The sequence below is a fragment of the Cornus florida genome, unplaced genomic scaffold (genome assembly GCF_030987335.1).
Source record: "Cornus florida cultivar Cherokee Brave unplaced genomic scaffold, ASM3098733v1 CherokeeBrave_3.0.0_Hap2_Chr05, whole genome shotgun sequence".
Lineage (NCBI taxonomy): Eukaryota > Viridiplantae > Streptophyta > Magnoliopsida > Cornales > Cornaceae > Cornus > Cornus florida.
In genome coordinates this window covers 94,145,345-94,217,433 of record NW_026775575.1, presented here as the reverse complement: position 1 = coordinate 94,217,433, position 72,089 = coordinate 94,145,345, and the positions used below count along the sequence as shown (strand labels likewise).

General features: G+C 33.2%; 2 protein-coding genes across 2 annotated transcripts; one reads left to right on the top strand and one right to left on the bottom strand.

The window, feature by feature from the left end:
• The first annotated feature begins 18,683 nt into the window (after positions 1 to 18,683).
• Positions 18,684 to 26,848, top strand: LOC132307717 (COP1-interacting protein 7). Its single transcript, XM_059805552.1, has 8 exons — positions 18,684 to 19,047; positions 19,164 to 19,346; positions 19,646 to 19,758; positions 20,319 to 20,367; positions 20,474 to 20,626; positions 22,479 to 22,744; positions 23,125 to 24,911; positions 25,401 to 26,848. Exons 1-8 carry the CDS (start codon positions 18,989 to 18,991, stop codon positions 26,418 to 26,420), a joined length of 3,630 nt encoding a protein of 1,209 aa, XP_059661535.1. The 5' UTR covers positions 18,684 to 18,988; the 3' UTR covers positions 26,421 to 26,848.
• A 389-nt stretch (positions 26,849 to 27,237) lies between these two features.
• Positions 27,238 to 29,005, bottom strand: LOC132309748 (uncharacterized). The gene is made up of 5 exons (XM_059808031.1): positions 29,001 to 29,005; positions 28,784 to 28,916; positions 28,277 to 28,380; positions 27,949 to 28,120; positions 27,238 to 27,828 (listed from the first exon to the last, which is right to left on the bottom strand). The coding sequence occupies exons 1-5, from the start codon at positions 29,003 to 29,005 to the stop codon at positions 27,238 to 27,240; spliced, it is 1,005 nt and encodes a 334-aa protein (XP_059664014.1).
• Positions 29,006 to 72,089: the final 43,084 nt, after the last annotated feature.

The following is a 72,089-nucleotide window of genomic DNA, read 5'->3' as shown; positions in this document are numbered from 1 at the left end:
CATGGTTTCCAACGTATATGCCCCCTTGCCTATGACTTCTGCAATTCTGTATGGGCCTTCCCAGGGTGGCATCATTTTTTTGACCATCCCCACCTTTCTTTTCAGAACCAGATCGCCAGGGGCAAAATCCCTGTGTTTTACTCTTTTGTTGTGACTATTCGCCAATACTTGCTGATACGAAGCTAACCTTATAGCCGCTGTGTCCCTCCTTTCGTCTATCATATCGAGGTTCAATCTTAACATCTTGTCGTTCTGATCTCGACTCCATGCTAAGCTTCTGATAGTGGGGACCAAATGCTCAACCGGTATAACTGCCTCGGTACCATACGCCATTGCAAACGGGCTCTCCCCAGTCGGCCGCCTTGGGGTGGTTTTGTAAGCCCATAGAACGTTCGGGAGTTCATCCAACCACTTCCCTTTATGATCTTCCAGCTTCTTCTTGATGCAGGCGAAAATGGTTCTGTTTGTGATTTCTGCTTGTCCGTTGGCCTGAGGATGACTTACTGCAGCCAACTTCTGGTTGATTCCATACTCCTCCAGCAGCTTTCTTACTTGCCTGCTGTCGAGGTTTGTGCCATTGTCCATGACTATTGATCTGGGAACACCGAAACGGCAGATAATATTGTTCCAAATAAATCGTCTCACATGAGTCTGAGTCACGCTAGGATATGGTTCTGCTTCCACCCATTTAGTGAAGTAATCCGTGGCCAGTAACACATACTTGTTCTGAGCTCTCGCAGTTGGCAGAGGACCGACCACATCCATCCCCTATTGCGCGAAAGGCCATGGCGAGGCCATTACGTGCAATTCCTCAGGTGGTTGGTGGATCAATGGCCCATATCGTTGGCATTTATCGCACCTTCGAGAGAACTCCTCCGCATCTCTTGACATGTTTGGCCAGAAATACCCTTGTGTCATTGCTTTATGCGCTAACGATCGCCCCCCAGAATGATTGCCACACACACCCTCATGAATAGCTCGCAATACCTGCTGCGCCTCCGCGGGGGTGACACACTTCAAGTATGGGCCAGAGTAGGACCTTCTGTACAGCTGGCTACGCACGATGGCGTACTTTGCAGCATTCTTTTTGAGTCTCCTAGCTTCATCCTTATGCATAGGCAAAACGCCATCTCGAATATAGGTGATGATGGGGTCAATCCAACTCGGTTCATACGGTATGACGTTGACTTGCCAAGGGTCAGAGTCCAAGGGTCCTTCGAGAATAGATGGCTGGGTCAGTATTCCTACTGGAATCACCCTCGCCAATGTTTCACCGCAACTCGAAGCACTACATGCTAACCGGTCCGCGTCTGCATTCTGTTCCCTCGGCAGCTGTATGAATTCAATCTTTGCAAAGTCCTTGGCTTTATGCAGAACGGCAGAACGATATGCCCCCATCGTGTCATCCTTGGTCGCGTACTCACCATTTACCTGCCGAACAATCAGCTGCGAGTCACTATACACAGTCAAACTTTTGATCTGTAGCTCTCTGGCCAACTTTAATCCATTTAGCAACGCCTCGTATTCCGCTTCATTATTGGTGGCTCGGAACTCAAGTCTGAGTGCTTGGCTCAAGGAAGTACCCTCTGGGGTTTGCAGTCTGATCCCAATTCCAGCCCCTGTCTGGTTAGAGGAGCCATCCACAAAAAGTTTCCAAGAGCCGGATCTAAGGTCCTCTTCCGTATCTTCGGCATCACATTCTAGCAGGAAATCGGCCACCGCTTGCCCTTTAACAGCTGTTCGCGGCTCATACGTTATGTCAAATGAACTCAACTCTATGGCCCACTTTGTCATTCTGCCCGAAAGCTCTGGCTTGTGCATAAGCGTTCTGATTGGGAAAGTTGTTAGAACAGCTATGGGGTGGGATTCGAAATAATGCCTCAACTTTCTTTTTGCATTTACAAGTGCAAGTACCACCCGTTCGGCCTTTGAGTATCTTTTTTCTGCCTCTGTCAGTGTTTTGCTTACATAAAATACCGGGTATTGCACCCCTTCCTTGCAACGAATCAGAACGGCACTCGTCGCGACACCAGATACTCCAAGATATAAAAATAACTTTTCTTCTGGATCTGGGGCTGACAGGACTGGTGGATTCTGCATATATTCCTTCAAATGAGTCAATGCTTGTCGTTGCTCATCCCCCCAGACCTGCCTTCCATGGCTCCGAATCGTGTCAAAGAACAGTTTGCAGTGATCTGACAATTTTGAAATAAATCGACTTAATGCAGCTATTCGTCCTGTGAGGGCTTGCACCTCTTTGATCGTCTTTGGCTCGGCATTCTTAATCAAAGCCTCTGTTTGAGCGGGGCTAACTTCGATGCCTCTGCGGTTGACCACGTGCCCCAGAAACTGTCCGGAACTCATACCGAACGAGCACTTGGTTGGATTGAGCCTCATCCCATATCGCTTCAGTACATCAAATACGTCTTGCAGATGCTTCAGATGATCATCCTTCTTCCTACTCTTTACCACCATATCATCAATATAGGCTTCCACAATCTTACCCATTTGATTCTTAAAAATTTTGCTAACAAGTCTTTGATAAGTTGCTCCCGCATTCTTTAGTCCGAAAGGCATAACTTTGTAGCAGTATGTTCCTCGCTCGGTAACAAAAGAAGTTTTTTCTTCATCTGCGGGGTCCATAGGGATCTGATTATAACCTGAATAAGCGTCCAGAAAGGTTAAATGCTCATACCCGGTGGTGGCATCCACCATTTGATCAATCTTAGGCAGCGGGAAGCTGTCCTTCGGACAGGCTTTGTTCAAATTGGTGAAATCAATGCATACTCGCCATTTCCCATTCTTCTTCTGCACGACAACGACGTTGGACAACCAATCAGGGTAGTGCACTTCTCTGATAAATCCCGCATCAAGCAGCCTATCGACCTCTTCCGCTATGATTTGATTACGTTCTGGAGCAAATCTTCGCTGCTTCTGTTTCACCGGTTTGAAATTGGGATTGACATTCAGGGAATGACAGGATACGGAGGGACTAATTCCAGGCATGTCTAGGTGACTCCATGCAAATACGTCGGCATTGTGGGACAAGAAATCCACTAGCTCTTGCTGCTCTTCTCTGGTCAGTCTTATACCTACTCTGGTAGTTCGTTCTGGCCTGGACTGATCGATCTGCACATCTAGAAGGGGCTCCTCGGTCAAGTCGACTGACTCCTCCACCCTGTTCTGCTCGGGCGGAGGTTCCTGTAATTGCTATCTGGGGCTTGCCGAACGGACGGGCGCCTTCCCTTTCCCAGCATGCTTTAGTGTGACGGAATAACACTCTTTGGCTGCAACCTGATCCCCCCGAATGTCTATCACTTTATCTCCCTCGGGTCCGAGGCACCTCATGACCTGATGCAGAGTTGAGGGTACACCTTGGACTCTGTGAATCCATCCTCTTCCCATCAGGAGATTATACGAGGGGTGAATTTCTACAACCACAAAAGTTTCCATAAGAGCTCGTTCTGCAGCTTGAACTTCCACTTCCACCATCCCGACGGGCTCCACCCTCTTCCCATCGAACCCTAACAAGGGATTTCCGGTAGGCTTGAGCCTCTCTGGTTGAATCTCGAGCCTATCAAATGTGTCCCTCGGCATGACATTCGCACTGCTCCCAGGATCGATCAGAACTCTGCGCACCAAGCAGTCTGCCACTGTCAAACTGACTACCAACGGGTCTTCATGCGGCAGTTGAACACGCTGCAGGTCTGTCCAGTCGAATTTTATCTGCATCGACGGGCTCTGCTGGTGTAAAGTATTCACACTGCTGACCCTTTTCTTCATCTGCGCTTGCCGCAGGCGCGCCCGGAGTAGCTCATCCGACTCTTCACTAGGCTCGGGTCGACCATGGATAGCATTGATTATACGAACTGGTTGTGAATTGTGGGAGCTTTGTTTATGACTCCTTTTTATTTGTTCCACCGGTCGATTCTGCTCTATCGCCGAACCTTGAACATAACTCGCGAACTCCCCTCTAGCTATCAACATCTCCACTTGCCTCCTCAGGTTCCTGCATTCGTTAGTCTGATGACCGAAGTCAGAATGGAAAGCACAATGTTTAGTTTGATCCCTCTGTTCGAGGGGTTGCCTAATTGGCAGTGGTGGATGAAACTTATCTTTGTTCTCCTGATACAACCTCGCCAGAGTGACCTTCAGCGGAGTAATCAGCTCTTCCTCCCTGGACCTTTTTTCTGCCTTCCAAGAGGTCTGACGTTGCGGCTGAGCCTGCTTTCCTGCATTCGTTAGTCTGATGACCGAAGTCAGAATGGAAAGCACAATGTTTAGTTTGATCCCTCTGTTCGAGGGGTTGCCTAATTGGCAGTGGTGGATGAAACTTATCTTTGTTCTCCTGATACAACCTCGCCAGAGTGACCTTCAGTGGAGTACTCAGCTCTTCCTCCCTGGACCTTTTTTCTGCCTTCCAAGAGGTCTGACGTTGCGGCTGAGCCTGCTTCTGCCTAATCTTTGCCTTGGACTTTTCCTCGGTCGACACGAGCGACGCTGTCCGAGCATTAGCTGCCTCCTCTTCTTCTAGGCGCACAAAGCCATCGGCTCTTTCATTGAGTTCATCCATAGTAGTTGGCGTGTTCACTACCAGACTGGTGTGAAACGGAGTTCCACGTGTCATGGCTAACTTGAAGGCTTGAACTGCTGTAGAAGGGTGGCATTCGATCACCATACTCTTAGTGAGATTAAACCTGGTAAGAAAAGCCTGGAGACATTCATCCTTGTGCTGCCTCATCGTGAATAGGCTCGAGATGTCTTTCGGCGGGCGCTTGTTCCCATAGTACTGGCTTATGAACCGATCGCACAGGTTTCTGAAGCTACCAATGGAGCTCCTAGGCAAATTTTTGAACCAGCTGAGCGCCGGTCCGGCTAGGCTTGTAGGGAAACATTTGCACATTAAAGAGTCGTTTTCCATATTCAGGGCCATTTTCAACTGGATATGATACACATGATCGATCGGATCGGTCGTTCCGTCGAACAGAATAAAGACTGGCATAGCAAACTTCCTTGGATGCGGGGCATTCAAGATCTCGTCGGTGAATGGTGAATCCACCGTCCGAGCTGCGGATCGGAGAGCTTCATTCTCTATCTGGAGTCCAGCGGTAGCTCTGTGAGTTACGGTTCTGCCCTCCGAACCGCGATGAGTGATAGTAACCATGGAGGGCCGGTAAGACGGATCGAACGACCGTTCCTCTATGAACTCTCTTTGCCAAGGCGACGCTACTCGATGGCGATCAACCTCTATCACTTCCTCTCGGTCGAACCTTTCCCGATGCGGATCAACGTGAGTCGATCCTTCGTGATCTTCAACTCGACGAACATTTGGCGGCAAATTGTCCATCATCCTTTTATCACGGTGGTGAGCTGACTGATTGTTCTCGTCCTGTTCGCCTTGACGCGCGATATTAGATTGAACACCTCCTTCTCCGACCGGAAGTGGATGCGAAACCGCAGGTATTTGCCGATGTTGCATTCCAGCTTTCAATTCTGCATTCTCTTTTTTGAGAGCTTCAATCAAGTTCATCAACTCCTCAAGCTTTGTTTGCTGGACAGCCTCCATCGGATTGGAGCTTTCACCTATCATTATTCCTGAACGGAGTAAAGGCATTAATCTCAAGTTCGCGAGTAGATCCGAGCTTCGTGAGTAGGAATTTTTAGATCTGGCTTCTAATTCTCCGAATTATGCTCACTGTTTACGAGATCTGAATTGTCTGAACTCTAAGTCCGTCAGATCCTGCCACAATCGAACAACTCGTTGTTGCGTAGATCTGAAGCCTCTCCTGCCAAAGCTTCAAGAATTGTAATTCCTCCAGAGTAGGTCACAATCGCTCAGATCTGGATCCAAATCCCAAAGATCGAGTCTCGATCAACCGAATTGGTTTGAATCCACTCGATATTCCTCATTGATCAACCAAACTTCCATTCGATTCCCACAGACGGCGCCAATTGAAGATGCAAGAAATTCGTTCCCCCTTTCTCTCTCTAGAATTCTTACACTTCAACCCAAAAAGATTCTCTCTCCTTTCCATTCCTTATCCTATTTATAGATATTTACAAGATATTTACAAGATATTGACTGATTACTGGATCTGGGCCTATTCCTCCATAAGTCCTGGTCACCTTTGATGGGCTTACTCGCGTTCGGCCCATATGGCAGTGTCTTTATATGGGCCGACCCAGCTGTACGGACCGAATGTAGTGCTTGCAAGTCGGATCCGGCCCATGTCGTCCGGGGCCTCCTCAGAAAGGGGGAACGAATTTCTTGCATCTTCAAATACACATATTATATATATATAATACTCATTATATTCATATTTCTATTATTTCTCTCCTATTTATATTATATCCCTCATTTCTATATATAATACTCATATTTATGTATTTTGTTTATTTTTTCTTTCTCTGTAATGATTTTCTTTTCATATTTGTATTCTTTATTTATTTTTTCTCTCAATATAATATAATTTTTCTTTTCTTATTTTTATCCTTTATTTATTCTCTCTCTCTCTAAAGATTCTATCTCTATTTATATATTAATTCCTTATATATATTATTAATTTATTACTTCATTTTAAGAATTAAATGAGTTTAATTTTAATTTTTAAGTGATATATGTTAAATGATGTCAGGGGATCCCATCATCAATCTCTCACCAGTACACACTTGTGTGACAATTTGAATTTGAGCGAGAATGAAACACGGCAGTTTTCCTTGGGTTCAAAAAAAATATACTTAGCAATTAAGTTAGCATTAACCCAAAAAAGAAATATATATATATATATATATATATATATATACACATGTGTGTGTGTGTGGGTTGATAAATTGGTTTTTCTCTAGTGTTAATTTCTTTACTAAGTATATTTTTTCTTTTTTCAGTAAATGCTAAGTATATTTTTTTGAACCCAATTAGTTAATTCATTAACCTAAACAACCGGCCGCCCATGAGATCGATGAGATCGACCAACAATATCGGTTGTAAATATCATAAGACTACTTGTGTGTATATACATATCAATTTTAATTTCTAAGAGGTTTGAACTTCAGAACTGCAGTGGAAGGGCAGGCCTTAGTGCATGATTCACTTCTTCCCATCAAACAGCTGAGAAAACGAAGCTGACAACTAGTTGGAAGGATCAGTAAATTTCATTGTCGATATATGTGAAATAATGCACAATTAATTAAAGCATAAACATAACTCCACCACTCACCACCGCAATGCCGCCCCACAACCACCTCCACCATTAAACATAAGTTATAGACCAACCCGAACCCCAACTTGGCTGAGTCCAACTCGTTCGCCATTAAAACTTCGTTCGACCAAAAAATTGAGCAAACCAAACGGCGTGAATAATACACCTCATCTGGACGGCGTGGATAACAAAAAAATTGAGAAACCAAATATACTTTTGTTGAGATCGCCCCCAAGGACAGCTTGTTCCAAACAGAGGATCCGTTGCAGACGAGTCCAGCGAGGACGACGTAAGTGTTGACGGCGATATTAGGCAACCACTGACCCAGAGGGTTACTGATCGATTTCTGTTCCTGTAGCCCCATTTCACTTGATTGAGCGATTTTGCAATCTTGACGGCTTCAGTGGTAAGAGTGTGGCGTAGTAGGAGATGGTGTGAGGAGAGATTGGATATTAGGGCTTTCATATATAATTGGTAAGAATGCTTACAAGCGGTCTGATTTGAGATTGATGATGCGGCGGTCAACGGTAAGGAGAACGATGAGGCCGAGGGACAAAGACGGCTCGAATGAAAATCCTCCTTCACCATGAACATCGGCGAGTTAAGAGAAGAGAGAGAAATTCACCCAAAACAAAAAATTAAAGCCGAGAGAAATAAGATTTCATTACCCACATCACCCAAAACGACGTAGTTTAGGTCAATGTCTATTTGGATAATTTCATCTTCTTTAATTTTTTTATTATTATTGAATAAAAAATATTGGGGGTATTTTTGTATTTTTATTTACCTCCCTGACAAAAAACCCTTATTTGCAACTTTTTGAAACTAGAGGGGTATTTTTTGCACTTACCCCTAGATAAAGGCAATTGTCTCCATTAACAAATTAACAGCATATTGAAAAAAGAAAAATAAAATAGAAAAAAAGTGGCATTTTGATAAAATTAAAAAATTTAAAATGAAAGAATTTTGTCAATTTATAATTTCAGCATTCAGTGTAAACTCCACAGTCCACTTCACGGTCACAAATGCCAAAACCATAGTAGAGACAGTTACATGTTTAGTTACATCACATTAAATTCCTTTTGAAAGTCCACATATTAGGAGAGAAATTAGCTGGAAGAAATACATATAAATCTAGTGATTGGAGCGTGGGTTCCATCAATGACGTCAATAGAGTGCAATAGAATTGAATTACATTTCAATTGACAATAATTTTTTTGAATATATGAAGAGCATCACTAATAAAATGGATTTGCCTGAATTTTGAACACTAAATTGTTTCTTAGTATAAACTAGATAACAATTTTATTTTATTTTTTTAATTTTTTATTTTGAGTTTGAATATTTTCCTAGTCTGGAGACTAAGGTGATACACTCGACCCATTGTCTTTTTCTTGAGAGATAGAGAAAGGGATTCAGTAGTGTATTGTTAGGGTAGGAGTGGGGTCAATTGGTGGTCACAAGATCAACCAGGTCCCCATTGATGTCATTTCTTGTAGTCCATTTCTTATCCATCATCTTCAGTCCATATCTTATCATCAGGATAGGACTTAGGAGCACATGCAACCCCACAGTACATAATTTGTCATATCCTCAAACATGTCACAATCTCTCTCTCTGTATATATACATTTATAGTGATTAAATTAATTCAATGAATATAAATTAGCATGTTATGTTTACCTGCCCAGAATCTTAATCTAATCCATCTTAATTAATTAATCACAACAACCTGATTAGATATCAAATGGGACCTATGATCACATGCCCAAGTCATTTATGAGACTACAAGAGTGCGACATGGATAGCTTTCATATTCACACCCGCGTAAAAAAAAAGGGTTAGCACATATGAATTCATTATAACCCGTCACCGGCCTTCTTGGTGGAAGGTAAACGTCATATCTTGAAGGGACTTATTTATTAAAAATAGGTAAATCCCACGTACTCTGGTTTGCCTCGTTAGAAAAATTCAGATATTCTCCTCCTGTGTCTTGTTTAATTATGTATCACGTATTGATAATACTTATCTATGTATTGCTGAGTAGGTGATTTATAGTACGAGATCGGTTAGGGTTGACCTTAATTTTATAACTGTATCAACTCTAGTTTGATTTCTACTTATTTTAAAACTTATCTTGTTTAACCTGAGTATATCCGTTTAACCTCTTTAACCCAATTACAATATATATTTAGTCTATTTTCATATAAATTCAATATGACTATTGTATTTGAATTTTTTGATAATTTTATTGGCCAAATTATTCTTATTTTCATGAATTTTTTTTCTTTCTATAATCTATCGTTTTATAATTTTTTATACATAAATTAATAAAAACATAACATGACTCATTTAAATTAAACATGTTAAATAGATCATTCGTGTAACCTATTTAATAAACGGGTCATATTTATTTCAAGGTTCCTGAGATGATTTTTTAAACGAGTACGTGTTTGAGTTGACCTATTTAGTAAAACACTCATAGGTATACACGATACGATTATGACCTATAAATATGAATTGCTACCCCTATATACGGCAGACATAAGTATACATATTCACGAGAATTGCATAAGTTTGAACAGATCAAAAGTTCAACTTAACAGAGAATTATTCCATATTCCAAAAATGTAGTATTCTCTGTCAATAACAAATTAATATTTTTTATTACTCAAAAAAAATAATGTGTACAGAATTGGTACCCAAGAAGCCAAAAATATATTGTAAAGCTAAATTATCCCGTGGAAGTGAGAGAGCAAATATGCATCGAAAAGATTGTAGATCTGTTATCATCAGTTGTATATTAGGATGCTGGTGAGGTGCCACAGTGGAAATTTGTTGCAGTAAGTTGTTGACATTTTCGCTACACTGAGAACTCCTAAACTTTAGAACTAGAATGATGCTATGTACTTTGAGAAGTTCCTTTTTTGTTTTTTGGCTGAAACTTTGAGAAGTTCCTTAACACCATACTCTCAACACTTTTTTCTCAATTATTCAAAACATTTTCTCATCGATGTCTGATTGCCAAACAAATTCGTGAGACACGCCCCAAAATTATGCCCTCAGAAAGGCATACTTTTCGTTTCTATTGTAACAAATTTGGCCAAGTCACAATTACATGATCCTCATTCACACGTATACGATCGAGACATTAATAGCAAGGTACTGCTTATAGAGCATTCCAACAAATGAATAGTCACTATTTTCTTTAATAATAAAAAAAAGAATGAGTCGTTAGGAGTTCGATAGTCAGAACATAGTGCATGACTCTCTAATACTAACGTCACATTGAACTGATTTGATATGATCACGGTAATGGATCGTAAAAGATGTGAAAAGATCACTGTGCATCGAGTGGTTGCAGTCTCGTCGCACGAATTAAAAGGGATCACTTTGGGTAACCTCCAAACCTTAAACTATTTTGTTGCCCATGTCACAATTAGTGGATTTCATAATCACCATTGTCATTCATTTTTTAGGTCGAACTAAGGCCACTGGGGTTGCGTTTGTAACAAGAATATATTGTATTATGTTCCATCTACATTGCATTCGGCTAAAAAGGTATGGAGTGACATGTTTTTGACACCCTTTCACAAAATCGGTTAGGGCTGACCTTAATAGTATTCGTGTTATAACTGTATCAATTCTCGTTTAATGTCTTCTTATTTTAGAACTTATTTTGTTTAACCCGATTATACCCGTTTAACCTCTTTAATCCAATTACAATATATATTTAGTCCATTTTCATATAAATTCAATATGACTATTGTATTTGAATTTTTTGATAATTTTATTGGCCAAATTATTCTTATTTTCATGAAATTTTTTTCTTTCTATAATCTATCGTTTTATAATTTTTTATACATAAATTAATAAAAATATAACATGACTCATTTAAATTAAACATGTTAAATAGATCATTTGTGTAACCTATTTAATAAATGGGTCATATTTGTTTCAAGGGTTCTGAGATAATTTTTTAAACGAGTACGTGTTTGAGTTGACCTATTTAGTAAAACACTCGTAGGTATACACAATACGATTATGACCTATAAACACGAATTGCTATCCCTATATACGGCAAACATAGGTATACATATCCACAAGAATTGCATAAGTTTGAGCGGGTCAAAAGTTCAACTTAACAGAGAATTATTTCATATTTTGAACATGTAGTATTCTCGGTCAATAACGAATTAATATTTTTTATTACTAAAAAAAAAATAATAATAATGTATAGAATTGGTACCCAAGAAGCCAAAAATATATTGTAAATCTAAATTATCCCGTGGAAGTGAGAGACTAAATATGCATCGAAAAGATTGTAAATCTGTTTTCATCAGTTGTATATTAGGATGCGGGTGAGGTGCCATAGTGGAAATTTGTTGCAGTAAGTTGTTGATTGACATTTTCGCTTACACTGAGAACTAAACTTTAGAACTAGAATGATGCTATGAACTTTGAGAAGTTCCTTAACACCATACTCTCAACACTTTCTCTCAATTATTCAAAACATTTTCTCATCGATGTCTGATTGCCAAAATAAGTTCGTAAGACACGTCCCAAAATTACGCCCTCAGAAAGGTATGCTTTTCGTTTCTATTGTAACAAATTTGGCTAAGTCACAATTGCATGATCCTCATTCACACGTGTAGGATCGAGACATTAATACTAAGGTACTGCTTATATAGTATTCCAACAAATAAATACTCACTATTTTCTTTAATAATAATAATAAAAAAAAGAATGAGTAATCATTAGGAGTTCGATAGTCAGAACATAATGTATAACTCTCCAACACTAACGTCACATTGAACAGATTTGATAGAATCACGGTAAGGAATCGCAAAAAATCTAAAAAGATCACTGTGCATCGAGTGGTTGCGGTCTTATCGCACAAATTAAAAGGGATCACTTTGGGTAACCTCCAAACCTTAAACTATTTTGTTGTTCATGTCACAATTAGTGGATTTCATAATCACCATTGTCATTCAAATTTAGGTCGAACTAAGGCCACTAAGGTTGCGTTTTTAACAGGAATATATTGTACTATGTTCCATCTACATTACATTCTACTGGCTAAAAAGGTATGGAGTGACGTGTTTTCGACACCCTTTCACAAAATCCGGAGGTAGACAATGTTGTTAAGGGACATTTTAATTTGGAAGAAAAAAACACTTGCTCCTCGGACTTGTGATGATGCCACTTTGTCCCCTTTTCAGTTTTGCTAGCTTAGTTCACGCATCAAACTCAGATAGCTAGTTCGTTGAATGCCTGACAAGAACCCTAGGCCAGCGACATGGTTAATGTCAGTGTTTGCTTTTCTCTTTACAAGGATTTTTCTAGCTCGCGGTGTCATGATTGCGTTGAAAGATTATGAATTAATGACTTAAATGAAGTGACAAGACCCGCGATTTTAATTCAGAGCAATAATCAAGGTTCAAATAATATGTCATTATTTAACAAAAGTTACGGTAAAGAAAAATTTAGAAACATAAAATACTGACATTAGGCTCATAAAATTGTATTAATAATTTTAACAAAGAATTAAGAAGAGAGAAAAAAGAAGTTACTGAATGTATATCTCGTTAGTGCAAGAAGAAGAAATTTAAAGAAGAGAAAGAAAATAAGAAGAAGAAAAAAATGAGATAATATTAGGGTTGGATTGAAGAAGGGGGTGCAAACTTTTTTGAAGATAATCAAAGAAATTTGGAGAAGAGTAAAAGAGAAAAATAAGAAGGAATTAGAGAAATTTTTATAAAAGGAGAATTTTAGAAGGAGCATTATTTACACACAAACAAAGCAAAAAATATAAAATGAAAATAAAAATAAAATTAAACATAGAGAGTAGATTTATAAAAATAATATGAACCAAATCCATAATATGACTTCTGCGCATTAACGTGTTATTTTTTTATTTTTATCAAGATGACTTTATTACACAATGTGTACCCCATCTCGCCCACTGGTGTTGGAAGCAAAAGAGTGCAGAAAGACTGGTCTTTCAATATATTATAATGAAATTTTCTAAATATAGAAGGGTATTGAATCGGGCGCTTTGAATTTAAATGGGAAGAAATTTAATTTTAAATTTTAGCTAAAAATTCTTTAATTTTTAAATCAAAGTCGCCAATTCAATACCCCTAAACATAACAAGTATTTAACAAAATAAAATAAAATTTTCAGGAAGAAAAAAAAAAAAACATTCAAAAGCAAACACTAACGGCAACCAGGACGGAGTAAGGAAATTTTGTGTGGGGAGCAATAGTGCAATATTTTAGTAATTTTAGTGAGGACAATACTGTAATTTTGTATTTATATATATCAAAATGAATAAAATAGTAAGATATATTATTAAAAATAATAATAATAATTCAATGTCGGAGGGGGACCTCCCAAGCGTTCTTGATTTGATCCTTACTTCCTATTGGAGCCATGTTAATCTTTGTTAATTTAATTTCTTGCTTCATTTTTTGTTAATTAAAAATTTCTACGCTGTTTGTACACATACACATGCTGCACACCACTTATGCACTCGCCGGACTTTTTTGCCAATAATAAAAAAAATAAAAATAAAAAAAATGAAAATTTTAGCTCAATTCAAATTTTCAAAATTGCCATAAATATTTTGACTAGTTTCTTGCGGGTGCTAAATGTCATAAGACACTAACAAAATGATTAGATATTCGATGTGCTTGGTATACCAGACACATCATAATCGTTCGTGTAATACATGCACGAGTACAGACAAGCACGATGACCAGTGCACTGGACACATTTTATATCTTCTCGAGCAAAAGACCATCTTCTCCTCTAGTAAGCCGGCAATTTCCTATCTTCTCGAGCAAAAGACCATCTTCTCCTCTAGTAAGCCAGCAATTACCTATCTTCACTTCTCCTCCTGTTGAATGTTAATTCCTTCGAAATGAAGATAAAGTGATACTCCAACAAAGCTATCCAATGTAGCATGGGGTATCCTGATATCCTCTGCCACCGCACGCAATACATTCAACATTCGACAAGTACTTTAGATCACTTACACAATACTTTTATATTACATGTTGCATAAGTAATGTATTAATTTTATTGTGTAATAATTATATTGCGTAAACAATATATTGTATTGCATAAGCAGCCACAGGACATTCCGTCCCACTAATCTGGCAGTACAAGAGAAACTAATGGTATGTTTGGTTTGTAATTATAAAAATAATTATCAAGAATTTAGATAACAGAAAATAGTTTTCACTAGACAATAAAAGACAATTATTTGAAAACAGTCATTTTCATAATTGAATTTTCAGAAAACTGAACCAAGCAGAATTTTTTTTACATTTTTTTGTTTTTAATTTTTTAAAAATAAAAAACTGTTCTTAAAATTACAAACCAAGTAGACCCTAAAAAAACAGAGTCTTCCTCAATGACTTTAAGAAGCAAGAGGGCCATGCATTCCATTCAAGGTGCGTAGAAGAAGAAGACTAGGCCCATTTGCTCAGGAAATGGGCTGGCTGTTAAGGGACTGGGGAGTCCAAATCACTTTGAAATTTGATGGGCTTGGAGAGTAGTCTTGATATCCTCCAATATATAGATTCCACGTCTTAACCCACTCCCAAACTGACACTAACATGTCAGTGCTGTTAATTACTACCGTGCAAAGCTTCTCAGAAGGGAAATTTCAACCTTTTTTTTTTTTTCCGCCCCTTTGTTAATGTTTTGGGTTCAGTCGAATTGGGCCTGAAATTGTTTCTACAACTGAGACCAAATCCATTTCAACAAGGACATAAATTGGGTTGAGGGGTAGTAAAAAATCTCATTAGGGGGACCCATAATCCATCACACTTTGTCCTCTGAAAGCCCAAATTCCATAAAGAATCTGAATTTGGACTTCTTTCCACCTTAAACTTTTGGAAGTGAATGGGAAAGATTGGAAAACATCCCCTTAATGAATTATGTATGAAAGATTTTTCATCTGTAAGCAATTCTATCTAGGATGTTTTTGTTTTATTATTATTGTTATTATGAATTTATAATTAGATTTATAATATACTATGGTTTAAGAAAAAAAAAAAAATCATTCCTTACTATTTCTTTTTGAAAAAAAGTATAATCAAGAGAAAACATTGTCTCCCTTATTCAGAAAAAAAGGGAAAAAAATCACATCGTCTTATTTTGCAAGAAATAATGAAGGTCAACCTTTATACAATACATGACATGGGCTAATGCTACATTACCTCTCTTTTATTTGGTCAGCCTACGTGCTTTAAAAATTTTAAGGTGTGAAGTGTATTTTGAGATATTTTTCTCAGGAAAATGTAAAATTTTCTAGGAAACATTCCTTGGTGATAAGTATCTTCCCATCTGAAGTTCCTTGGACCCCATAAATTAATCATATGACCTGACAAATGAATGGGATGCACTCTGACATGAATGAGAGTGCTCTTGACTTGTGTGGTAATTAATGAGGTTTTTGCTTGTAAGGTGGTGGAGGTTGTTGCAATTACAAATCAATGGCTCTATGAAAACTTCATAAAAATATACATGAAACAGCTGATGGACCTACTAAATATCGTCCCAGATATGGGTGTTTGGTCATTATCATAATAGACACACAGTCATAATTTATCCAGCTAAGCTAAGGTAGATAGTTGTCTCAACATGGGCTTCATATTATATACATAATATATATATATATATAGAGAGAGAGAGAGAGACATCTATATATGTTCACGCACATCACATGTCATGTATGTGGACACAATTTACCATCTAGGCATTATGAAGTGTAGCCAATTCGTATTGAATCTCATAATTATACGCGGGATTGGGTCAATGGGGGAAGAGAGAGAGAGAGAGAGAGAGAGAGAGGGGAGGGGGGTTTTACAACGTCCTGTGAGAAACATGAAGAGCCATAAGTGCTCTTTTATGAAAATTGATAACAAGACATATGGTAACGTTCTGGAAGGGTGTACCTTTCCGCCTTGCTCTCGTTTAAAATTGTCTAAACGGGATGTTCGGTCACCACATCCCTCGTCCTCATTTCTGTTCTATTTATGTGTTTTTTTATCCCACGGGCACCTGCCCCGTTTACACCCAAATGTTTTTTTTTTGGTTTTCCCAACGCAAGGAGGATGCAACCCACACAAAAAGCGTTATTAATAGTAGTTTAATATAAAATTCAAATTACAAATATTACATAGTGGCAACACTACACATCCCAAACTAAAATTAAACCTAAACAGCGGGGGAAGGTCCCTGCCCGCACTAAAACTGCACAAATTTTATGATTCCCCAAAACCGATTTAAACAAGGCGGGTACTCCGCTGAGATCTCGCGGGACAAATTATCATCCCTAAATTGATTTAAACAAGGCAGATACCTTGCACTGATCTCACTAAAAACCGATTTAAATAAGGCGGCCGGGGTACCCGCCTCGATTTCGTAAAAGAGTCGCGCGATCAGAGTAAAAAACTTAAACTATTAGATGGGGTTAACATTTAATCCATATATATCCATTCGGATCCAATGTGAAACAAGTTCTCTACCTAAACTCATAACACCGGATCAAATAATTGGTATGTCTCTGATATCAACCGTAATGAATCGGGTATTTCGCAATTCAACTCAAAAACTTATATTATTAGATGAAACTAATTTCTCCCATATATAACCATTCAGTTTCTCATCCGATACAGAAAAGTCCTCCATATAACACTTACACGCTAAAAGGAAATTAAGATACAATCCAATGACAAGTATAAAAAGAGATCTAAAAATGTAAAATGATTTTGGCTTTACTTATGAAGCAGTTCCTTAAATGAATAAAATGATTCGTTATTGTATACACGACCACCACCACAACAACAATTATTGGCGTTCACTACATGAATATTATTATGTTCAAGTTTTTCTATTTTTAAAGTCATACCCTTAGTCAATGATTCATTCATTATGGTATAGTCATTAAAAAAAGAAAGAAAAAGGAAAATGTGCCAGATTGATATTAGAGACATCTATAACCACATGTCTATATATACCTCATTACATTAATATATATATATAGATGGGTTTTAGCCTTTTTGGACTAAAACTTTCCATTAATATATATAGATGGGTTTTAGCCTTTTGGACTAAAACTTTTCAAAGCTGCAGAGAAGAACACCGTGAATGAACATAAAAAAAATCATCCAGCATTTGATATTAGATGTAGCATATATGGATCAGTTTGCATGAAGTTTAGACAGCTCCTGATAGTGACTCGCAATAATTGAACATTAATTATTGAGCATCAAATTATGGTCTTTGAAGAGTCTATAGAAATTACAAAATATCAAAGGTTTGTGGTAAGATTCCAAAACAAGGGCAATCATTAATTAAGAAGCGAGTTAGGGTTTCAAAATGTGAAAACTATGTGCGACCCAACCATTCATAACTAGTTTATGGCTTTATGGTTCACAAGGAACATGATGTGATTACAACTTTTTATCCAACTAAAAAAAGGGGGATGCATTAAATGGCTTCCAAGCTCTTTGAAATTCAATATAGATAAATTAATTTAACATTTAAAATTAAGCATATTAAGTCATTTTTTAGTAATTAGATGCATATTTTCACCATTGCTTTCACTAATATTAAGTTTTCTAAAGAAAATGTCATGATTAGAGCACTCTTACATGAATTCCTGTCTTCTTTAATCAGATCAAGTTTTAGCAAAGATACATATTTAATTTATTGAATGTAATTTTAAAAATCTCAATCTTACACTCCAAATTCAATCACGTCATCATTTTGATGAACTCTAATTTAAAATTTCTTATAATTGAATTTGAGAGTATTAAAGTTAAATAAAAGTGATTAACGTGACCAAAGTCACACAAACACAGAATAAGAATGAAAGCTGCGTCTTCAAAATGTGAGAACGGTAATACCCTAAAAATGTGTGAGTAACACCACTTTAAAAGAATTGTATGATTGGAATATGACTGAATCAAAATGCAAAATTGTGAACTCAAAATTTTAAGAGAGATTTGGCCTGAAGATCCTTGTTTAGGAATCAATGGGCAAAACTCATCCAAATCAATCTTAGTTATGACAGTATTTTGGACCTAAAATCAATCTTATTAAATGTCTGTATTTGGGACCTACTACCTAATTAGGTCTCATGCCTTTCCATGCCTACCTGACAAGAAGTTTTAGGATAAATGTAGGGAAGACTTGGATGAAATTATTAGGTTTCCAAACATGCCCTAATAAACTGGAAGATTGCTCTGCTACCATTGGTGGGAGGCGGGAACGTTACTCATTACAAGTGGCAGGCACTGTATTATTCTTTGCCCACTTTCTCACTCTACAATAGTGTGATACAGCGAAGCAAAGCAGAGAGAGAGAGAGAGGAGCTCGCTTTCTCGTCTCTTGAAGTACAAGATTACAAAAAAAAGTGAATCGACCTCTCAACTAAACTATTGATTGAGATTGCACAAACACACACTCACACACTCACTTTCACCGACTCACCTCACAAGCACCTCATCAAACACCTTTGATTCATTATCTCTATGCGCAGAGGTGTCGGCACTTATTTATTGGACCCACATTTGAATAATCAAATCCCTCCCAACCTCACTCGCATGTGCCCCAGCGCTCTCTCTCTCTCTCTGTGTTTGTGTGTGTGACTGTGTGTAATTCAGATGAAGAAAATTGATTAGACTTCGAAGATCAGAAGAAATCGACAATAAGAATGTATGCAACTGACAAGATGGAATTTTGAATCTCTCTCTCTCTCTCTCTCAAAGTATGGATCCAAGAACTCGTCTTGATCATGCTCTGTTTCAGCTCACGCCAACCAGGACCAGGTACTGTGAATTGTGAATTACTTGTTCAAATTCTCACCCAATTTGTCAATTCAGAGTCTGTTACTCTCTCTCATTGTGTTCATTATGTGTTCTAACACTTGTTTGATCGTATGAAGATGTGATCTGGTTATCTTTGCTGGTGGCGCGAACGAGAAGCTTGCGTCTGGACTACTTGAACCATTCCTTTCGCATCTCAAATCCGCAAAAGATCAGATTCAGAAAGGCGGTTATTCAGTTACTCTTCAACCGCCTTCAAGAGCCACCGATGTTTCGTGGTTCACCAAGGCCACTTTAGAAAGGTTACTTTTGTGTTTCTTACTCAGCCAAGTTATTAATTTTGGATCTATGCAACACAATGTGCTAGTAATTTTCAAAATTGATCTTCATCTATACTGTTCTCTGTAGATTTATCACTGTTAGATTGATATTTAAGCAAAGTTTTTGCTTGAGTAGCCATTTAGATTGTTTTGCATCCCTATTGTTGTTAGTTTTCTTAATTATTGTGTGTTTTAACAGATTTGTGCACTTGATTGTTGCTAATTTGCTTGATCGTTCTGTTTTGTCATTCATTTTCTTTTTTCTTTATTTCTGGCTTCAGATTTGTGAGATTTGTTAGCACTCCTGAAGTTCTTGAGAGATTTGTTACAATAGAGAGAGAGATTGAACAGATTGAGAATTCGGTTCCGTTAACCGTGGCCGCAGAGACAGAAGGTATGATTGAAGATTTATTTTCCATAATGATTCTCTTAAACTGTGTCTTTGCCTTCACTGGCTGCTGAATTTTCAATTTTGTTCAGCTGATTAATTATATGCTCAGTCTTTTCTACTAATTTGGTAGTTATTATTCACTCATGAGCTTCTATTATGACTGGGTTTTGCATTATATTTCCCCTGTTACCAGGGTGTTAATTTTTTCCATGAATCATAGACGTAGGCATTTAGAAAAGATATATATATATATATATATATATATATTTTTTTTTTTTCTTTCCTTTTTATCTCTGAAATTATTTGGGGTTGATGTGTTGAAATATTTTTAGAAAAAATGAGATAATCTTGTCATGATGGTCATTATTATATTCTCAACTGATTGTCCTTTGTGCTGGGGTATGATGACAAACCACAACTTTTTGATAGGTCATTAACAATAAAGGGAGACTTTTTACCCTGTGATAGATGTCAAAATATAGAACTACATTCTTGTAGAATGTAGATTGATTCACCACCTTGAACATTGTAACTGTTGTTATTCACTAGCTTAAAATATGCAGGAAATTTGTCAAACGGAACCAGTGATGCTGCACAGGAAGAAAATCCCAAGTAAAATTATCTCATCTTTCACTCTGTCGTACCTAATGACTATATATACTAAAATAACAGTGGTATATATTCTCTTCAGTAACTTTTTTCTACTGGTGATGAACAGAGTCCGTCTTCAACGTGTTCTGGAGGCTAGGAAGGCAATGCTCCGGAAAGAGCAGGCAATGGCTTATGCTCGTGCTTTAGTTGCAGGGTTTGAGATGGACTATATAGATGATCTCATATCCTTTGCTGATGCTTTTGGAGCTTCGCGTTTAAGGTATGAAAGGAATGATTATTATAATTGTGACATCAACCAACCACTTCTGAATTCGATGTAAAATTTTAGCTCAGATGGTGCATTAGCTTTTTGGTGTTCAGTTGATTCTTTAATTTGTTGTTCCTTTTGTGCCACTGACATGGTTTCTGCATCGAAAATCTGTCATCAGTCAGAAGCTACCTTGACTGGCACCAAGATCCATTTTCTAGTATAGCTGAATCATATTCGTTGCTCTAATATCCAAATATCGACAGATTTAGCATGTTTCCTCAATTCATTAAAATTAAATTGCATCCATATCAGCCATATTGTGGTTAGTGAACTACATGTAATTTTCAAAGCACCCAACTGGCTGAACGAAATCAGTGAGAGGTTAGATTATACATTAGTCATAGAAAGTGATTCACATGGATGGCCTTATACATTCACATTTCACAATTTATTCCAGAATAACTTTCTTTTTTCATCATCTAGATCAAGAAGTTTCACATTTTCTTTTCTTTCTTCATATACATGAACAGCAGAGACTGAAGAAGTTATTACCTAACTTTCAAGCAACTGAAGTTAAACAATGTAACAACAAACTAGAATTTTTCGTGGTGTTATTGTTAAATTAAACTTCAGAAACTTGAAATAAATTAGGAGGGAAGCAAGACAAAATAAGAACAACTCTATTCCCAGCTACTAGAATTCTATTTTTATTACATGAGCCCATTCTGTGAAGCATCCAGAAGCTGTTAAGGGGAACATCTTTGTATTTACTCGTATATTTTTAGTATTCATGTTACAAATTGGTCCTAAGCTACCTAACACAACTGTGATGTTGTGGCCCGAATTTGGTTTCGGGTCGCATTGCGACCCATTTACGACCCAATGACCCATTGATTGAGTGGGATTATTGAGACGCTAAAAATCACAGAGAGAGAGAGAGAGAGTAAGAGTAAGAGCAAGAGCTAGGGTTTGGAGGCTGAAACTTGTAATCTCCTATTTTTCGCATAGCGAAAACTTTTGCCGGATCTCCACCATGGATGTAGGCTTAGCTGAAACAGTCTAAATCTTTTTGTTCTTTGTGTGGCGTGTTTATTTTTTCTGTCATGTTTCTTGATATGTTGCGTTTGTCGTAACAACCACCCTTCTTTTTCCAAGCTTCGGACCGACTGAAAGGATAAGACACTGAACATGACAAGCAGTAAGCAGGGTTACGACAAAATTAGAACCCATCATAATATATTCAAAGCTCATTTTGCTTCTGGATTTGAAGTTTAAACATTGTAACTACGAGCTGGAATTTGTCTCTTACAGTTGTTTCATATAAGAACCAGCATCTCACACATTTTTTATTTTTTATTTTTATTTTTATTTATGTAAAATCACTTTGCCCAGAAAATTCATCCATACTAGTGTCAAAATTGTGATAAAAATGATGTCAGCTACAATATACCATCAGTTTTTTTTTTTTTTTTCATAAATAAAATATCATCAGTTCAATTCCTGCAATGCTGTCAGGTATAATTGTAAGCAGCATTTTACTGATTGAATTGTTTGAATAATATATTTATACAGGTTTCATATTTTCATCCTTAAATTTGAGATTTATTTTGGGTTTCAAATTCCCATCCTGACATTTTGGATATTTTTCAAATCTTCGGAGTAGAAGTTTGATTCAAGATCCTATCATCCTAGGTTCTGGATTCTTTTCAGTTTTAATGATTGTAGTTTTTCGTTTTTTCTTCTTTTCCTCTTTTGTTGCACATTCATATATAAAATGTTCTTTTGCATAATTACAAATTGAAAAAAGAAAAAAAAGTTCTTTTGGATCTCAGTTGAAGTTTTTCGAACTGAGTTTGTTTAGGGGAGCATGTGTAAATTTCATGGAATTGTGCAAGAGAAAGAATGACGATGGGCTCTGGATGGATGAAGTAGCGGCAATGCAGGCATCTCAAGCAGAATTGTCATACATGGCAACATCTGGAATCATTCTTGCTGGTGAAGATTATGGTCATAGTCAAGATTTCATGATAAATGTCCAGAATGGTGGCCTTTCTAGCAGTAAACAGAATGCCTCTATAGATGCGTCTGATTCAACCATAAGTCACGGAAGTTTAGACATTAACCAAGGTATGGTTGAATATCCTTTTTTATTTTATTTTATGATTTGTGCTCTAAAATGAGTTAATAACCAGGATTGATTGCATGTTGGTTATTTATAATCCATGCACTTTGCTCTTGCCATCTTTGAAGTCCATTGTTTTGTTTTGCTTTACTTCCTAATGCGTAGTGACATAATTAGATTTGGTCTTCACGCTCATAAAAGATGGCCCTTGTTCCAGAAACAGCCTTAAGTTAGTTTATTTGAAGCCTTAACATCTTGAGTAAATATGGTCAATTTTATACAATATATCTCTCCTTATAATTGAGAGACATATCCGTATATTTCATGACTGTTCTTTCCATTGTAGTACTGGTTCATCCTTGATGTTTAAAAATATGATGTGCAGATAATAGCTTGCCAACATCATCTCAGATGCATACAACAGATGCAAAAGCTCAAATACCAATGTCGTGGCCAAACCATCTACCTCAGTACATGCACAATTTCCAAGGTCCTTTTTATCAACAAATGCCCCCATATCAAGGCTATCCTTTTCAAGGCATGCCGGTTGCCCCTCCTTACTATCCAGGGAATATGCCATGGCCTTCAAATGTGGAGGATTCTGCTCAAGGTCTTGAGCGGGAACCAGATGACCGTCGGAATCATAGATCATCTTCCAGGAATAGAGAGAAATTTTCACACGGGAAAGGGTCAAAAATGTCAGAACAAGGTGATAACACTGAGCCCAGTGACTCCAATACTGAGAGTGATTCAGACGAGTATCTGCAGCATGAGAAAAAAATTTCTTCGACTGAGCAGCTCCGGAAAACAAAGAAAGGGAAAAGGTCCTCAGGAAAGGTAGTTATTCGTAATATTAATTACATCACATCAAAGAGAGATGGGGGAAAAGGCGGTATCTCTGAAGGAGATTCATCTGAGGATGAATTCATTGATGGAGAATCTCTTAAACAGCAGGTGGAGGAAGCTGTTGGGTCACTGGAGAGACACCATAAATCAACCTCCCGTGTTAATAGGAAGCGAGAAGGGAGCCAGCAACATAGCCTTGTGAATGGATCACGTGATGCTGTCAATATTAACGATGTAGTTGAAAATAAATCTGAAGGAGCAAAAGGAAATGAGAACTGGGACATTTTCCAGAACATTCTTTTGAAGGATGCAGATTCAGGATCTAATGGTATAGATTCGCACCCTGTACAGGTTCAGGAGGAGTATTTTGGAAATAAGAACTCTGGGGAAGGAGTGCCAATTGCATTTAACATGGAAATGGATGAAGTGACAAAACATCATGCAATTTCAAGTGATTCCTTTGTTGTGACTCAGAGGGGTACAGGTAATGAAGGTAATAATATCCTCATCAAAAATCTTGAAGCAGGAGAGAATATCCGACAAGTTATTAAGAACAGGGACGGCACTTATGAGGAGTTGTTATTTTCTCAGAGAATTGAAGAGTCAGAAAACTATTCACGAGCCACTTTATCTGATTGTGCCACTGAAGCCTCCACTGTTAAGATCCAAAAAGGAGGAGACTGGTTCCTCAGTGGCCAACCCAATACGTCAGCAGCTCAGGATAAAAGCTTAGACTGCAGTATATTTGATGGAGATCACACTTCATCATTAGTGGGTGATGGCAACCAGAGTCAGACAAATAGGAGGGATGCTTTTGTGGACGACTCTTTCATGGTTCAAGCTCGCCAAACCAGTTACCCATATGACTCTCAAATGACGACAGACATATGCATGGTCTCAGACATTATTGGAGCGACCGAACAAGAAAATAGCAAACCAGATAATTTACAAGAGAAGGTTGAAGCCACGAGTGTTTGTGAGCCGGATGACCTTTACATGGTGCTTGGAAGAAATTCAACTGCTGAGCAAACAGTGACAACTTGGAATCCTGAAATGGATTACGCAAATAACAATTCATTGACTGAAGCAGTTAAAAGGCACTCTCATAGTGAATCAACTGAAAGCGTTGATGCTAAGCTTCCCTCTAATGGGAAGGCAACCAACAGTAAAACTCGTGGAGCTCCAGAAGCAAAAGTTTCAAATAAAGAAGCAAGGTCTAAAGCATTAGTTGGATCTCTTGCAAAGAGCAAATCTGAGATAACATCAAGGGGCAAGAAACCATCTTCTGTAAGCAGAACCATGGTTCAGAAGAGCAAATCTGTGAAGGTATTGAAAATGCATGTAGTTGAGTGCTTCAACATTCCATGGAATTGGAAACCATTTCATTGTGTTTTAGTAGAATTTAAAAGAGTCCATTCTCCCCCCCCCCCCTCTCTCTCTCTCTCTCTTCCAAAAGGTGAGTCCATTCTCTTTCCATTTCACTCGGAATGACATAAAAAAAAGAAAAAAAAACTTTCGAAGATTTTATCTTTCTCATGTCAAATAGATTTTTATTTTTTATTTTTCTTCGGCGGGGATTCTGTGAAATAGAATTACATATTCCTACCGTGATCAGTGGCAATGGCTTCATTCTAGTCCAGGGGTCCTATTGGATTTATGCCTTGAAATGCTATCGAAACAATTTGGAATTGTTCCATCTCATGTGCTCTCTGTCTGCCTTGATTTGCTCATATATCATGAAATTTATTTGCTGTTCCCCTTTTTCCTTCTTTTGAATTTATGCTTAATATATTTTTACCACCTTCTTATGCATAGGAAGAAGAAAGTAGAAAGAAAAAGGAGGAATTACTGACTGAACGTCAAAAGAGAATTGCTGAAAGAAGTGCTGCTGGTGGTTCTACTCCAGCAACATCCAAGAGGAACTCAAAAGAGACTAAGACAGCTATAGCTTCCGTGAAAAGTGAGAAGCTAAAAAGTCAATCTTCAATTGAGGAGACAAAGAAATTACATAAACCAGTCCTTCGGAGTTCCACCATAGATCGTCTTGCAGCTGCACGGATAAGTCACGAGTTGTCATCAGCTGAATCAAAATCCAATCAACCTAGAAAAGCAGCCTTGAAGGAAAATGGTGTGATGGGTACTACGATATCACAGAAGAGTGCTGGGGCTGGGAACAAGAAACAAAGTGCTAACAAGGTTAGACCTTCAGATAAAAAAAACAGCCCAAAGGAATTGCATTCTTCTCTCTCTGATGCCCAGGAGAAGAAGGATCATGTAGATGCCATAGCACCAAAATCAGTAGAGCTGAGAAGTGCCCAAGCAACTCAAGCTTCTTCTGATGGCATTGATGATTCTGAAAACATTAAGGAGTTATGCAGCGTGTCTTCAATCGAGAAGAATGGAGGAGACATGAATTCAGAAAGAGAGAATTTGGATGACAAGAGCGGCAACAGGATTTTACCCAACGGAGACTTGCGTGCGCCTTCTGAAGATTTCTCTCCGGAGTATGACAATGGGGTGATATCTGAAGGATCGATGGCTCTTCATGAAGACACAACAGTTTCTAAAAATGGTGGTGAGTCTATTACTTATACGACTGCACGTGCTCTGCCCACATCGCCTGACAAAGCTTTGAACAATTTTGAGAATGGTTCAGCAAATGAAGACGTTCCTGTCACGCCAGAAATTTCTGAGATAGAAATATCTACTCCCCCACCAAATATTGAAATGAGCCCTGAACCAGTCTACTCCAGGAAGAAATGGAACAGTGGTGAAAGCTCTCCTAAAGCTGCCAAAGGGTTCAGAAAGCTCCTAATGTTTGGTCGGAAAAGCTGAAACATATTGTGAACTGATCTTTTTTAGACTTTGTTTATTCTATGCTACACAATTGTGTTACAAAGCCATTGGATAATTCTTCTCTTCGGAAAATGGAGCAGGGTGTGAATCCACCTATTGAATTGTTTGATTGACCGGCCAATGTGCTCCATGTAGCTTCCGGATGGAAGAAGTTGGATTGCTCTCATAATAAGGCCGTGGGTTTTGCTGCCGTATGGAAGAGTCATTTTGTAATTTATCTGGTTACAGTACAGAGGGTGTAAACAGGTAATCCTTTTGTTTGGTGTATTCTACTCTGGATTAATAAATCTATGAGTCTGTCTTGTTTGTTTCATTTGTATTCTTTATTCAATGTTATGTTTGTGTGTATAATGCAATATTTTGACAATTCGTTTTTGCAATATATAAATTTTGTCCATTTTTCTTAATTATTCTTTATGCTTGGATAATTTTCTTATATCTTGTTGGACTAGCATTTGTATTAAATTTTTGTGGATTCATTACCCATATTGTTTTTAAAAATATTAAGGATTTCATTCACAACATCAAAGTACAATGAGTATCGATGTACAGTTAATCTATGCTAAAGAACTACAAGCAAACTATGGTAGGACAATGAAACTGACAAGATTAAACTAAGATAATCCTCTGCCACTCCTTTATTTAGCATTTTTCTGTCAGGTGGTGCTGCGAGCCTCTTCATTGTCCAAATGTCATGCCGGTTTCGTGTGCAAACAAACATACTCAGTGTTAAGCTTGTAATCGGATTTCTGGCTCCGCCATGGATGTAGTCTCAACTGATCATCTCTCTTGATACTCAGAAATCCTCCTCGGAAGAGCTACTGGAACCACTTGTACTATCCGAACTGTCCTCAAAATCCAATCCGTAAGAGCTAGTGGAACCATTTGTACCATCTGATCTGCCCTCATACTCAAATGAAAAGCTCATCAAACTTTCACAATCTGATTCAGAATCACTTAACTTGCTCTTCCTCATCGTCTCTTCACATTCTGAAGCTTCAATCATTTGCCTGCGTTCCAAAGGCCTTGGCTCTCTCAGATGGTCATCAGCTATCACACTCATCAACCAGAGCTCCACCGCATCTGGCACTGAATATTGCATACAAAGATTCTTCTGATATTCCAAATCCACTTCCGAAGAGCTACTGGAATCACCTGTACTATCAAAACTGTCCTCAGGCTCGCATGAAAACCTCATTGAACTCTCACAATCTGATCCAGAATGACTTGACACGCTCTTCCTCGTCATCTCCTCACATTCTGAAACTTTGATCATTTGCCTGCTTTCCCAAGGTCTTGGCTCTATAAGATGGTCATCGGCTATTGCACTCATCAACCGGAGCTTCACATCATCCGGTACTGAATTTATACAAAGATTCTCCTTCATCTGCAGTATATATAATACACAGATAATGTAAGAATTCACAGAAGCAACAGAAAGAATGAACGAAACTGGTTGGTTTATAACTTTATAGGAATGGTATTTTAGACTGATTAATATAATTACCTCCTCGTCCACAAGATTTCCAGGCAACAATCCAACATTGGTCTTCACAAATTCACTACCATAACGATCTCGGAATAGATTTTGTAGCAAACGCAGCTCTTGAAGATCCTCACACACTGAGCTAGCAAACACCAAACTTGATATAGCCTTGTTCACTTCAGTTGGCAAATCACTGCAACATTAAATCAGAACATCTATCAGTAATCAATTCTGGATTAAAAGACAAAAAAAAAAATAAAAAAAAAAAAGGCTCACTCATCAGAATCGATTCATGTGAAAATATAATTTAAATACACAGAAGATTATACTAATAAGGAATATTTCATACCAGTTTTTGCTAATACATTGAACTTGACGGTAGACCTGCGCACTGAATTGGTCCACTCGATTATATGCACATTCTATGCACATGTCCTTGTAGAGATGCTCAACCTGCAAAAAAAGGAGGAATGAAATTAAATTATTTGTGAGGTTTTATTAAATTATGAACAGCAAAAACAAGCTTTCTATGGTTTAAATGAAAATTATTTTTATACTATAAAACAGTAGGACAAAACAACAATTTTGATCTATTATTAGTTAACTAAAAAAAAAACTATTTTTGATCAATTCCCATTTCATAATTTTGAATCATGGGCATTTAACCTGGACTTGTATAGTCAGATGAAATATTTTAAATTATATTTTCAACAAACACAAACAAAATTTCAAATTGTATTTTCACATGAAACAGAATGATATTAACAAAATTCAAAAAATCACGTCCTATAATATTGAAAGAAATTTTATGAAAACAATTAGCGCGCAAAGTTGTGAGAATAATTTAATTAGTTACCTTAGCAAAAGCTTCATCATGTCGACCCGTCTTGAGTAGCTGAGCAACATTAGCAGAAGATTGCTTTATGATGGAATTCCTCCGACTCTTCTGAATCTTCAGCTCGCGCCAAAGGTTCTTAATCAGTTTCTTGCTGCACCAATATTTAACACAACTAGTCAGCCAACTAATGCATGAAAATTTTAAAGCAAAATATTATTGAAATATTTTACCTTACTTCATTTTAAAACCAAAATAAAACCAAAAAAAATAGTGTCCTTTAATGATCAATTTAATCAAGTACATATGGACTTCTTTTTTTTTTTTTTTTTGTCACATCAGTTTTTGCTTTTCTCAGTATGTTTATGGTTAAATAAGATTGAGTGACCGATGGTGCATGCATGTTTCTACGTTAATCTTATATAAAGTTTTTTCTTTTTCTTGGAACAGAAGTAACTAGGTAACAATATCAATCGATTGTGTATTACACACCTAAGACAACACATATATCTATATCTATATTTATATTATTAAAATTACAAATCGTTTCATACATTTTTCCTAATGATATTTCCTTTTTTTTAATTCAATTATCTTTCTAACTCTTCCCTAAATAAAATAATTTACCTTTTAATTCTAATTCTATTCTCTTTCTAATTCTTTCCTAAATAATAATTTAATTTTAAAATTATTTTATTTTACTATCCAAAAATGTATAAAATAGTTTTCATAAACACAAACTTTTATACTCTTTATAAAACTCTTTAATTGAGAATATTAATTGAAAATAAAGTTTATCAATTACATATTAATTATATTATTGTATTAAAATATATCTCTTTTCGCTTTAATTAAGACACTTAACAAAAACAAACTCAATAAATTCACGACTTTTTATATTATTGTATTAAAATAAAAATATATCTCTTTCCGCTTTAATTTGGACACTTGACAACAACAAAGTCAATAAATTCATGATTTTTTTTTCATAGGACACCTAACAAAAACAAACTCAATACAAATTCATGATTTTTTTTATATTATATTATATTATTTTATTGTTAAAAAATGTATATATAAAGAGTTTTCATTAAATACAAACTCTTCCATTTTATTTAATAAACTGCAAATAACATATTAAACACAAACTCTTTATAAAATAATTTGATTGATAATTGAGATTAAATTTAAACTAGCTAGAAAGAAAAGGTTATAAATATAAGAATTGCATACCACTTATTAGCTCTTCTTTGATTCTTTCCTCCGAACACACAGAAAAACATAATGAATGAATGTTAATTCGAATCGAAAAACCCTTCAAATTAAGAACAAACCTAAACCTAGAATATTTTTAGACTCTCAGATTTACGCAGCATATAAATACTATATATATATATATATGATAATGTCTCAGATATATATCATGTAACTTCTCAAGTAAATCAGCTGTATAAATTGTGTCGTGAAATCTAAGCAATGTGGAGAAATGTTACAGTGAAATCGATTTCAAGGTAATTGCGGTGAGGTCTATCTGTTTTTATTGTTATCTCATATAAAATATTGAAACGTGCATCGACTATCGAGTCGTTTAAAAAAAAAAAAAATTTACGAAGATTAGATAGTCGAATTTTCATTTCAAGATTTATTTCCCACAAATTATATGAGTCGGTCAAACTTTTTATTTCTTTCTTTGTGTTTTTTTTTTTTTTTTAAACCAAATTAATCTATCTTTGACCGCCTTGTATAATTTTAATTTATAATATTTAAAATTGATTTTTTACAGTGAACTCATTTTAATGACACTTGCTGTAACTTGAACACTATTTTTCGTCTTTAAAATGTAGTGCTTATGAAAGTTATCATGAGACCAATCTCATAGCATTACTCATCATTACTAATATAAAAACCTAACAAATGATAGTGTACCTTATAACAACTAACTGCAAAGCAAACAAAATAAGTAGTTAAATTGTGGTGCAAGTAACAAACACTCAAATACATATATTAATTTTTTTATTTTAATTAGAGCTAGTTCGGTGTGATGAAATGAAATAAAAGAAAGTAGAATGAAATAATTTGTTTTTCATTCTTATATTTGGTATCAATTTTAAAGTTGGAATCATTATTTCCCATTATTCTTGAAGAATGACCATTTCATCAAAATTATTTCACCTTCCAACAAAAGGAATGACCATTTCATTCTCTTCTCATTCCATTCCCACCTTTATTTTCATTCCATTCCAATTTATTCCACCTGTGGCCTGACTCCGTATATGTGTATGTTAATTTAAGGGTTTGGCCGTCCAAAGAAAATATAATAATAATAAAGGCAAAAACACAAGTTCAAGTGAATAGGAAAATGATGGAAAGTCAGATCGAAGCATGGATCAATGGAAGCTTGAAGTAACTTGGATTCATGGCATCAGGACGGTTGGATCGAAGTGATGAATCAATTGAAATTTAGGGTCATTTTGATCTAAGGAAAGAAGTAAGGTGTTTTGGGGGCATTTTGGTATATTTTGCACTCGTTAAGTTGCCTTAATTCTATAAATATATAATGGGAACAGGGTGGATATAACCTTAAATTTTGGGTGATGTTAGGCTGAGGTGATCTTAACAATATTGCTTTCAAGCTTGACCCTTTTCTTTTTTTTTTCGTGCAAGGCAACCGATCAGGTAAAATATTCTAATTATGTTCGTGACTTCTAAGGAATTGTTTGTATCTAAAAAAAAAAATAAGAGTTCAAGTCTTTTCCAACTTAAAAAAAAAATTAAAGGTCCAAGTCTTTTCGAACACCAACCTTTGGCATTAGCGAAACAAACTTGACCTTATACTAAGCAAATTATTACACAAAATTGAGCAGTACCCAACATTTGTTGCATAAATTCATGGGTGTTTCCTATATGCTATGTAGTTTATGAAAAGCTAAAGTTCAGTACTATTTCTTTCACCAACTGCATTGGTTTCAAATTTTAGTTGATTAGTTTAGGAAAATAAAATTAGTCACCGGTGAGGTTTACTTAAAATTTTCAAAATATTAAGAACTATTCTTGCTTTTCATTAACAACATCAAAGTACGTACAAGAAGTGTCATTGTACAGTAAATCTATATATGCTAAAGAACTACAAGCAAACTATGCTCGGACAATGAAACTGACAAGATTAAATTGAGGGTGTGTTCGGTCGTATGAAATTATAGTTTTAGATTATGTAGAATTTTTTTTTTAAAAAAAAACAACTAAGACCAAAATTTTCTCAGATTTCTGGCTCCGCGCCATGGATGGATATAGTCTCAACCGATCTCTCTTGATACTCAGAAATCCCCTTGGAAGAGCTACTGGAACCAGTTGTACAATCTGAACTGTCGAATCCGTAAGAGCTAGTGCAACAACCGTCCACACACACACAATCTGGTTCAGAATCACCTAACTCCCTCGTCCTCCTCATGTTCTCTGAAGCTTTGATCATTTGCTTGCTGCTTTCCCAAGGCCTTGGCTCTATCAGATGTTCATCAGCTATTGCACTCATCAACCGGAGTTTCACATCATCTGCTACTGAATCTATACAAAGATTCCCCTTCACCTGCATTTTATATATATATAATGTGGGAACTATATAAGAATTAATTCACAGAAACAATGAACCAAGAAATTAATTACCTCCTCATCTACGAGATTTCCAGGCAATAATCCAACATTGGTCTTCACAAATTCACATCCATAACGATCTCTGAATAGGTTTTGTAGCAAACGCAGTTCTTGAAATTCCTCACACACTGAGCTAGCAAATACTAGACTTGACATGGCTTTCTTCACTTCAGTTGGCAACTCACTGGGGCAATATTGAATCACAAACATATATCAGATATATGGAATGGACAAGATCATTGTATTACTTTGGAGAAATGAACTACTCATCACAATCGATTCAAAAACTGAAAAAATGAAATACACACAAAGATTATATATATTAAACATTTCATACCAGTTTTTGCTAATACAATGAAGATTATTGTAGACCTGTACACTGAATTGGTCCACTCGATGATATGCACATGCCATGCACATGTGCTTATAGAGATGATCAACCTGCAAAAAAAATTAGCAGAAATTAATTTATTTATGAGGTTTTATTCCCGGGGATAATACCTACTCTCTCTCTCTCTATATCTATATGTACATGCTATAGATTCTTTTATTAATGTAAAAGGCATGATGCATGCATGGCATAGACATGGGAGTTACATTATAATTATAAAATAAACCAACTGTACAAAAACTTTTGGGTAGGAAAATTAGGATCATGTAACTTGCTACATATAACTCTATCTGTCAAGTTTTATGAAATTATGAACAGCAAAATATATATATATATACATATATATATATTTAGGTTCAAACAATTTCTTGAAAGGGGTGTGTGAGTATGTACCAACTAGGATGAAAAGGGATACTAGGAGTCTGCTTTGGAATTGATAAAATCAATTTAATTGCTTGAAATTCATCTTTTAACTTTCAACAAAAACAAAAAATTTATATTTTCGCATGAAATATATAGAATGATATTAATAAAATTCGAAAAAATCACATCGTATAATGTTGAAATAAATTTTATGAAAAAAATTCGTAAAGTTGTGAGAATAATCAAGTTACCCTAGCAAAAGCTAAATCATGTTGGCCAGCCTTGAGTAGCTGAGCAATATTAGCAGATGATTGCCTTATGATGGAATTCCTCTGACTCCTCTGAATCTTCAGTTCGCGCCACAGTTTCTCAATCAGTTTCTTGCTGCATCATTCAACACAACTTGTCAGCCAACTCATGCATGAAAATTTTAAAGGAACATATTATTGAAATATTTTACCTAATTTCATTTAAAAGCAAAATAAAACAAAGAAATGAGTGTCCTTGAATCAATTTAATCAAGTACATTATATATGGGTTTTTTTTTTTCACAAGTACAGTATATAACCTATTTAGAAGATAATATATAGATATATATATATATATACACACACCAAAAATCAGTGATTGATTACCTTAATTAACAGATTAATTCTTAAAAGAATCTTTTGAAAAATAAAAAATATAAATCTCTAACTAGGAACGCTTAAGAACTTTAACATGATTAAAATTCAACCACGATAATGAAAAAATAATCAATAATTATTCCTTATTGAGAACTAACAATTTTACATTGGTTTTTGGATGTTTCAACGTTTGATTTTATATGAAGTTTCTTTCTTGGAATAGAAGTAATGTTCTTAACTCTAACTGGGTAACAACATCAATTTATCGTATATTACACACAAATATGTATACAAACGCTTAAACACGTAGAAAGAAAATTTAAAAAAAAAAAGAAAAAAAAAAAAAGAAAGAAAAACAAACTAGCTAGCTACTGTAACCCTAATTACTTATTAGAAAGAAAAGATTATAAATATAAGAATCGCGTACCACTTATTAGCTTTTCTTTGATCGTTTCCTCCCAACGCGCAGAAAAGCATGATGAACGAATGTTAATTGGAATCGAAAAACCCTTCAACGAACAAGCCTAAACCTAGATTTTTTCAAGTCTCTCAGATTTATGCAGCAAATAAAATACTATATGAATATGATAATATCACACACACACACACACATATATAGATATATATATATCATCTAAACCAGCTGTAGAAATTTTGTCGTGAAATTTAAGCAATGTAGAGTAATGTTGATCTCTTTATGTTTTTGTTGTTATCTCATATAAAAAATAATATTGAAACGAGCATTGAATCGTATACAAAAGAATTGTACATTATATAGTCAAATTTTCATATCAAAATTCATTTCCCATAAATTATATAAGTCGGTCAAACTTTTTCATTGGGCAAAAAAATGACTTTTTTTTTCCGATGATTGTGTGTAACGGGTGGGCGTTTACCCATTTACCCAAAAGTTCGAACTGTTAGGTAAGACTGCATACCCACCCATTTATACCCAATCTCTTTCCCATCCGATTTCGATGTGGGACAAAATGACCCTTGTTACATTCTCCCCCACCCAAACTCGCAACGCCCTCGTTGTGGTTGGGCCACCCTGCCTACCCGGGTGGACTCACCCGGACGCCTTCCGAGCCGGGCGCTTGGCGTGACACCGGATCAAGGACTGGGTTTGGCTCTGATACCAATTGTAATGGGTGGGCGCTTGCCCATTTACCCAAAAGTTCGAACTGTTAGGTAAGGCTGCAAACCCACCCATTTATACCCAATCTCTTTCCCATCCGATTCCGATGTGGGACAAAATGACCCTTGTTACATTTTGTGAACAAAAAAAAAACGGTAATAGTACTAGTAATGAGCCTGACTACCAAACGGGCTTGGAAGTCAAGCCCCAAGGCAAACAAATAAGAGCTTTAAGGGCCCAATTGAGGCCCAATACTGAGCATTTGCATCAATGTTAATTTGGTGGGTTTGGCTTTGCTTGTAAGAACACAAGGTCAAGCATTTGTTTAGATGTATAATAGTTTTTTAGAAAATATTTTTTTTATTTTTTGGTGTTTGATTGTAGTAAAATATTTATGAAGAAAAAAAATATTAAAATTTAATAAAAATAAATTATTCATCAATTTTCGACAAGTTATTTTACGTAGACCCTTACCAAACACCAAAAAAATAAAATTAAAAAAATATTTTACCTGAAAAAAGAAAATATTTTTCAGTGGAGCCTAAGTTAGATACATTTGTTTGTATGTAATAATATCAGCTACGAACACTCAATCTCCCAATTGGAGAAGATTTGTACAAACTGAACTATTGCCCTATTTAATATTTTTATGTTTCATATATATATATATACACACACACTAGTAAAAGATACTATACACGTGGTTAAAATTTAAAAGTTAATTTATGATAAAAAAATCATAACTTTGTATAAAATAGAAAAAGTAGAAGAAATATAATTAAAAATTCTAATTTTGCACTTACAAATTTTTATTCTTATTTCTCATGATTCTTCTTTCTCTTGATTCTTCTTCAGTTGCAAACTCTAGAAATAAAACAATAGCAACTCTAGAAGCAAACAGATAAAATGAATTGAAAATAAGATAAATTAAAAAATATAAAATTAATTTACTTAAAAATATAAAATCTCAACACCAATTACAAAGAGAAAAGGAGCAAAAATAATACAGGTAAAATACATAATAAAAAATTAATAAAATACTTTCATGATACTTTTGAAAAACTAAAAAATAAATCACAATGCCAACTAAATTTACAAAATCAACCAACCATTGTTGTCACCAATCAAACATTAAACAAAGAATAAAAAATAAAATACTTTTATGATGTTTATGAGAAAATAAAAATAAAAACTTTAAAAAGAAAATATAATCCTAATGAACTTACCAGATGAAGCACTGAGAGAAAAATCTGAATACCAATTACAAAGAGAGAGCCGAAATTTCATCCCTTCTCCGACAGTGTGGGAGTAACTGAGACTCACTGAAGGTGAATTTCTTATACAAGTAGAGTTGCGGTTTGCCTTCTTTTGGCGAACACGCTGCCGCTTTGTGAGAACGAAAAAAAAGAAATCTAAACATCAAAAGGGTAAAATATATAAGAAATAAAAAATCAATTTCTTATTTTCAATTGTATTTCCTTATTCAATAAGAATTGTACAAATATAATTTCAATTTAATTGGTAAATTGTGTTATTAAACAATTATCTACTTTTATCTATTTTATTTTAATTGGTAAATTATTTTATTAAACAATAACCGATTTTACTTATAATATAATAGAATTTATTTTAATTGATAACTTATTTTATCAACCATGCATGGTGACAACCAACCATTGTTGTCACAAAACCAAACATAAAGCACACAATAAAAAAATAATATACTTTCGTGATGCTCCTGAAAGACTTAAAAAAAACTAAAAGAAAAAAATTATAATCCTATCTAACTTACCTATTTTATTTTAATTGATAACTTGTTTTATTATTTTATTAACAATTATTTATTTTATTTTAACTGGTAACTTGTTTTATTTTATTAAACAATTACTTATTTTATCTATTTAATTTTAATTGATAACTTGTTTTATTATTTATTTATTTTTAATAATGATTTAAAATTCTTGACATTTCTTTAATGATCTAATCCTACTGCTATTAGATAATGACCTTTTCTTTTTCATATTTTAAGAAACTTGTTCCTTTTTCCTATTACCATTATATATAATTAATACAAAATGACAAAATTAGGCATATAATTTAAGCAAACTAAACTAAATCAATTTGACTAGGCTTTGTCTCTTTTGCTTGCCGTTTCTCTCTCTCTCTTGAAAAAATAAATAAATAATGTCCTCTCTATCGTAAGTTTGAAAATAAAATAAATAATAATAATAATAATAATAAATTAATTCACAAAGAAACTGCGAGCAATTTAAGCCTAAATTGTTAATGACCTTTTAGAATGCCTAATTTACTAATGTGCTTGACTACATTCATTAACAATACATAATAATATTCATATGAAATTCCCATTACTAAGTACGGAGTATTATTTATCAATCAACCAAAATAAAATAATATTAATAATAAACCTTAATCACATACAGTCTATAACAAATACCTAAGGATGATTGAACAGATAAAACCATTAACCAGAGAGATTGTAGGGAGAGATACCGTACAATATGGTGCAATCAACAAAGAGTTGTGAAGAAGACACCTATCCCGCTGCCAACGCCTCTGCCAGAACCTATGCGAGGACAAATTAAAACTTCTGATCGATTTTAATTACCGAATTTTTTTTTTTCTCATTTTTTCATTAATTTTTTACATAATATATTATTGAAGTATGGGAAGAAACTAAAAACAAACAACTTACCGTGATTTATCTTTGCTTAATTTTACTTCCTTTGGGTTGCAAAGAAGAAGAAGGTCACTGTTAGGGGCGGAGCCAAGATTTTAGTCCCGGAAGGGACACAGTTTTTAAAAAAAAAAAAAAATTAACTAACATTGATATAACAGGCAAAAAGAATAATTTTAAGAAGAAAAAAAGGTAAAAAAAAAAGTTGAGATATATTTGAAAGGAAAAAAATTAGAGAGTATGATTTTAAAAGGAAAATTTGACTTTTTTTCAAGAAATTTAAAGAATAAAATAAAATAAAATAAAAAGTTAAGATAATTTTAGAAATTAAAAATTTAGAGGGGCACAATACATAATTTTTCATTTATATATTAATAATAACTACAAATTAACTATATATATTCAATTGGGGCACTTTCCCTATTGAACAGAGATAGCAAAGGGAGTGATTTTTGAAGGATTTTTTTTTTCAACGCCACTGCTTTGCAAATTAATTTTTTACTTATTTTTCTTTTTTCTTTTTTCTTTTCAAACTTTGTGAGTTTTAGGTTTGGTTGACAATTGCGATTGAGAAGAGTTTTTGTTTCGGGGCCAGAAACGGCAAGCAAAAGAGACAAAGCATATTCAAATTGGTTTGGTTTAGTTTCCTTTAGTTACATTTTTAATTTTGTTGTTAATAATATATAATGATAATAGAAAAAAAGAACAAGTTTCTTAAAATATGAAGAGTTAAGTGCAAAAAAAACTCTTCACTGTATATAAGATGTACAAAAACTCTCCTGTTAAAATAAAATAAAAACATATAACTCGGTGAATTATTAATTTTTAAAAGAAAATTACCCCTAATCATCAATTTTGACCAAATATTTTTTTAAAATCTCAAAATACCCTCCCTAATGTAAGAAAGAATAGTGCAGTCTTCCAAGTTCACGACAGTCTTCTAACTGCGGTAGTCTAAACGGCAGTCGAGCACGATGAGCTAGGTGCGGTTTGGAGTCTGTCTAGGTGCGGTTTGGAGTCTGTTCGGTGAGCAAGGAAGAAACTAACACGGCCAGGGCGACTCAATCTAATTTGGGAATTTAAGTAAAAAAATAAAAAGTAATTTTTTCAATAATATAAATTAAATTAGTCACAACTCAAAAATAAAATATACAAATATATATACATACAAATTTATAATAACAAAAGTTAATAAAATTAAAAAACAATAAATAAAAAAAAAAAACCATTAAACCTGATTTAAATCCAAATCTAATACTTTTACAAATTTTTCAATAGAATAAAAATTCGTTCATAAGAATTATAAACTTGTAATGAGAGTAGAAGGAGAAGACTTGTTGGAAAAAAGAAGATAAAATATAAAAATAAAAATAAAAATAAAAAAATGTAATGTTTTTGTCATTTTTCCAAACAATAACATTAAATAGATATTTAATACTTTACTATTGGTGTAACTTATTCAAAAATATTTTTGTTGTTGGCGTAAAAAAACGTAATGCGTGAATGAGAGTAAAATATTTTTTTGGTGTGAATGAGAGTAGAATATATATATATATATATATATATATATATATATATATATATATATATATATATATATATATTAAATGTGCAAAGTGTTTTAGTGCTTCGGTATTTATTTATTAATATAAAAAAATATTTATTAATTGCTTCATCAGTTCAATATTTATTTATTAATATAAGAAAATATTTATTAATTGATAAAAAGTGTTTTTATATAAAGAGTTTATATAAAACTCTAACACAAATTACCTAATAAAATTTCAGTTACCTATTTTTTTTTCTATAAAACTCTATCACATATAACTTATATATATATATATATATATATATATATATATATTAGGCCAAGCTTGTGGTGTGCATATTTTTTCTTTTCTCTTTATAATTGGTCTCGTAAGTTTTTTCTTTACTTTTTCTTTTTTATAAGCATTATTATTATGTTATTATTATTTTTTTCTCTTTCTAATTGATATTTATGTTTAGAAGTAGTTGATTTATTTTATTTTTATTTTCTCTTTCTAATTGATGTTTAGAAGTGGTTGATTTTTTTTCTTCATTTTTTTTTTTTTCTTTTTCAGAAGTATCATTCTTCTTTTTTCTTTAGTTTTTATTTTTATTTTACTCTTTGTAATTATACTTTGGATGGTTCAAAATTTGTTATTCTTAATTTGTTGTATTGAGAAGGTTGGATTGTTAATTTTTTTCTTTACTTTTTGTTTTTTGAAGCATTATTATTGTTTTTTTCTTTTGTTTTATTTTATTTTTCTCATTCTAATTATTATTGTTTTTTTTTTATTTTTAGAAGCATTATTATTAATTTTTTCTATTGTTTTATTTTTATTTTTCTCTTTCTAATTGACACTTAGAAGTAGATGAATTTTTTCATTTTATTTTTCTCTTTCTAATTATTATTGTTTTTTTCTTTTTTTTTATTTTCCAGAAGTATCATTCTTTTTTTTTCTTTAGTTTTTATATTTATTTTACTCTTTGTAATTATACTTTGGATGGTTCAAAATTTGTTATTCTTAATTTGTTGTATTGAGAAGGTTGGATTGTTTATTTTTTTCTTCACTTTTTCTTTTTAGAAACATTATTATTATTTTTTCTTTTCTTTTATTCTTATTTTTTTCTTTCTAATTGATGTATAGAAGTAGATGAATTGTTTCATTTATTTTTCTCTTTCTAATTGATGTTTAGAAGTGGTTGATTTGGTAAGTTTACTTTGGTTTGTGATAGTGATGACTAATTATTATTATTATTTATTTTTTAATACAAATTTTTATAATAAAAATAAAATAATTTCTATAAAATTTACCACAAATTAACAATTTTATTTTCTATAAAACTCTATCACATTATCTATTTATTATGAGTTTTATAATAAAAGAAAATCTAATTAAACAAGGATATACTAAAAGAAAATAAAATAATTTATATAAAATTCTATCACAAATTACCTATTTTATTTTCAATAAAACTCTATCACATAATTAAAATTAGACAATTATATATTTAAAGAGTGTATATAAAACTCTAACACAAATTACATATTTATCTATTTATTATTAGTTTTTTAATGAAAGGAAATCTATTTAAACAAAAACTATATATATAAAAAAAATATTTATTAATTGATATAAAAAGTGATATTAAAAGAGTTTCTATAAAACTCTAACACAAATTACCTATTTATAAATTTATGAGTTTTTAATAAATAAAAAAAATCTAATTAGACAAGAATTATAAATATAAAAAAATATTTATTAATTGATATAATTTTTTTTTTTTAAAGAGTTTCTATAAAACTCTAACACATATTACCTATTTATCTATTTATTATGAGTTTTTAATAAAAGAAAATCTAATTAGAAAAGAATATATTTAAAAAAATAAAATAGTTTCTACAAAATTTACCACAAATTAGTAATTTTATTTTCTGTAAAACTCTATCACAATATCTATTTATTATGAGTTTATTCAGGAAAAAAAATTATTATGAGTTTTATAATAAAATAAAATCTAATTTGACATAAATATATTTAAAGAAAATAAAATAATTTTTATAAAACTTTACCTCAAATTAACAATTTTATAATCTATAAAACTCTATCACATATGACATGTATTTACCTTTTTATTATGAATATATTTAAAGAAAATAAGATAATTTATATAAACCTCCATTACAAATTATCTATTTTATTTTCTTTAAAACTTTATAACATATGACCTGTATTTATCTATTTTTTATGATTTTTTTAATAAAAGAAAATCTAATTAGATAAGGATAAATTTAAAGAAAATAAAATAACTTTTTAAAAGTGTTTCTATAAATTTTTTAAAACAAATTACCTATTTATCTATTTATTATGAGTGTTTTAATAAAAGAAAATCTAATTTGACAAGACTTATTAATAAAAAAAATATTTATTAATTGATATTAAAAATAAAATAATTTTTCTAAAACTCTACCAGAAATTATTACCTAATAAAATTCAAATATGTGTTTCAGTATTTATTCAATAATATAAAAAAATGTACTTATTAATTGAAAAAAAAACTATTACCTAATAAAATTCATATTACATAATAAAATTCAAAATACAAATTACCTAATACTTTTATGAAAGAGTTTTCATAAAATTTAAATTCCAAATTACCTAAAAAAAATTCAAAAAATTATTTCAAATTACATAATAAAATTCAGAAAAAAAAATTACCTAATAAAATTGAAATTATCTGCAAATTTATTTCAAAATACTAATATAAAAATATTTATTAATTGATATAAAAAATAATATAATTTCTCTAATACTCTACCGCAAATTACCTTTTATTATGAGTTTTTTAATAAAAGGAAATCTAAATAGACTAGGATATATTTAAAGAAATAAAATAATTTATATAAAACTGTACCACAAATTAGCTATTTTATTTCCAATTAACTCTATCACATTATACAATGATATATTTAAAGAGTTTCTATAAAACTCTAACACAAATTATCTATAATCTACTTATTATGAGTTTCTTAATGAAAGAAAATCTAATTAGAATAGAATTATTAATATAAAAAATATAATAATTTTACTAAAATTCTAACACAAATTACCTTTCATTATTAGTTTTCAATAAAAGAAAATCCAATTAGTAAATAATTTTTAATATAAAAAAATATTTATTAATTGATATAAAAGAGTTTTTAAAAAAGTTTCTATAAAATACTATCACATTTTACCTAATGATCTATTTATTATGAGTTTTTTTAATAAAAGAAAATCTAATTAGACAAAAATATATTTAAAGAAAATACAAAAATTGCCATAAATTCTGCACAAATTATTTTCTATAAAATTATATGACATTATCTATTTATTACGAGTTTTTTTAATAAAGTAAAATCTAATTAAACAATAACATATTTTTAAAAAAATAAAATAATTTCTATAAAACTCTACTACAAATTAGCTATGTTATTTTCTATAAAACTTTATCACATATAACCTGTATTTATATATTTATTATGGATATATTTAAAGAAAATAAAATAATTTCTACAAAAGTTCACCTCAAATTACCTATTTTATTTTCTTTAAAACTCTATCATATGTAACATGTGTTTATTTATTTATTAAGAGTTTTTTTAAAAAAAAAAAATCTAATTATACAATATATATTTAAAAAAATAATAATTTTTAACAAGTTTTCATAAAAATCTAACACAAATTCCCTATTTATCCATTTATTATGAATTTTTTAATAAAAGAAAATCTAATTAGACAAGCATAGTAAATATAAAAAATATTTATGAATTGATATAAAAAATTAAACAATTTCTCTAAAACTCTACCACAAATTACCTTTTATTATGTGTTTTTAATAAATAAAAAAATCTAATTAGACAAGGATATATTTAAAGAAAATAAAATATTTTTTTATAAAATTGTACCACAAATTACTTATTTTAGTTTTAATAAAACTCTAATATATTAGACAATGATATATTTAATGAGTTTCCAAAAACTCTAAAACAAATTACCTATTTATCTATTTATTATGAGTTTTTTAATGAAAGAAAATATAATTAGACGAAAATTATTAATATAAAAATATTTATTAATTGATATAAAAGAAGATTTTTAAAAAGTTTCTATAAAACTTTAACACAAATTTTCAATTTATCAATTTATTATGAGCTTTTTAATAAAAGAAAATATAATTAGAGAATAATTATTAATATAAAAAATATTTATTAATTGATATAAAAAGTAAAATAATTTTTCTAAAACTTTATCACATATAACATATTTATTATGAACATATTTAAAAAAAATAAAATAATTTCTATAAAACTGTACAACAAATTACCTATTTTATTTTCATTAAAACTTTATCACATATAACCTATATTTATCTACTTATTATGAGTTTTTTAATAAAAGAAAATATAATTTGACAAGGATATATTTAAAAAAATAAAATAATTTTTTAAAAGAGTTTCTATAAAATTATAACACAAATTACCTATTTATCTATTTATTATTAGTTTTTTTAATAAAAAGAAAATGTAATTAGACAATAATTATTTATATAAAAAATATTTATTAATTGATAAAAAAATAAAATAATTTCTCTAAAACTCTACCTCAAATTACATTTTATTATGAATTTTTAATAAAAGAAAATATAATTAGACAATGATATATTTAAAGAAAATAATTTTTTTTTTATAAAACTCTAAAACAAATTACGTATTTTATTTTCAATAAAATTCTATCATATTAGACAAGGATGTGTTTAAAGTTACCTATTTATCTATTTATTATGAGTTTTTTAAGAAAAAAAAAAATCTAATTAGCCAAAAATTATTATTATAAAAAAAAAATTATTAATTGATATAAAAATAGTGCTTAAAAGAGTTTCTATAAAACTCTAACACAAATTACCTATTTATAAGAAATGAAAAAATATTTATTAATTAGATAATAATTATTAATATAAAAAATTGAAATTTAATTAGATAATAATTATTAATATAAAAAATATTTATTAATTGATATAAAAAATTAAATAATTTTTCTTAAACTCTACCACAAATTAGCTTTTATTATGACTTTTTTAATAACGGGAAATCTAATTAGACAAGAATTATTAATATAAAAACACTCTATAAAACTCTATCATAAATTAGCTATTTTATTTTCTTTTAATATTTCAGTATTTATTTATTAATATAAAAAATATTTATTAATTGATATAAAATGAATTAAAATAAAAGAGTTTCTATAAATAAAATAAATTAAAATAAAAGAGTTTCAAATCATTATTAAAACAACTATAAAATAGGTAATTGTTTAGTAAAATAATTTATCAAATAATAAAATAAGTTACAAAACATTAATCACGTGCATCGCATCCTAGTATCTATATAAGGATATAAATCTTTGTGGGGCCAATATTAAATTTATGTATCAATTAGAGTTCAACGGAATGCGAGAGGAGAAATAAAAGAGAAAAAAGAAGAAGATATTTTAAGATATAAATATTTGATATGAAAAGAAAAAAAAAAAAAAAAAAAAAAGCGGGATTATTTTAAGATATAAATATTTGAAGACTTAATATAAAATCGAAATAAGTGGAGAAAGACAAAAATTTAAATATAAGAAAATTTTAAAATTTGGAGCGGCTGGGGCCTTAGGCCACCATTACACCTACAATTAGGAGTGCATAAAAGAATCGGAACCGTGGGGATCGGAACCGTTTTTTTCGGTTCTTACGGTTCTGATCCTGATCCCAGTTCTTAATTTCGGAGCCGTAAATGTCCGGTTTCGGTTCTGGTTCCGCGAGAGAGAGAGAGAGAGAGAGAGAGAGAGAGAGAGAGAGAGAGAGGGGGGGGGGGAAGGGGGGGGGAGGGGTTCAAATCTGAGAACGAAAGTAGGAAAACTAATTATACATATATATATATATATATATATATATAAATATACACACAAAATCTACAAAATCTACAAGAATCATCTCTCTCTCTGCAACTACAAAATATACAAGAATCAGAAGTTCGAAACCCATATATTTCAGTTTATGTATACAAAACACAAATCCTACCTTTCGTTCTCAGATCTGAACTTCTCTCTCTCTCTCTGTGCAACTACAAAATCTACAAAAATCATCTCTCTCTTTCTCTGCAACTACAAAATATACAAGAATCAGAAGTTCGAAACCCATATATTTCAGTTTATGTATCTGTACTGATGCAATCTTATGTCCCATTTACTTGGTTCTATATCGGCATATAATTTCAGATTGTTCAAAAAATCAGAACACATATCTTTCAGTTTCCATCGCTGCTTGCCCCTCTTTCTCTCTCTGTAATTGTAAACTACAAAATCTACAAGAATCAGAAGTTCAAAACCCATATATTTCAGATCTGTTTAGTGTTTGCAAGATCAAGAGTTCAAAACCCATATCGGCATATCATTTCAGATTGTTCAAAAACATAAAACCCATTTTTTCAGTTCCCATGATCCCATCGCTGCTGTTCCAGTTCGGGTTCGCAAGCTTCAGCCGGTTCTCATGGAACCGAACTGTTTCTACGGTTCGGTTCCGATTCGGTTCTAATTTATACGATTCTGATTCCGGTTCTGTTTTTTAAAAACCATTTTGAACGATTCCGGTTCCGGCCGGAACCCGTGAGCACCCCTGCCCACAATAACCCCACCAAACACAGAAATTTTCTTCATTTTCGTAACTTCCGGTTTTACTTAAAATAAAATAAAAATACATCCAACCCGAAAACATCATCTTCAAATATATTCATACCCATACACCACTGTCAGCTACCAGCCACCACTGCACCCACAATAAATCCATCAAACCCAGTTTGAAAAAATGAAAAAACAAAAAAACCATCTTCTTCAACCCCATTACATTGATACAGTGAGGAAAGAGAAAAAAATATTCAAAAGCAAACCCAGTGGAAGAAGGAGACTCAGAGAACCCAAGTCCCGCCGGGCCGCCATCCTTCCACGCTGTCGCGAATAGCCGCCGTCCTCGTGCCCGCCGAACATTGCTTGCCACTCTCGCTGGCCATGTTGAATTTTTATTTTTTTATATTATATATTCACAAAATTTTAAAATTAACCTACCGAAATTACAAAAAGACTAACATAATCTAACATCTAAATCTCTTGCCTTGCAAAAATAATTCCCAGAAAAACCCCTACTATATAAGTTCCCCTAATTTTTTGGGTCACTACACATTACTCAATAGGAGCAAAATTAACCACAAACAACTAATTGCAAACATAAGACTGCAGATAATGTATGATTTTTTTTAAAAAATATCAATAATCCGAAAAAGTCAACAATAAATTTTTACACTCATCCATTTTTTAAGTGTTGTGGGTGATTTGATTGTTCTGTTGCACAGACTCTTTCTTGAGTTCTGCGAACTTGGCTACTAAAATTTTCATATGCTGGATAATTATTTCAAATCCACTTGTATTTTTTATTTTTTATAATATTATTTAATTCAATAATATATAAAAATAATTCTCTTACCAAAGACTCTTAAAAATTCTATATAAACATATTAATAAAATCTAACTCTCTCGACTACTCCTAAGAACTACACACAAAATTATTCTTATATTTAATTTTTTATACAGTAATATTATTATTTCAATAAATATATAAAAACAATTCTCTTATTAACGGGACTTCAAAAAGTTCCATATCAACTACTAACATAATCCTATACTCTAACTACGCCTAAAAATTCTATACACAAAATTATTCTTATATTTAATTTTTATAATGTATTTTTCATTTTTATAATACTATTTATTTTAATAAATATATAAAAACAGTTCTCTACTCCTAAAACTTCTTTATGAATTACTAATAAGATTCTGAACTCTATCAACAAACTCTTAAAGAATTCCATACACAAATTTATTCTTATATTTTTGTTTTTGATCATTTTTTATTTTATTTTACTTTTTACTTACGATGTCTAAGTTATAGAATCATGCTCCGTCAACTACTTCTAAGAATTTTTTATGTTAGAAGTGTCTTTTTTTATTCTTCATAATTTTTTACTTTATGTTCATATAAGCACATCTGCCTGCACACTTGCGTACTACTAGTCTATATACATAGAGAGAGCAAACGATATTATTTTGAACACATAGAATCATAACCAATATGATAGTTAAACACAATTAACTTAAACCTTCTACCATGTGACTATTGTAATTTTGTAGATGCAAACCTTCTGGATGTAATTTTCAAATAAATGTGACTGTTGGAATTTTACAGAGGAAGGTGACTTTTAGGTTGTAACTGTTGGAATTTTGTGCAGTGCTCTTGGTCCTCTAGAAATAAAAGTGACCAAGGTTCCGTTTGGAAAGTATTGTGTAGTGTAGTGTAGTGTAGTGTAATGCTCTAACTTAGAACAGAACAAGTGTTTTATGATCTAATGTTCTGAAATGAGAACAAAACATGTTTGGTATAAAAATTTGGAGGGAGAATTTTGGAATAGAAATTATTATTATTTTTTTTTATGATTAAAATAATTACAGAGCTTGATTAGTTTGCAAAATAAGAATTACAGAGCTTGATTAGTTGATTTAGAAAAAAAAAAAAAAATTAAAACAAAACTCATACACACAGAATTGCAGTTGGAGAGAGAGAGAGACTAGGGCGATTGGGAGGCTGAAATGATTTGCCCTAAAAAAATTAAAACAAAACCCATACACACAAACAAAACTCGTACAAACAAGAATTATAAAGCTTGCGAAGGCGAACCCGAACTGGAACAGCGGACCCATACACACAATTTGAAAAAAAATTAAAACAAAACCCATACACACCATCAAAACCCAAACAAACAAGAATTACAAAGCTTGCGAACGGCAAATCGGAACTGGAACAGCGGGCGATGGAAATTGAAAGATATGGGTTTTGATTTTTTGAATAATTTGAAATGATATGCCGATATGGGTTTTAAACTTCATAGATCTAAAGATTTTGTAGATTTTAAACTTCTGATTCTTGTAGATTTTGTAGTTTGCAATTGTAGAGAGAGAGAGAGCGAGAGGGAGGGGGGGAAGTTCCAGAGTTGAGAACGAGAATACCGATGGAGGTGGGTTTTGAACTTCTGATCCTTGTAGATTATGTGTTTGCAGTTGGAGAGAGAGAGGGGGGGAGCAAGTTCCAGAGTTGAGAACGAGAATAGCGACGGAGGTGATTGGGAGGCTGAAATGATTTGCCCTAAAATTTTTTTATTATTATTCGTAAAAAAAAAAAATGGGCCTGAAACAACATAGAATACCAAATTGTTGTTTCAGCTTTTGAGCCAAATATTGGATTTGTTCTGAAAGTGTTCCATTACTGTTGAGAACGCAACAAGGTGGGCCAAACAACATGTGTTCTGAAAATGGGTACTGTAATACTGTAGGGAACAACACAGAACACTACACATAGAATCATAACCAATATGATAAACACAATTAACTTAAACCTTCTACTATGTGACTATTGTAATTTTGTAGATGCAAACCTTCTAGAATATAACCTTCTGTTGTAATTTTGTGGATGTAAACCTTCTAGATGTAATTTTAAAATAAATGTGACAGTTGGAATTTTACAGAGGAAGGTGACTTTTAGGTTGTGACTGTTGGAATTTTGTGCAGTGCTCTTGGTCCTCTATAAATAAAAGTGACTAAGTTCCAGCAAATTTATTCAGCTTCAAAAATAGTATTATAATAATTTTTTTATTTTATTTTTTATTTTTATTTTTATTTTTTATTTTTTTTACAAACAGATAGATCAGAAAACAGAAACAAATACTTCTAATAGTTGGAATTTACGGACAGATGAAAAATAGTTGGAATTTATGGACAGATTTCATATGTTTTCTCAGCAACGAATGTCCTTGTATTCTTATGAAGTTCAATTTTGTCCAATAGTGTCTCTATGAAGTCAAATGTTATACAAACAAATCAAGTTTACTCAACCCATATGAAAATATTGGGTTTAGTATAAAAATTTAAAAGGACATGATATTCGCACTTTACTTTTGTCAATTATATATATATTTTTTAAAGGATTTATTAATATGCATCTTCTTCATTTTATAATATCACATCTTTCACTATCAACTTTTTCTTCTTACCTAATTTATTTATTTTCTTAGTTGATACTCACACACTCCCTCTCAGGAATTGTTTGCAAAAGATTCAAATAAATTATAAATTATTTCTTAAAAATCACATCCGACAAAAAATCAAACTAAACTCAAAGCATAAAATAGAAAGGAAAAAAAAAAAAAACACACACACACACACACTACCATTCTCATTACCATCCAAATTAATTTTTTAAAATCACATCAGGAAAAAAAGAATTTCCAAACGTAAACTCAAAGCATAAAATAGGAAAAATAAATAAAAGAAACAAATTATCATTCCATCACTGTTATCTTTATGAAGTTTAAATAGTTATTCAAAATTTTTTGAAAAATGATTCTTGCACCAAATAGTTATTGTGAGTTGTTGTGAATTGCTAGACCTACTCTTTTAATTAGTCAATTATGCAACAAATAAGGAAATGGAGTTCCCACTTAGTTCACTACAAGAAAAAAAGGGCTTCTACGATGGGCCAAAAACGCCGTGAAAAGTTATTCATGGCGCATTGTAGGCCATCATGCATGAGGTATCCGTAAATACTTAAATTTATTTACAATATGGATATTTTCCCGTTAATAATTAACCTACGAGACACTGACGCATGCCTTAGAAAAGTTTTCTACGGCGAATTTTAACTACCCATAAATAATCTACGAGGCACCAAGGCATGCTGTAGAAAAATTTTCTACAGCGAATTTTAACTACACGTCAATAATATAAACCATTCTCACGAGGTGCCATGTATGCCGTAGAAAAGTTATTTATGAGGATTTTCACTAATATACGGCCTTTTATTTACGGGGTTTCAAGCTCCCCGTAAATAAAAAATATATATATTTTTTAATAAATAAAGCACCCTTAATGCTCGTTAATCAATCATACACAACCTGTAATTTAATTAATGCCAATCATCCACAATCTGTAATTCACATCACTTTCAACTATAACTCAATTCAAAAAACATATTTCATTAAACATATCAAAAGAGTTAAAGCATTTTTACAATTCTTCATTTATCAATGTACCAAAACAATTCAATATTTATCAATGTTCCAAAACATAAAGTAAATCCATTTGTGAAGAAAATCATCAATTTCCTAACACTTCTGTTGAAAAATTGATAAACCTTCGCACTTGAGTTTCAGTCTGCACTTGTCAAAAAATCACCTCACTGTACAAAATCCATGGAAGTAGCTACAAAATCCACGATACAAAATCCAAGGAAGTAGCTGCATCACACAAGTCTCAAATTCAGAATAAAACAAAGAAATTGAATCAACAAGCAATAATCCATAAACCATTTTTACAGTCCATAAACCATTTGTAATACCCCTAAATTCAAAAGGATAATTTTGGTATTTTATTAATTGTTTTTATTGCATTTTTAAATTGTTTAAGTGTGTATTTTCATTAATTGTTGAATTGTTTGATTTAATTTGAATTTTTTTTGAATTAATTGTGATTATTTGAATTAATTGTTTTTCTTTTTATTATTATTGCTTTAATTGAATTATTTTTAAGTTTAATATTCTTTAAATGCGTTTATTGTAAATTAGAGTTTTATATTGTTTTAGTTGTAGCCGACTCTGTTTATAGGCTTTATTAATTAATACTTGTAATATTATAAGGATTAGGGTTTTGGTTTTAAAAGTCTATATATATACAACAATATACGTTGGTATAGGGTTACGAACAAACCTTATTGAGAGACAGAGAGAAATAGAGCGTGAACCTTAGGATACACAGAGAGGTTCAAGGATTTCTGGACAGAGTGCTTCTGGGTTGAACCAAGAGCACCTGAGGTGTAGAACAGGAGTCTCAGACGTGGACAGAAGTTTCAAAAACGGTGGTTAAGAGTTTCAAAACCGAAACTCAAGGCAAGTCATTGTTCTTCTTTTTCCCTTTATTTCGTGTTCTGTGCATACCTAGTTAGACTCCAGGGATTTAATAAAGGTTAAAATGGTTGTAAACAAACATAACAACATGTTTGATGCATATAAGAATTCTATTTAATCTCGTGAATTAATTGTTTTGCATGATTGTTGATTTTTCTGTTATTTGTTCCTTATGTGGTTTACGATGAAGCGTTGCTTGAGTTGAGATTAGTAATATGTTTGGATGCCTTGTACTTAATCTGGAATTGAGTTTGAACTCTAGAACAAGTGCTTAGAACAGTCTTTGATTGTACTAAAGTAATCTGCATTAAGTCTGTTGTGATTTGTTTAAAAGATTTCTAACGGTGGTTCTGTAATTGTGGTTTTAAAACTTGTGGTTCTATACATGTTAGGATTGGATCTCAGTGGTTCAAATTTATCTAGGACTAAGATTGAACCTAGAAGGAGAATTAAAACACATTACAGAGGCTCTGTTAGTCACCGGAGTTGGAGACGACAAACAGAAACGGACGACGGCTCTCAAAGGAAGAGAGCCGACTCACCAAAAGAGGGAGCCGGCTCTGGGGCTTGAGGAGCCGGCTCTACATGTATAGAACCACAAGGGGTAGAGCCGGCTCCACTAAGGGGGGAGTCGGCTCTAATTTTTTGGAGGCGGCTCCAACCTCTTTTCTTGGGTTTTTCCGTGGTTTTGGGTCCAGTTTGGTCTGTAGAAAGGTTTCTGGGTTGTTTCAATGGGTATGGGTGATTTTTATAACTGTTTCAGAGATGTAGAAACTGTTTGGAAGCATGTTAATATTGTTGTGTTGAAACAGGAAACAACTTAAGGATTAAACAATGAAACTGTATATGAAAGGTTGGTTAATTAATCTTAAAACTGCTTACTGCTTTGAGTAAATTTGGTTTCTTCTGCATGATTTAAAATTATCAATCATGTCTCAGCTGTGTTACATGTATATAGTTATTTATCTGGAAACCTAAGCATATTTAGTTGAAATTAATTGATGGTGACCTCTTTTGATTGTTGCATCAATTGTGGTATTGTTTGGAGGAAATAAATGTGCAGCCTTATTTCACTTATATAAAGAACTGGAATGTGATTTCTAAAATCTTACTGAATGCATTAATTGGCCATATACATGTTGGACTATATTTATGCTAAATTTGGAATATGGTTGATTAGTATGTATTACTGTTTTGTCAACTATGTTGGCTGGAGGATTGTATGCACCAGTATGGGACGGTGGCTTACTAGATATGGATTAGTTCAAACACTAAGTCTTACCTATTCTGAAATAAGTGGATTAACTATAAAAGTTAAGTTCTACTTATATGTATGTATATGTACCAGTATGGGACGGTGACATATTGGGGACAGCTTAGTCAAAACACTAAGACCTACCTATATTGGGGATGGATTAGTTCAAACACTAAGTCCTACCTATTCTGAAATAAGATGGATTAACTATCAAAAGTTAAGTCATACTTACAACTATTTGTTAGGTCAATAAACCTTTTGAATGACACACCTTGAACGAACTTTATATATTTATGTTATGGTGCCATGGTATGAGCTTAAGTCTCAGGACCATGGTTAGGGTGCGTATATCACCTAGGATGGATAACTGGACAGTGGGTTTTGTTCCCTGGTAGGTCCAGATACTGACCACATTACGTGCGATTTGCATGGTATCTCTACTCAGGCTGAGACACACCTATTGGACTAGCGAGCGTCCTATAGAGTGTACTATATATACATATATGGACTACTCTAGATATTTTTGAGTCTTTCTAGGATGTATTTGCGTATCGGATTCCTGTTTGGATTGTAATAGATTAGGACTTGTATGTGGGCTTGACCCATTCTTTATTTTTTAGGTCTTCGTCAGTTCCAGAGTTAGAGCTTGGACGAGCAGAGCAGATACAGATACTCATTCCTCTGACTACGTAGGAATCTTTTCTATGTTTAGTATTAAATTAATTTCAGTTGAGATTTTAATAAGAGGTCCACTGGATGGATTCCCGAGTTGTTAAACTTATGGAGTTTGGATTATCGAATTTTAATAATTATGATTTGAGGATTTTTATTTTAGTTTCTTTCAGCTTATAATGTTCAATTCTTAAATCATTTTTGTATTCGGTGTTCGTTTTAACATATTGATTGTTTGATATTTCCTCGGGTTTGGGCCTGGGCCTGATCAACCCGCGTCTCGAATTCGAGGGGTATCACAGTATTTGAAAAAAATAGCTATTAATTTTAAAAGTTAAGGTTAGTGATGTCATTTCTTTTAAGATTGGAGGGCAAAATTTATAAAACTGAAGTACAGATATCGCCTTCCTATTAAAATTTTAAATTTTAAAAAAATGGTATAAAAACTATTCTGAGACTCTATTGATTAAATTAAACTATCACTTTTGATCTTTTATTATTCAGTGTTTTGAGCTTATTTTTTTATCATTAAATCATTTTAATATTGATAAAGGATGATATAACTTATACAATATTGTTTTTTTCTTCCAAAATGTGCTAAATTAAAAACCATAAAAACATGAGGTGAACCCTATTATAGAATTACTCACAAGTTTAAACACTACAAATGTGAGTTGCACATTTAATAATATCTCAACTAACATTTTCCTAAGCAAAAATATAAAATGAAGAAGTACCCTGTTTCGTATCTGCCATATATATGTGTGTGAAAAGCTACCTGAAATAGACAAAAACACGAATTAGAACTAAAACGAGAAAGTAAGATAGATGAATGGACTAAAATATCATAACTTATGTGCTAAAATGTGGTTGGTGGTAGATGATGATGGTGGCGGTGGTAGTGTGGGTGGTGGTGGAACGTCACGGTGGTGATGGTGGAAGGTGGCGGTGGGAATGGTGGTGGTGGAATGTCATAGTGGTGGTGATGAAATGTGGTGATCATCACTACAACAAATTTGGGTTCTTACCACAAGACACTTTATGGCAAAAACTTTCAAATTTCGTAGCGAAAGCCTTTTAGTCACAAGAAATGGCTTGTGGCTCGATCACTGAACTTGTTCGGAGCATATCTCTCTGCTCGAGACTCCGTTTTTGACGTCGTGTCTTCTATTATTCATTTTTTTTTTTCATTTTAGTTCTTTTTCATTCACGGTGTTTTATTGTTTGAGTGCATTTGCGCAGATTCCACTTTTTCGGACCCATTCAGGGCACTTTTTTGGATTTTCTATAAATCGGGGTGTGAGGCAAGAGGCCCGATCACTCGGCGAAAAGTTTCCATTTAAAAAAACAAAAAAAAAATCATGCCAAAAAAATCTAATCATTAGGTTCATCAATTCATTTCGGACAAGGACACTGAAAATAAAGAATCATATAGATTAAGTCAGCCACTTTATGCATTTGTTACTTCCAAACAGTCTCCTTTATTTCCGATCCCAAAAATCCTTCCAATAATCTCATGAGGTTTAGTAAACCTCACTCACAATTATGATTGTAATGACCCGGTCATTTTACTCCCTTTCCTTTTTTCCTGAAATTTTTACGGATAATTTTTTTTTTTTTTTTCATTTAATTTTCTTTTCTGAGATCTGTTTCTTGTCACTTAGTGTCATCTCGAGTGCTTGAAAATGGTTTCCGAGACTCTTTCCTGTGGATTGACAACTTCTTTTGATAACCGAGTTATTTCCACATTTTCATTTTTTGGACACTATTTACTTTTCGTCATTTTTCCTATTTTGTCTTTTCCCCGTTTGTCACTTTGTTAGCATAGCCTCACTTTTCAAGCTCGAAGTTGGTTTTTGACTTCACGTGTCCTTATCCTAAGTGGTTTCCACGAAATACGTATCTTTACTTTTGTAAGAAAGTACTCTAATTGTTCCCGGTGTCCATAGGGGCATGGATGCACTGTTCTTTGGAATCTTTTTCTTTTCTTGGGGTGTTTTTCATAAATATCTTTTGAAGATATTTTATTTCAAGTGTTTTTAAGAAATTTTTTTGGAAGATATTTTCATTCTGGGGTATTAGTGCAGTTTTCACTTTTTGGAAGGGTCATTGTACAATTAACGAAAGTTATTGCAAAATAACTGGTTTTGAGCCTAGATCCTTGTACGGGATTCATTTTCACATTTCATCGAGTTGTGTACTCTTAGAATTTCCTTCTGATCGTTCCTCTCCAGTTTTAGAGTTTCTGGACCCGGTTGCTGTAATACCCCTAATTCTCAAAAAGATGTAACTGGAATTTATTTCTGTATTTTATGTGCATTTTAATTGATTAATTGATAATTTAATTTGGGTGCATTTAAATATGATTATCTGGGTATGTATTTAATTATTGATTTGACTGGAAATTGTTTATGTGTTTTGAATGATGTAGTTGATAATATTTATTTATTTGTTTTTCTTTGTTTATTTGTTTTAAATGTTATTATTTAATTTTGATTTTTATTGTAGTGGACGTCTTTGGTTTAATACTATGTTTGTGTGATATTTAAGTTTAGGGTTTAATTTATATATAAGTTGTAGCCGACATATAATGAGTTGTGGAATTAGGATTAGGGTTTTAAAAGAGCCTGTATATATATTCTTATATGTCTGCAAGGGTTTTTGGTGAGACACCTTGTTCACGTATTAGAAAACAGAGAAACAGAGAGGTGAGGGGAAAAATATGATGGGAAACTGAGGGAGGTTTCCAGCCATGGATTGAAGCTTATGTCAAGGAGGAAGGTAGGGTTTACTGTGAGATAGAACTGAGCAGTAGAAAGGTTGCCGGTAGTCGTCCGTTCGTCGGAAACTCCATAGACGGCATTGCAAGGTTTCAAACTGAAACCTAAAGGCAAGTTTCATTCTATTCATTTCCTGTAAACTTGTGTTCTGTGCATTCTTTTTAGTCTCCAGGGATTAATTTAAACTATTAAAACATGATGGTTGATACATATTATACCATACTGTAATTGTTTTCGTTTAAAAGGCTGAAATTGGTTCTTGCATAAAACTGTGTTGAATATGGATATAACTTCTGTAAATTAATTAGTAAGGGAATCCAAGGAGTTTCTAGGATGGTTTGGACTATAATTTAACACTGAAAACTTAAAAACGAAAATTTGATACACGATTATCAGACTGCAAAATTGTTTCTGGTCTAAAGAACTGAAATCTATCCCTTGCATAAACTGTTTTGTTTTCGGTCTAGGCTTTTTGTCAATTGGTTTACATTGGAGTGTGAAGGGTTTCTAGGTTTGTATAAACTCTGATTGAACCCTAAAAACTTTAAAAAAAATTAGAACCAGAGATGGAAGTTCGCCGGTAGCGAAGAAGATGAAGCAAAAAACGTAGAAGGCTTCAGAGGGAAAGAGAGAAGGCTCCCGGAATAAGGGAGCCCGCTCCCTTTTAGTTAGAGCCGGCTCCAAGGAGTGTAGAGCCGGCTCCAAGGAGTGTAGAGCCGGCTCCCCACTCCAAAGAGCCTGCTCTCCCATGTGGGAGGCGGCTCTTGATGTTTTTGGAGCAGGCTCTCAATTTGTGAGAGCCTGCTCTCACCCGGAAATGCACAGTTAAGTTGTTTAGGGACTGTTTGGGGCTGTGCAGAGTTTTCTGAAGTGATTTTAATGATATTATTTGATGTAATTAACTGCTAGGGAGTTCTAAAATTATTGGGAAGCTTTAGTACAATATGGTATTAAAGAATGGAGCAACATAAAGTTAAGAAGAAAAAAAAACCTATACGTTGCACACTGTTTTGCTAATTAAATTCATTACCGAAACTTAGCAAAACTCTGATAATTGATTTAATTATATCTAATCATCTGTTCACAGTCTTATTAAGTATAGTGGATTATCTGGAAATTTAACTATGCTTGATGTGAGGTAAAGTGATAATAATTTGCAGGAAATTATATCAAATTATGGATGGTTTGAAGGATTTAAATGCGTAGTTTTTTTCTAGCAGTTCACAGGACTGGATAATGATTTCTAAATCTTATTGGATGCATAAATTGGTCATACACATGTTAGACGTGGATATGCTAATTGTGGAGTAGGATTGGATGCCATGAAATTTACATGTTAAGTGGCATGCTATTGGGGACGATGGAGGATTTGAATACTAGTTTTTGTTTTACTAATTTAAATGGACTAGTATGAAAGTTTTGTTTGGGAATTCTGGTATAATGTGCTTAGTTTATAATCCTGAATATCATTATACCATGCTAGGGATGTTAATTGATGAACTGTTCTAATTTCTGTTCGGTCAATTATGCGGATATAGATTGTTTGAATTGGTTATTATTACTTACCAATTTAAATGGAAGTTTTATGATTATAATCATATACTGGATGCATGATAGAATCTTAATAATATCTAATTTCTATTATGCTGGTTCTGGATATATTTGGTGTTCATTTGAGTGTGCATCATTTGTGGATCATATGCATTGTATGCACCGGTATGGGACGGTGGCATATCAGAGATGGATTAGATCAAAAAGCTAAGTCCTACTGCTTCATACATACGGAATGGATTAACTAAAACAGTTAAATCCTATATGGATGCATGTCCTGTCAACTAAAACGGTTGAACGACATAACGGATGTTTGCTTTACTTTTCAGTATTAGGAAGGAATTTATATATATACTTATGGTACCGTGGTACGAGCTTGAGTCTCCTGATTATGGTTAGGGTGCGTATATCGCAAAGATTGAGTAGCTAGATATATCTGATGTTTCCTGGTAGGTTTAGGTACTTGGCCGCTGGATAGCGTGTTTTATATGTCACCTTCTACCCAGGCTGAACTATATTATAGGCTAGTGAGCATCCTACAGTGTGTGTGTGTGTGTGTGTGTGTATATATATATATATATATATATGGACTATTTTAGATATTGCCGAGTTATCTAGGATGTATCTGCGTATCGGGTTTATGTACGGATTGTAGTAGGATGGAACTTGCATGTGGGCCTGACTCACTCTTATTTTTCAGGTGTTCGTCAGTACCAGGCTTAGGGTTTGATCGTGTGGATGCAGATACAGACACTCACTCTTCCGATTACATAGGATTTCCTTTCTTATTTTAGTTTTGGATTTTGGTTTTGTATTTACTTTTCATTTAGAATTATTAGGGGTCCACTAGATAGATTCCCGAGTTGTACGGATTTGAAGAATTTAAATGATATTAATTTATTATTTAAAATTGGGGATTTTTTATTTTAGAATTTTTTCAGTGTATTATTAATTTATTCTTAATTCAGTTTTTATTCTTGCTTGTTTACATATTAATTGTTTGGTATCCCTCGGATCTGTGCTCGGACTTGATCACCCGTGACTCTAGATCGAGGGGTATCACAGTTGCCGCCGAACTTGTTCAAGGCATATCTCTTTGCTCGGGACTCGGTTTTCGACGCTATTTCTTCCGTTGTTCATATTTTCTCATTTTGAATCTTTTTCGTTCATGGAGTTTTACCGTTTGAGCGCATTTGCTCAAATTCCACTTTTCTGGATCCGACGGGACCCTTTCGGGGCATTTTTTGAATTTTCTATAAATAGGGGGGTCTTAAGTCAAAAAGTCAGATTTCATCATCTTCCTCCCCTCTCTTGGCCGGATTCCATGGCAGCCATGGCTGCCACGTTCCCTCTCCACCTTTGAACCATTTTTCCTTGATGAAAAGTTTTCGACCTTAACATTTATTGTTCCCCTCGACGTGCTCTACCTTTCCCCCTTATTAGAACCCATTTCTGACCATTTTTCGAGTTTGGGTTTGAAGTCAAGTTGTGATTTTCATGGGGCTTCCTTAGGGGTTATGTTCATCGTGTTGTCCCCGACAAAACCTCGCGGTATCATCGGATTCAGAGCTCTTTTCTTTCGGTTGCAATTTGAGATTTTCATCTCAAATTGAGGTAGGGGGTGTTGTAATTTATATTCTTGTTATATTGCATGTTATTGATGCATATACAACTCATTTCCATGCTTGGATATCAAATTTAGAATTTTTAATTATTTATTTTCTAGTATGAGATTTGATTTTCCCGGTGGGTCATAGCATGTTTTAAACTTGTGGCATGATATTAAATTACTCCATGACATGTTCATTGACATATATTAAATTGAGAGTTTTTGAACAAGTATTAAAGTTTTTATTTAATATTTTTCTTGAATGAAAGATTAATTCATGTGGCCTTAACTAGCTTGGAATTAACATGTGTTGTCATTTTATATTAGGCCTTAATATACTCTTCAACATAGGTGAATTTGAGAGTAATCGGAGATATTTTGAAATCTAGAAATATTTAATTAATTTGATTAATTAAATTATTCCATGTGCACTATTCACTCCATTGGAATTCCGACTTGATTCTATTAATGTCCATGCCATGTACTTTCACATATATTAAATTTAGAATATTTGATTAGGTTTTGAAATCTTTCATTTATTATTTTTCTTGTACTAAGGTTTAATACTCATGGCCGTATCTTTCATAGAATTCACTTGTATCATGTTTTTAAAATAAGTCTTGACATGTTGTATAACATATATTAAATTGAGGTCATTTAAATGAATTTCAAAATCTAGAGATTTTAATTAAAAGAATTAATTAAAATCCATTCAATGGTTCTATGCACTTGACTAAGTTTTTAATTTTGTGTTCATGATTTCCTTGACAAGTTCATTCATGTGTATCAACTTGAGAATAATCGGATAAGTTTTGAAACTTATATTTAATTATTTTCTTTGTATGGAACTTAATTCACATGGTTGTGTCTTATATGGAATGAACTTGTAACTTGATATAGGATTTGTCCTTGATATGATCCTCGACATGCCTCATTCGTAGAACATTTGGACTTGCCTTGTAATCTTGATAATTTAATCCTTTACGTAGATTAAATTTCCATATATGCTTCTATCGAGTTAACTATGCCTTGATATTGAATTCTTGTTAAATTCATGAATTGGATTTGTATTTTATGTGGCTTTTAGCTTTTCATCATGTATCTTATACTTGTGATATATTTACTTCAATAGATTCCATGTGCTTTATATCTTGGTTTTAATCTATATAGATGCACTCTATAATTCCTTGACATTTCACATGCCATCACAGTTGGGAACTTAGGGCATGACTTGTGTGTTCAAAATCTTGGTTGTGCATGACACGTGGTTAATGCATTTCTTGTATTTTGACATTATCTTGATTTGCATAACTTGTTGATTTTGGGCCTTGGGATATCAATCAAGAATTGACATGGCTAGGACTTAGTTCTAGTACGGGGGAATGTCCCTCTACACTATAGTGCGCACTAGGAGAAAGGTACCCATGGGTTAGTAACCCTAAAGTGATCTTAAGAGTACGGTTTTAATCCGGGCGATATCCAAGTTTCCACATTGGATGATTTCACTCTTTAAATTTCAAGTTGTTATTCCTTGAAGATTTAAAACTTGTCGTGTTATGTGAAATGCTCCAATCTTGTTAATTACATAGATATTGTGCCTTGTCCTTGACTTCGTGTATTTTTCCTATCGTGTTAATTGGAATGCTCCAATCATGTTAACTGTATTGATAATGTAATCTTTGTTAGCTTGTATCCGAGTATACTTCTTGTTATGTTAATTGGTATGTTCCAATCATGTTAAACTACATTGATAATGTAATTCTTGTAATTCATATCCAAGTATCATTCTCGTCGTGTGAATTAAATTATTCCAATCATGTTAATTCCATTGATAATGTGATCCTTGTATTTTAGTATCCTTCTGTCGTGTTGTATAGATTATTTCAAACCTTGCCTAATTGTATTGGTAATGCAATTCATGTTAATCTATGTTCAAGTATCCTTCTGGTTGTGTTCTTTGGATTATCCCAACCTTGATTCTTTTCATATATGTATATATATCATGATTCTTGTTGATTACACTCTAAGGTAGCTTAGAATGATCCCTGAGTCTAACTTTGACGTAGAACTGTTTCATGTTAATCTAAAAATCTGAAAGAAATTGAGTCGATGCATGCTCATTCTCTAAGAGTAAACTTGTTTACTCACCCCGAAGTTACTGGGGGATTTATTTAGGTACAGGATTCAAGACTTGGAGATTCGCTCTTGCCTTAGGTGGTTTGGAGATTTGAAGTTTCCTTTAAAGCATTCTTGTTTACATGCAAGTGTTGGCATGTTTGCGTTTTACCTTTAAAGTTGTAATACTTAGTTAGGTTCAATATGTCATTTTTGCCTTATAACATGTAAAGTGTACTTAGATACACTATTTGTGACATACTTGATATGTATGACATGAGGCCAAGGGTCACAAACTCTAAAGTTTAAGTGTATGTATTTAACCTTCAAGTTTTGCCTTTGAAATACAATTTTTTCAACTTTGGAGGTTTGGCATGTCAAATCTTGTAAAGGGAATGTAATGAGGTCGTAGGCCATTGCAGCATATTTAAAATGTCATATTACATTTGCGTGCAAGTCCACATCATTACACATTAGCATACAATGCCAATTGAACATGCCATGGGGGATTCAAATAAGACTTAGGGACTTTTCTTTATTTTTGTGCGTAACAGGTTCATATGCACTTTTTCGTGCCATTTCGGTCGACCGAAATGCCAGTTCGGTCGACCGATTCCCTTTTGGATTTCATTTAAACAGTAAAATTACGAATTCCAGTAGCCATTTTTGATGTTTTGGCCCACTTCGGTCGACCGGTGGCTTGGTTCAGTCGATCGATGCTCTTGTAGTTTTAGTTGCACAGTAAAAAGTCCAATTCCAGTAGCCTTTTTTCATCTCGAGCCATAAACCGGTCTACCGGTTTGTCATTTCGGTCGACCATAATGAGGGCTCAATTTTTCTCTTTTTCTTGGTTCATTTCGGTAGACCGAAGCTCCATTTCGGTCGACCAAAATAGAGCTGCCTTGTGGGTCTTGTTTGGTTTGTTGCCTAAACAGGTTAACCTTGTTTCATTCATTCCCACTTGACCTTGTTGATCTTGTTCAAGCCATTTAATGGCATACGTGGTCTAGTTTGAACTAAATCTCGTTCATTCAGTTGTCATAGGTGCCATAAGGTCCCATTTAACCTTTTTATCCTAGTTTCCTCTTCCGGTTATTTCCTTAGGTTCCGTGACTTCATGGAAGGTCACATTTGCGTCTAGGAGATGATCTATATCTCTTAAGACTTTGGCTTATCTTTTGCTTCCGTATTTACTTTTTTTGGGTTCCATGACCTCATGGAAGGTCATCAAAATGTCTTAAAGGTGTATTGTGCCTTGGGAGACCGCTGTTTCTTGCTTCCGCATCTGGATCCGTTAATGAGTCAACTTTTGGGTCATTACTGACGCACCGGGTTGAATAAAAACCCGGGTTGTTACAATGATAGCCCATAAATGCTGGTATCTCATCCTTATGACCCAGTCATTTTTCTTTCTTTCATACTTCTCAAATTTTACGGATACTTTTTTTTTGTTAATTTTTCTTTTCTAAGTTCGAGTTTTCGTCACTTTGTGTTGTTTCGAGTACTCGGGAATAGTTTCCGAGGACCCGGCAGGACCAATTCGGGGCACTTTTTGGGATTTTCTATAAATAGGGGTTAGTAAAGTGAAAAGCCAAATTTTTCCTCTTCTTCTTCCCTACTTGGCCGGCCATCCATGGCATTGAGTCAAAGAACCCTTGGTAGAAGAGTGAACTCAACAAGATCATTAACTCTCAAGCACAAAAAATTTGAGGAAACTCTCTATGTCCGTCACAACTTGAACAGGAAGCTGATTCTTGCAAAAATATGCTCTATTATGTAGAAAACCTTGTAAAAAGAGAATAAGAAGAGGAAAATTATGCTCTTTATTAGGTAAATTATGCTCTATTATGCATGTCTTTTTAATGGTCGATTTAGTAGTAAGTTGAAATATCCAATCGTGTAAGAGAATTCTTGAAAAAACGGTTAAGCCAGATCGTAAGGATTGGTCATTCAGACTAAATGATACTTTGTGGGCTTACCGAACAGCTTTTAAGACTCTGATTGGTATGTCACCTTACTGTCTCTTCTATGGTAAATGATGTCATCTTCTTGTAGAATCCATTTCCCAAACCTGATGCAAAAGAGGTCATAGTACTCGATATGCAATTATTTTTAACATCAACTAAATCATATATATATATATATATATGATTATATTTTTAAAAAGATTATATCATTTTCAACTTTCTTTCACACTTGCAGCTTCTTGGTATAATGGAGATGTGAATGAAGAAGTTCATGAGAGAACATATATTAATTTGAGAATATTTGGATGAGTTTTGAAATCTAGAGATTTTAATTAAATTAATTAATTAAAATTTATTTAATGGTTCCATTGATTTAATTATGTTTTTTGTAATGACCCGGTCATTTTCCTTCCTTTCCTTTTTCTCTATTTTTACGGATTAATTTTTTTCATTAAAGTTTCCTTTTGCTTAACCTCACTCTTCATGGCCGGAGTTGATTTTTGACTTCACGTGCAGGCAATAGCCTACAGTTGGCAAAGATATAACTATGTATTTTGCGCTATGTGTAGAAAAAGGGGGTTTTATGTATTTTGCAGCAAGAAAATACACAATGGGGATGTTTACCAACGAATATAAATTGGTGGATTAAGTTGTAAAGAAATGCAACGAGCATAGATTAGCTTAGTATATTCTTAATAAATTACGAGATATGCCTGCTAATTATTAGTATGTGTGGATGTGTTAATTTCTATACAAGAAAAAGAAGAATGAAAATTTGGATTAAATAACCTGAGTTTCATGTCATGGATTCGTGAATTTCGAGGATGGAATTCCTTTTGTTAGGGGGGAAGAATGAAATATCCCGATATGTTAAAGGATTCGTCTTTTCTCTGTTTGCATGCGTGTCTTTTTATTTTTTAAATTTTAAATTTTTGTTATTAAATTTTATTATTATTATTATTATTTTTTGGGGAGGGGGGGGGGGGGGGGGGTTGTTGTCAATCAATAATTTCTGCAACTTAACAGATTATTGGGCCATAATTTAAAAAATAACAATATTGTGCTATTTGAAAAAAATTCAATATGTAGATTCGATTCGATCTAATTTGTTATTTCATGAATCTGTGTCAGATTCAGATTTTTCCAATCCATTGGAGTCGGATCATATTAGAATTGACCACATTAAAAGTCTCTTCTTTCCTTTACCTTTTGCTGCCAATCTTCGATTTGACCTTGTTAAAGTCTGCTGGTAAGCTTGAGGTTGTTAAGGTCTGCTGATATCTTCAAATTGTTGGAACAATATTGATCACAAAAAATGACAATATATCTAAGTGTAAGAGGAGATCATCACATAAAGAAAATTATGTGATAAATAATAATATTTCAAAATAACTCAAATCAAGGGTTACAGATGAGTAATCACTTCAAATTTTCTTAAAGATAATTAAAGTCTCTCCTTGGTGCACGTTGAACCCAGGACCTCTTATTAATAACTTGATTCGAAGTCCGGATGAAAAAGAAAGAGCGAAAACAAAAAATGGGCGTTGTTGCGGTCGAGGGAGGCACCCAAGGGCACCCATGCACGCGCGTGTAATACCCCTAATTTTAAAAAGATAGTCTCGGTATTTATTTAATTATTTTAATTGCATTTTATTGGATTAATTGATTATTTGGCAATTTGTTATATGTTTAATTGACTTATTTATTTAATTTAAATTATGTGTGCTTAAATGATTTATATGAATTGAATTGTGTGGATTTGTGTGTTATGATTTATGTGACTTAATTATGTGTAGGTTTATAGTTATGTGGCAGTTAAATGTTTTAATTGTCTATGTGGTTTATATTATTTTGTTTAAATTAAAGGACGTGGATTTGGATAGTAGTAATGGACCAAATAAATGGGTCACATGCCCTACTTGAATGAAGCTTAAATGGGTAAGGACTATAACCCATGGGTATTAGTATATATATATATATATATATATATATATATATATATATATATATATGGTGGTTGGAATGATTAGATGACACCGTAGATAAAAAAGACGGAGAGTAGCAGGAATGGAAGCGGCTCCATTTAAAGTGGAGGCGGTTCCATTGAGAATGGAGGCGGCTCCTTTTGGATAGAGCATGTTCCTTTCAGAAGGGAGCATGTTCTCTTGCTGGAACACTGTAGAAAGTGTATTTTTTTGTTCTGTTTTGGATTTTGGGATTTTCTAAGGTTGCTTAGACTGTAATAGGGGTTTTAAATGACTACGATGTACATGTTAAATACCCACAATACATAATCTATATTAATGTGCTAAGGATTTGAACAATATGAAATTTTAATTAAATTTGCATGTTGTTAGTGGATGTTTTATTTGCTGAAAATTATTTTAGCAATTTAAATGGATGTTGCATGATTTTAAATCATGTATTAGTAATATAATATGCTCGGTCAATTATCTGATTTTAATTATACTTATCTCTAGATTAATTGATGTGTTGTTTATTTTTTCATCAATTATTGGATGGAATGGAGGATTTAATTGCTTAAAAATAACTTAGCAATTAATATGGATGTTTTATGATTTTAATCTTATGTTGGTTGCATAATATGATTCTTTAGATCTGATTATTATTATGCTTATTCCCGGATTTATTGGCGTATTGTTTTATTTCTTTCATCAATAATTAGATTGTATGGATGAAATGCACTGGTATGAGACGGTAGCATTTGAGGGACGGATTAACTTATCAGTTAAGTCTTACCTATTTTTATATAAAGGGATGGGTTAACCAAAAGAATGTTAAGTCTTACCTATACTCAAGTCAGATCAGTTGAACAAGTTGAATGACTTATAAAGGATTATTTGTAGATGATTAATTATAGAGGATTACTTGTAGTTGGATAGAATGGATTATATATATATAATTATGGTGTCATAATATGAGCTTGAGTCTCAGAATCATGGTTAGGGTGCGTATATTGGGTAGGATGGATAACTAGATATAGTAGACATCTGAGTGCCCTGGTAAGTCTAGGTACTCATGCCCACTTTATGTGCGATTTGCATGTTGCCTTCTATTCAGATTGAGACAGACCTATAGTCCAGTGAGCATCTTATAGTGTGTATCTATATATATACGGACTACTAGTTATTGTTGGATTGACTAGGATGTATACGTGTATCGGATCTCTACTTGGATTGTAATAGAGTAGAACTTGTTTGTGGGCCTGACCCACCATTATTTTTCAGGTGTCCGTCAGGAGTAAAGGTTGTTCGTGCTGAGCAGGGATCAATCTACTTCACTCTTCCGGATTATCTACATAGGAGTTCTTTTATGTTTTAGTATTCTGGTGTAGACAGTTATTGCAGTCATTTGTTCAGTTGGGATTTTCTAGGGGTCCACATAGTATGGATTCCCGAGTTGTATTACTTTGGAAGATTAATTGTATCAAAATATTTTATTATTTATGAAAATTTATTATAAGGTTTCAATTAATGGATTATCATTTTAGTTTTATTTTAGAAATATATTTATTCTTATTTATCTATTTTGTATTCTGTATTTGATTATTACTGATTTGTTTTTTATATCCTCTGGTATTCGAGCGTGGGCCTGGCCAACCAGTATCCGAAAATCTGGGAGTATCATAGCACGCGCCCTTTGCGCGCTCTCTGTGCACGCGACTGAGTCAGATGTTGACAACAACCAATTTTCAGAACTGGAAGCTGTTTTGAACCCTTAGATAAATTTTTTTGGAAAAACACAAAGAAGAAATCTCCTTTAAAATCAAGTTTTCTAGCTGACCATGTCAAAATAAAATTTTAATTTGCGATATGAAATGCCCATAATGCCTTTAGATCAGAAAGGTGCATAAAACCCAAAAAATGCAATTTGCTTTAAGTGCGCATTTGATCAAAACTGATGTTGTGGCCTAAAACGTTTTTCCTTAGAGGCCATAGTTTTACTTTTTACTATTTGAATTTGGCAATTTCTTCTGTGTGTTGTTTAGTTATGTTACTCTCCAAATGAGATCTTTTATTGCCAAAAGAACCTTCATTTTAGTTGTATAAAACTTTTTATAGCTGCTTCAGAAAGTTAGCTCATAGTGTTCACTGATGAATAATAATTTTAAAACCATAAACTTTCATATTTGGTCAGCCAGCTAGAAGCTCTGGGTCTATCTTTGAGGTATTTTACGGTTCCTTGGTATGTGGAAAGGGGCAGGGTATACTAAGATGGTTCCTTGAGAAAAGAGATCAGCTTCTAAATACGATCGTATTATCACGTAACATGGTAAATTAAACTTCATACAAGAAAATAATTAAATAAAGTTCTCAACACTCATTCAAATATTCTCATTTTCATATATGTTAATGAACATATTAAGACCTAATTTAATATCACATTGCAAGTTCATTCCATGTTAGGAACGACCATGTGAATTAAATTACATACAAAGAAAATAATTAAATAAAAGTCTCAAAACTTATTCAAATATTCTCAATTTAATGTATATGATAGAACATGTTAAGCTCATCAACTATATCAAGCTAAAAATCTAATAAAGTGAGTAGAACACTTAAAATAAAATTATTTAACCTAATTAATTAATTTTCTCTAGATTTTAAAACAACTCCGAATATTCTCAAATTCACATATGTTAAAGAACATATCAAGGCCTAATTTAATTCCCGCGTACTTAAAATCACATTTTACGTTTGCGCGCCCAATCGTTTTAGCCCAAAAATCCATTTAGGGTCAAATAAGCACTTGGTGCAAAGTTGTATTTTCATCATTTTTGACCTAAACTGATCTAGGGGTATTCTGGGCATTTCACATCACATTTTAAAATTTTCTTTTGACATCGTTGGGTAGAAAACTTGATTTTAAGGGGGGTTTCCTCTTTATATTTTTGCAAAAAAAATCCATCTAAGAGTCTAAAATTAGCTTTAATTCTGGGGAAAAAAAAAAACCTCTTTCAGGGCTGCTATCAGCCCTAGCGTGTGCTCAACCGTGAATGCGGCGCCCATCCTTGCATGTGTTCCTCTTACATATGCGCGGCGCTACCTTTGTGTGCACGTGCGCACAGCCCTTGCACGAGTGCGGGGCCGCCTTTACGCTCGGCGCTACCCTTGCGCGCGCGCGGCATGCGCATGTGGGGTAGGTGACAGGGAAGTGCTTGGAAAAGACAGATGATAGCAAGTGTCTGGTAACATTGATTTGGGGTGCCAATGATGATGGTCTTAGTAATCAAGTGATGGTGGTGGTCACTTTCATCATAGTGGGGAAGATGGAGGTTATTGTGTTAGTTATTGCAGTGGTTCTGGAATGTGATAATAAATAAATAGTTATAATTATTAATGGCAGGGATAGTGTTAGGTTTTGATATATAGAGCTCATTTGATTTTGAAAAGAAGAAGGAATAAAGGCCAAAGTAAGCACTGTGCATTCTATAGTAAACTTGGCCACTTAACCAATGATTGTAGGAGTCTGAGAAGTTAAGTGGAGGCGCTAGTGGCTAAAGGCGAATTGGCAGACTATAGATATCATGTAGTGTGCCAACACAGAGCATCCGATACACCCATCAATCACAGCCGTATAAAAAATAGTCCAAGCCAGTTCTGATTTCACACCAATGTTTTCAATATTATAAACTGTGGGCTTCGTTTTAAATTTTTTAAAAAAAGAACTCCATTTTCCTTGATAGCCGTCTCTCTATTCTCTGTCTACCCTCTCTCTTTGTGCGCATTAATGTCTTCTCGAGGTTAGTGTTTATTTAATAATGGTTGTTCACTCTCTTCTAGTGGAGGTTAGTCTCAAGATTTTGAGCTACGTTTTTGGCTTCTATTTGTGACATTAATTAATTTGTGAGTTTTGTGATTTTTTGGGTTGTTGCATGGAAGGGTTTTTTTTTTTTTTTTTTTTTTTTTTTTTTTTTTTTTTTTTTTGCTTTCTAGGGTTTCACATACCCTAATTTATTGGACCTTTTGTCCAACTTGATTTTGCTATATTTTTTGCATTCTATCTTTGTTCATTTTTAAATTAATGCCTCTATATCGATGAAATTCTTTTGATAAAAGTAGTAGTGCTATGTTTTTGTAAAGAAGGCAATGCAGACAGCAGGTCTTTCCAATGCACCCCCTTCTTCCCAAGATATAGGAAATGTCTTTGTGAAGAAATATTACAACATCCTCACTACCATGTAGTCATATATCCTAAACATATTCCAAAGGCATGCCCGAAAACAATGGGGCTCATAAACATGTAAAGGCGATCATACAAATGGGCAATTTCACAAAATCAAAATAAAATAATGGAATGCCTCTCAAAAGGTCAATCCACAGAAAACGTACCTCAAAACCTAGATGAGTCCAATCTCTCGCTAGAAATCATCTCCCAAATGACCACTAAGGTCTCCGAAACTTAGAAAGCTTATTTCGACGCCGTCAGTTTACACTCAAGAATGGACCAATTCAAAGTTAAAACGAAAGAAATATACCTATTTAAAATCGGAGGGTCAAAACTAAGTCAACCTAAAAAAAGGGCTTGGAGCACTTGTCCAAGAGCTAAGAGTGCTCGTCCAAGCCATCGTGCTGGACAAGTATAATACCCCTAATTTTCAAAAGAATAGTCTCGGTATTTTGTTTAATTGTTTTCTGTTCATTAATTGTTTTATTTATGTTTTAATTGACTTTTTAATTAGTCCTGGTATTTAATTTATGTTTTAATTGACTTTTTAATTATTTGACTTGCTTGACTTATTTGTATTATTTGAATTAATTATTTGGTTTATTTGTTTTCTTTGATTTAATTAATTTTTTGAATTATTTGCATTAATTGTGATAATTGTGATTATTTAAGTTAATTGTTTTAATTAATTATTTGGTTTTAATTTTCTGTAAATTGTATTTTATTTTCCGTTTTACGTTAACTTGGAATTTTATTGTTTCTTTAATTGAATTAATAATTAAATGTTTTAATTAATGACTAGGTATAAAAGTGTGGTTAGGGTTTTAGTTCTGTTTAGGTTTAATTTAATGAGCCGACAGGGTTTATAAACTAGGTTGTGTTTATGGGCCGAGTTTCAGACTTTGGATATAATTGGACTTAGGTTTTTGGTTGCCTATAAATATATAAGATAAGTCTGCTTAGGGTTTTAAGAAAAGTAAAACCAAAACACGTCTGTGGAAATAGAGACGAGGAACAGAGGAAGTTGTAGTAGGAATCGCCGGAGATCGTAAAAGACAACGTGGAGATTTTTAACAAAAATCTCAAAAGGCTAGTTCTATCTTTACTCTCTCCCTTAGGCTTCGTGTTCTTTGCATTCCTAAACTGTTCCAGGATTAATTGTATCTTAAAACGTTTCTCTGTTCGTGCTTAAGTTTGATATACACCAGTATGTGTTGCATGGTTATTAAACTGTTAAAACTTGATAGTTGTGTGTATAATTCTTGATTTAAGTTCATGATTAATAATGGTATAAGGACTTAAACATGGACTGGGAACACACTAGGGTTAGGTTACAGGATTTGGAAGTCTAAACAGTGAGGCGTAGAGGCTGCAGAGTCCATCGGAGGAGGGAACGACGAAGCAGAGAGGGAGGGAGCCGGCTCTCCTTTGGAGGGAGCCGGCTCCCCTTAGTGTGGAGGCGGCTCCAAGAAACTGGAGCCGGCTCCAATGTTTAAAGGAGGCGGCTCCAATTTTTGGAGACGTCTCCTTGCTCAGTTTTTCAATTTTTCTTCGTTTCTAGTTGGTTTTTCATGCAGTGGATGATTCTGGAACTTTTCAGATGAGGTTAGAACTGAATATGTAATGTTTATAAGAGCCTCATGTCTGGGTTAAGGTTCCAGAAGGAGTGTTTGTTAATCTGTCCACTTGGAATAGCTTGGACAGTAAAGAACTTGAACAAATAATTATACTATGATTGGAGTTGATAGACTTGCAGTGGTTAGTTCTCTGTAATAGTTTTTTTTCTGAGATGAACAATGGTTTTAGAACATGTTTCACCATATACCATGATCTTGTATTTGAATTATATATGGGTAGGATGCATTAGTGTTGAATGGAACTAAGTTTTAAATTTAACATCAATTAGATTTTGTGAAACAACCCAAAACTAAGCATGTATATATACATACTGTAATTCTATCTTGATGCTTGCACTATTACTGTTAGTATCAACTGTTGGAGGAAATGAAATTGTTGATGGTTATTTTAAATGTCTGTAATATCAACTGCTGAGTATTGAATGATAATTTGAAATAATCTCATCATTATATCTGTTTGAATGAAACAATCTAAACTGAGTAAGTTTGTGTTTATACAGTAACTATAATTCTTGATACTTACATTATGTCTGTTAGTATCAGTGTTGGATATAAAACTGAATCTGTTTATGTATATATCTGATTCTTTTTATTGATGCTTACACTATGCCTGTTAGTATCAGTAATGGAAACATGGATTTAGCTGATATTTACTTTAATTGTTGATGTTATCAACTGTTGGATGATTGGATAATATACACCGGTATGGGACGGTGGTATGCTAGGGATGGTTTGGTTTTAAAATACCAAAACTTACCTACTCTGGATTAAGAATTGGATTAACTAAAGGTTAAGTCCTATTAATTGTAGTGTCATGGCAACGACTAGTTGAGCGGCACTACTAGGATTCGGGATGGACTTTAAATATATTGTTATGGTACCTCGATATGAGCTTGAGTCTCAGGATCGACGGTTAGGAAGCGTATATGCATTGGGATGCATAGCTGGATACGATGGTTAGAGGTGTACCCTGTTTATGTATAGGTACATATGCCCACTTCGTGTACGTTTTAGCATGTTACCTCTATTCAGGTTGAGACCGACCTATAGTCCAGTGAGAGTCCTTTAGTGTGACTATA

What these genes read in the sequence shown, in the direction of transcription:
- LOC132309748 (XM_059808031.1), bottom strand. An exon ending in CAATGTATTAGCAAAAACTG is followed by an intron (nt 28,121 to 28,276) that starts GTATGAAATATT and finishes TTAATGTTGCAG; the next exon opens with TGATTTGCCAACTGAAGTGA. An exon ending in GAAATCTTGTGGACGAGGAG is followed by an intron (nt 27,829 to 27,948) that starts GTAATTATATTA and finishes TATATACTGCAG; the next exon opens with ATGAAGGAGAATCTTTGTAT.
- LOC132307717 (XM_059805552.1), top strand. Translation starts at nt 18,989, where the DNA reads ATGGATCCAAGAACTCGTCTTGATCATGCTCTGTTTCAGCTCACGCCA. An exon ending in GCACAGGAAGAAAATCCCAA is followed by an intron (nt 20,368 to 20,473) that starts GTAAAATTATCT and finishes GGTGATGAACAG; the next exon opens with AGTCCGTCTTCAACGTGTTC. An exon ending in AAGTTTAGACATTAACCAAG is followed by an intron (nt 22,745 to 23,124) that starts GTATGGTTGAAT and finishes TATGATGTGCAG; the next exon opens with ATAATAGCTTGCCAACATCA.